Source organism: Sciurus vulgaris (assembly GCF_902686455.1).
Source record: "Sciurus vulgaris genome assembly, chromosome: 5".
Classification (NCBI taxonomy): Eukaryota; Metazoa; Chordata; class Mammalia; order Rodentia; family Sciuridae; genus Sciurus; species Sciurus vulgaris.
Genome location: NC_136465.1, coordinates 24,392,918 through 24,459,149, shown reverse-complemented (window position 1 = coordinate 24,459,149; position 66,232 = coordinate 24,392,918). Strand labels below are relative to the sequence as shown.

The 66,232-nt window shown below is 41.1% G+C and overlaps 2 protein-coding genes across 7 annotated transcripts; both read left to right on the top strand.

Moving 5' to 3' along the window:
* Nucleotides 1-22,012: 22,012 nt before the first annotated feature.
* On the top strand, nt 22,013-61,695 carry MFAP3L (microfibril associated protein 3 like). 2 transcript variants are annotated; one of them, XM_079140600.1, is made up of 3 exons: nt 22,013-22,483; nt 42,353-42,779; nt 56,124-61,695. In XM_079140600.1, the coding sequence occupies exons 2-3, from the start codon at nt 42,380-42,382 to the stop codon at nt 57,053-57,055; spliced, it is 1,332 nt and encodes a 443-aa protein (XP_078996726.1). In that variant the 5' UTR covers nt 22,013-22,483; nt 42,353-42,379; the 3' UTR covers nt 57,056-61,695. The 2 variants fall into 2 exon arrangements, with proteins under 2 accessions (XP_078996726.1, XP_078996727.1); XM_079140601.1 differs by lacking the exon at nt 22,013-22,483 and adding an exon at nt 23,262-23,482.
* On the top strand, nt 22,490-39,916 carry LOC306661577 (uncharacterized protein). Of its 5 annotated transcripts, XR_013763902.1 has the most exons (4): nt 22,490-23,049; nt 25,889-26,464; nt 29,525-29,603; nt 39,160-39,916. XR_013763902.1 is itself a non-coding variant. In XM_079140603.1 (3 exons), exons 1-2 carry the CDS (start codon nt 22,634-22,636, stop codon nt 29,556-29,558), a joined length of 450 nt encoding a protein of 149 aa, XP_078996729.1. In that variant the 5' UTR covers nt 22,490-22,633; the 3' UTR covers nt 29,559-29,603; nt 39,272-39,916. The 5 variants fall into 5 exon arrangements, 3 of the variants coding, with proteins under 3 accessions (XP_078996729.1, XP_078996728.1, XP_078996730.1); XR_013763903.1 differs by lacking the exons at nt 29,525-29,603; nt 39,160-39,916 and adding an exon at nt 36,952-38,661; XM_079140603.1 differs by lacking the exon at nt 25,889-26,464 and having other exon boundaries at nt 39,272-39,916.
* Nucleotides 61,696-66,232: the final 4,537 nt, after the last annotated feature.

Here is a 66,232-nt window from a genome sequence, read left to right as displayed (position 1 = left end):
GAATCTGTTTTCTATGTGAGTCCAGCAAGAAGTAAGAAACCCTTTTGGTTCCCATGACATGACAAATTTGTGGGCTACTCCAAAAAGCATATCTACTATCTACATAAACATTAACAGATTAGCTATACCACAAGCTTGGGTGAGAGTAAAATATCCTGAAGGCCAATCTGATTTCAACTGAGGAAGAGTTCTCTTTTCTTTTTTTTTTTTAATTATTTATTTTTAAATTTTTTACAGACTGCATTTTGATTCATTGAACACAAATGGGGTACATCATTTCGTTTCTATGGTTGTGCACGATGTAGATTCATATCATTCGTATAATCATACACGTACATAGGGTAATGATGTCTGTCTCATTCCACCATTTCTCATACCCTCCCACCCTCTCATTTCCTTTTACATAATCTAAAGTTCCCCATTCTTCTCTCACTCCCCACTCCCCCACCCCCATTATATATCATTCTCCACTTGTCAGAGAAAACATTCGGCCTTTGGTTTTTTGGGATTGGCTTATTTCACTTAGCATGATATTCTCCAATTCCATCCATTTATTTGCAAATGCCATACTCCAATGAGAATGGCTATTATCAAGAACACAAACAATAATAGATGTTGGTGTGGATGTGGGGGAAAAGGCACACTTTTACATTGCTGGTGGAGCTGCAAATTGGTGCAGCCACTCTGGAAAACAGTGACGAATCCTCAGAAAACTTGGAATGGACCCACCTTTTGACCCAGTTATTCCACTACTCGGCCTATACCCAAAGGACTTAAAATCAGCATATTCCAGTAACACAGCCACGTCAATGTTTACAGCAGCTCAGTTCACAAAAGTTAGATTGTAGAACCAATCTAGATGCCCTTCAACAGATGAATGGATAAAGAAACTGTGGTATGTATACACAATGGAATATTATTCAACCATAAGAGTTCTCTTTTCTATTGACTTATCTAGGTTGTAACAGCAAACTCTTGCTGAGTTTTTGGCATAAGTACCATCAACATTCAGCAAAAAGCATGAACTCAGGATTATCCAGGGGAATCTCACAAATCAATATGAGCAGTTACTATTTCTGATACTTCACTCACACAATTTTGCTCTACACCATCTTAGGTAGAAGTGATAGGGTTAAGTTGCAACATTTTAGATGGAGTGTAGAAGGAGAAAGGAGAAGAATCTCCACCAATTTTTATTAGTTTACTATTAAGAAATGCTGAGTTTGATTGGAACTTAATAGACTTTCCACAGCAAGTGGGACTTGCGTGTAAAGTTCATTTCCTAAAACCCATGTGGCTGCTATTGCTACTGCTTTTAAACATTTAGGCCATGCCTCAGTTATTAGGCCTCATTGCAGGCTGTGATACACGATGGACCTATGTTTTCCTCCACACTTGTAGCTAAGAACTCTGAATGTCTAATTGTTACACTCATGAATGAACAAGGGAAAGAGCTAGAATAATTTGAAATTCCTGAGACTGAGACCTGTTGTAAGGTCAGTTTCATGTAGTTTAAAACCTGCTTATAACTGTCTTCCCAAGATAAAGGCTCCAGAACTGTATTTCTAGTAAGCTCACATCATGGTGAGGCTGTGAGGGGAAATTTGGGGAAAGACAATTGGGACATGCCTTTGGATTGTAGGCCAGGGAAAACTGAATAGGTTTTGTTCTCTCAAGCCAGAGGGAAATCTCTTCAGGAGTCAGGTCACATCCTAAAAAGTGTACTTTTCCAATTGAATATTGGAGTTTTTCCATCAAAACCTTCTGGTCTTTGTCAGCAAATTCATGTTAAAGGTAGGAGGAGTTCATTTTGGGGCACTCTTCAGTGGAAGAGTGGATCATCTTCGTACTGAATGAGAGTAGAATTTCTAAGAAGCTACAGGACTGCGTGGTCATGAAGCAATCAATGCGGACAAGAAAGCAGCTTCAGTAAGCCCCAGGGTGATGAAGTTCAGGTGTTCTGTTGACTTTTCCAAGAACACACAAACAATACTGACCCTCTTTGTCAACAAGCATACCAAGGAAAGCTGAGCAAAGGTCTGTTGCTGAGTACCTTTAAGTTTTATGTTTAGGGGGTTGGTTTGGATTTTTTGTTTGTTTTGTTTTGTTTGGGGAATTTGTTTTTGTTTGTTGGGTTGGTTGGTTGGATTTTTTCGCTTTGTTATTTCTTCTTTTTATAGATTGTTTATTATTTTAGGCCAGGATATCTGGCTCAGGTTTAATTCTTCAGAAAAACAGTATGAACAAATATGAACAGTATTATCATACTTGTGATTTTTTAAGTTTTCATAACTGAATCCCAGATCATAGATGCAGTTATTCAAGTGAAGCCCATTTATGAAATAGACATTTGAAACATTTTAGTATAACCCGACAATGTGCTCAGTAGACTCAGGGTAATTTTTGTTCCCTCAGCCATTGTAATGAATGGCTTGTGATGACTTCGGCTTCCTCTTGAATATCGCTGAAGACAAAATTAAAGACAGGCAGTTAGGATAGATTGGTGGTCAAGTAAAATAGAGAAAATGGAAGCCAATTTGGATCCTAGAAGTTGGAAACTGCCCCTGGGAGATTGGAATGTCAATGTGTCCTTTGATCACCAAGATTACCTGTCCATACTACCCCTCCCAAAAGGCTGCAGACAGGGAATTGCTAATTCATGCCTCCTGGGCTGCTACCTGCCTGGGTCACTCCATTTGGCCCTTCCACCTGCCCATCTGCTTCCCACCTTTTGGCCATCCCACCAGCTTCTTCTGGGCCTAATCATGTGGGCAGGAAGGAGAAAGATAAGGGGGGAGGGAAGCAGGAGAACAAAGGAAACTTCAGTCTGTAAAAAGGGTAGGGTGCTCTCACTTCTTGGGATACCAGAACGTCAGCCATGGCCCAGTACTCCCTCCAGGAGAAGTCTGTGTTACTACCTTTAAATAAAACCTGCTCTGTATCCTTGCCTTGGTGTGCTTCTCTAATGTTCGCACTTCAACGTTTAAGGAAGTAGAACTTGTCATAACCAGTGGTATCACCACCTTGGTGGACCTGTAGCTTGCATATCTTTTAAAGCACATTTTTGGTTTTGTTGTTCCATCAACCCTCGTGGTCAACATTCAGTTGTGGAGATCGGATAAGTCTGTTGGTTTCAGTTCTTGTGTATTTGTCAATTCTTTGTGTGTTAAATCCACTGTCAGGTATGAGGCTATTTTTCAGGTCTGAGAAAATCAAAGAAATAATTTTCTGACAAAGGATGTAATTCTGCTTCTAGATACACTGTAGGAATTGTTTTGTAGAAGTATTTACCATAGATTGCTTTTTCCTTGAGGATATCCAGTCATCAAAAACTCCAGAGATGATAATATGGTTCTATAACAGGCCTTGACTCCCTTCCATGACTTTCCCTGCTGATATTGTTCTGTTCGTTGTTTTTTTGTTGTTTGTTGTTGTTGTTGTGTGTGCGTGTGTGTGCATTTGTGTACATGCATTTGTGGGGGGTGCACATAATTTAACTTCTTCATTTTATCTTGTTCTTGGGTTACGTGGTGGGTGATGGGATACCAAGAGAGAGGAAAAAGGGTGCTCAAAGGGAGGGGAGTGCAAGAGGTGGGACTTTTCCAGAGTTCTAGGCTACAGTCTTTAGTTCTGAACACCCTTGGACAGGATGAGCAGAAAATAGGCCGATTCAGGTTACTGCTGGACAGTTAGTCCTGTTTGTTATCTACTGGGAAGGAGGACTCCAGAAGACTTGATTGATATAAGCCCTGTCCTATCCGTGGCTCAACTTAAGATCAGATATCAGCCAGTAAATTTCTGTTTTCTTTGTCCTGAGATGTCTTTTCTCCTTGAATTGGTCAAGTGATTGGCCATTGCACAGGTCATGAATGCACCATGAGAAGATTATGTAATCCTCCTCATGATATGTTACTTTCGAAAAGACTGTAGACTGATTTGTGCATGCCATTTGGAATCGTGATATTTGACAATAAGGTAGTAGGTTTTGGAACTGCAGGAAACATCAGTATCACAGTTTGATCAGTTACTTGTGAATCTTGAAAACACTTCCAAACTTGTCCATTTGGTTCTTTAACTAGTAGAACTGGAGTGTCACAGGACTAGTGCATGGCATTGTGAGTCGCTGCTTGATTAAGTTCTCTACAATTGAGGAAAGTCCTCGAACTGCTGGCTCCAGCATCTTTTGGATTAACTTAGTCAAAGGGTTAGAATGATCTATCTAGTATTTTACAGACTCCACACATTTAACCATTCCTATAGAGAGAGAAAGAAGCCCATAAATAATCATATATATAGGAAAAATCCAGAGCTTTGCAGACCTGAGTTCTGAACTTACCAATTTCTACCTACAGAAAGCACAGCCATTCTGGTTCCAGGGATTTGGGAAATCCTGAGATTACTTCTCCCTCTAAAGAGAACGTTATCCGCACTTTTCGCTTGGATAGTAAGTCTCACCTCAGCAAGCTTACTGGAACAGTACCACATAGTAAAAATGGTATATTTTTCTAAAAATGTCTCCAAAGTCAATTGGATGGTTTCAGATGGTGGGAACTTCTTACCTTGATTGAAAACCCCCACAACAGAAATAACCATTTTTCACTCTGAGGGATTCTTTAAAGTGGAGCTTATGGAAGGTAAAGTGGTCCCAATATCTACCAGAATTGTGCAGGATCTCCCATTTGTCATTATTATTGCTGCTGCTGCTGTTGTTGTTGTTGTTGTTGTAGATGGACACCTTTTTTTTTTTTTTTATTTTTATGTGGTGCTGAGGATTGAACCCAGTGCCTCACACATGAGAGGCAAGCGCTCCACCACTGAGCCACCACCGCAGCAGCCCATTTGTCTTAACTTTTATTGTGTTGAAGGGTATCACAGAGAATGATTCACCAGAGAACTCCTTGGAGTCTGGTCAATGCTGATTATTAGCTTACAGGCTCCCTCTAGTGGGAACCCAACTGGGTCTAAACGCAGGAGGCCTATTGGTAAGACTGATAGAAAAGAGGACATCTCCCAGTGTCCTGGTTGCTTGTGAGAAAGGCAGACGCCTTGAAGTACAGAATTTCTTCTTCTGGGACTTCTTCATTTAAAACAGGATGAGAGGGTGACTTTGGTCTCATTCCCTGTGACTGTTGTACTTGGAGAAACATAGCTTGCTAGACTCGAATTTTCCCTTGGTCTTACTTCCTCTCACAATGCCATCAACTCAACAAAACCTGTAAATTCTCATCCCAGTTTTTCTTTTTTAATTTGGTTGCTAAGTTCAGGGAAGACCATGTAAAGTCACACTGGCTGCCTCTGCAGTACCTGTAGGAGATGCCCCTGGCTATGTCTGCAGCCTAGATTGTTTTACCAGACTCTTTCTAAATAAACTTTGTTATCTGAAACTGATTCATCAGAGTTTGTTTCTATGAAACTGCATAATTAACCAAAAAACCTTGGGGATTGAATTTAAAAGATTTTCAGCAATTCTTTGAGTCCTTTTGACCCTTCTTGTGAGGAGATTTTGGGGAATCATTCACATCCTCCTCAAGCTCCCTCCCATCCACCAGGTCCCAGTATCCTGTCAACCAATTGGTAAAGCTCAGGGATTCCTATATCATAAGCTCCTATGAGGCTTCTCAGCTCCTTGGTAAATTTCCAAGGATTTTCCCTCTATTTAGAGAAGTCCTTTAAACAGCTCTAAGCTCATTAGACCACAGAGTAAATACAGCAATCACAGGAAACTCTAACTGATCAGAACGTCTCCCTCCTTAAGGAATTTATCTGATTTCCCCTTTTTCATAATCTTCAGAGTGCAAAGGTAATGGAGCAGAATGGTTAGTGAACTCAGAGCACTTAGGTCAAGACGGACAGAGAGAATTGAGAACTGGGGTTAATTCAGTCAAGGTACAGTCTTGTTCCTTAAGTTTTTCATCTGCCTTCTATAAGAAAATTTTTAGGAAGGCAAACTTGAACTCATTCAATCTTTTAGATGTTTCTGCATAGCAATAAAAAATACACCTCCCTGCTTTTGGGGGGTTTCAACCTCTCTTTTCTAATATGCCCTGCAAGTAAATAATTTTATTTAATTAAAACTTCTCCATGGTGGCCCTTTTAATTCTAAGTTTTCTCTAGAAAAGCTAACACAATTTTTCTGAAAATACACAAATTCTGGGTCCTTTAACTCTCATGTGTAAAATTGATTGGACTCCAACAAGGTGGAATCCCAGATTTCTTGTAGTGAGACAAACCTGTTATCAAAAAGGCACCTACCTGAAGCCTTTGACTGGATTCAGTCTGGTAAATTATTGGATCCAATTTGATCCTGGACCCAGTCCAGTCTAAGAATTTCTCAAATAATCTCAGAGCTAAAAATACAAATTTTTGGAGCTCAAATCTGAGCAAACTTGTCCACAAGGATCAGTGGGCATAGTAGGCCCTGACAAGGACCTTTGCTTGATGACCTGGGGCTTCTGAGAATCACTGGAGGTCTACTTTGTATCCTGTTTCTGAGGCCAATCTATTAAAAACACTAGAATAGTTAAATTTAATAGAATTAAATTCAGCAGCAAGGGAAAAAAAAAAGATTCCGTTAACAAAGTACTACATAGTGAGTAGCTAAAACAACAGAAATTTATTGTCTCAAAGTTCTGGAATCTAGAAGTCCAAGACCAAAAGTCAGCAGGACCAAACTGCTTTTTCCCAGGTCACCAGTAACCTCCACTGAAGGTACAGAAAAGGATTTGGTTCAGGCCCCAAGCTGGCCTCCACTTGCCCTTTGGCTTGTGGCCATATAATTCCACTCTTCCCTGGGCCTTCTCCCTGAGTGCATGTCTGTGTCCATATCTCGTTCTTCCAAGGACAGCAGTCCTCTTGGCTTAGAGACCTCATTTTACATAATGACATCTGCAACATCTGATTCCCAGTCTCAGCTTGAGGCCAACAGGGACAGGCTGAGAAAAAGAAGAGTCCAAGTAGCTTGAGGAAGAAACAACAGGTAGAAAGTGCCAGAAGAATGTGGAACTCTGGGAGCCAGGGAAGCAAACAGGGGAGAATGACCAACACAGCCAGGCAGGCGCTGCTAGCAGTCAGGTTAACTGTGGATTGAGAATTGATCCACTGGATTACACAATGTGGGAGTTATTGGTGACGTAGAAAATAAGCAATTTGGGACAGTAGAGAGTGTCTGGGAAGCTGACCAGAGTGGGACAACAGAGAAGGGAAGGAAACCAATTGCACAGAGTCATATTCCACAGAGTCAAAGTCATTCCTGGTGACATACATGAGAATATTAGCCAGCATGCCTCTGGGTCATTCATATTATGAGATTTTTGTCCTCATATCTTTTTACCAATTAACTCAAAGGAAAACAGTGATTCTGTTATAAGCAAAAATAAAAGCTACAAACATCCCTCCCGAAATGCTTCAACCCTTGCCTGCCCCGTCCTGCCGCTGATTGTGTTCCCAGTGGCTCAGGTCTGAGAAGAGGAGGTGCAGATGCAAGTTCTCAGGTGTCAGCCTCAGTTCCCAGACATTGCTCCACCTTCTCCTTATTCCCAGGAGTACCACATTATGCACATCCTTTTTGCTGTCCCCACACTTAAATTACTAAGCATGTTGAAATTAAATCATACCCTGACAAATCTTTTCAATAATTAAAACAAGTGTTTATGGAATACTTTTCATGCAGCAAGCACTTGCTAAACACTGCATTTAAAAAGATGAACATGCTTCCCAAATGCCTGCTTCATACCATGAACACTGTTTATTTGGGATAGCCGGACACCCATTCGGCAGATTTACTCATTCAACTCTTCTGAAGAAAGAAGGAAGATATGAGAAATTTCAGATCCTTGAAACTTGGAAGACCAATAATGTACAACAAACAAACTTGGCTAATCCAAATGTGATGTTATGTAGCACCTAGAAAAGTTGCCTCATAATTGGGATTAAAAGGGTGACGAGATTTTGGTAGCTCTGAACTGGGATTCTTTTCCTGATCTTGTATTCTCAGAGTAACTACATGTAGTTGGCACTTAATTAACATTTATTGAACTAATTGCCTCACTTGCTCTTGTTTACTGAAATAGTCATCATCATTATCCTCTCTTTCCAGCAAATACAAAGTTATGCTTAATAAGCAAAGCTGGATATGATTTAAATGTTGGAAGGGCCCTGGGGAGCATCTCTCCAGCCTACAGATGCTGTCTGTCATGCTAATGGTGATTCAGTTAACTCCCTAGTCCAAGGAATTACAAATTCTCTCTACCAACAAAGGGAGCATTCAAAGTACAAGAGGTACAGAAACAAGGATAAAAGATGTATTTGTCAATATAGTAGGAGGAAAAGTCATATTGTCATATCTGAGCAAGGCTTCTAACTACTGAAGACAGACACGTAGAGTAGAATATTATAAGACTCACCAATAATAAAGTGAATGACTTTCATCCATTTCCCCCAATTTAATGCTTAAAGCAACCGGCAGCAGATTAACCTCACTTTACAAAGGAGGGAACAGGTTGTGAGGAATTGCCACACAGGTCTTCAGGAGTAAAGCGGCTCTCAAGCTCAGGTGAGAAGAGTCCCCACACTCAGGATGCATGACTGTGTCACTGTAGCAATGAGCTGAGCATAGCCTGAGTGATGGACAACTTCAGGGTGGGGCTTAGGGTTAGCCAAAGGGATAGGAGGCAGCCTGAGGCTGGGGCTCTGAAGGGCACAAAGCAGCATTACCAGCATTTGTGAAATAGCACTCAGAAAAGGCAAAGGCAGGAGGCCAATTATGCAGCAGGTTCACAACTCTCAGGAACCTCTTACCTACATCTTGGTTCATAACTGCCCAAGAAGGTACCTGAATCAAACTAAGCTCCTTTATCAGACTCAGAAATATGTAGCTATAGATTTTATCAATGGTTTTGTCCAAATGACTGTTAGAACTTCCAAGCTCCAATTATTTGTAAACACCTAAGAAAAAGAAATCTCATTTAAATTCTTTTATATATGCAGTGCTGGGGACTGTACACCAGGGCCTCGTGCATGCTAGGAAAGTACTCTACTACTGAGGCACATCCCCAGCACACAACCTAGGAAATCTCAAAAGTGTATGTAGGATTGCTTCAAATTATATTGCACCTATGACCTGGTGAATGAAAAACATGGTTTGAAATCTACAGTGAAGTAATAAATCTTGACCAGAAGGTGGCAGCTTTGCCTCATGATGAATTCTTCAAAAGTTGCAGAAAATATTAGTTTTGATAACTTTATCATTAAAAAAATCCAACTAAAACTCATGTTTACATGGAATTATAAGTTCAATATTATTTAATCATAATATGATCTGGATTTTTATGACTAACATTATTCATTCAAATAGCTATAAAAACACAAGATAATATCTGTAGGGATTAAGTGAATTCATCATCAAGACAAATCTCTGCACCCTAGACAAAAAGTATAATTCTAGACCATTCTAAGTCACTTTGGGGAGAATATTGATTTTCTAGTTAAGATATTTAATATAATTTGCCTTCTTACATGAGAAATGTATATTACATACACTTGAGGTCTCCTTTGTTCTTAAAAAGAACATTTTTTAAAATGTTTGTTTTTATTAATTCTACAGAAATGTTAAAAACTATTTTCAACTCTTTCCAAAGTTAGTGTACAGTGGCAGCATTTATAATATTTAAAAGCATATTTTATATACAATTCAAAGCTAAGATAGCAAACTCCACTTAACATTCATAGTAAATTTATGCTTACTCTCAAAATATTTACTGGGTCTATTATAGGAAGATAGCACATTTTTCCTGGTTGACCTTATTTACAAAAATGAGAAAATCTCTGCCATCACTAACTAAAGTAATAAATTACCTGAAGTGGTGTGCCCTGGCATTATGTTGGGCACTAAGAAGGAAAAGAAAAGGTTCTTGCCTTCAAGGAGTACACTACCTTCTTACGGAGACAGACCCAAGAGTCTTATGTCCCTGGAAACTTTCTAAAATCCCTAAGTACTTGATTGCATATACATTTCCAACAAAATGTTTACATCATCAAAGCAGAAAATGGCTCAGATTTTTGTACAATGGCTAATTTCCTGTGATGATGTTAAGAGCACATCACAGATTAGAATTGCAGATGGAGGGAGGAATCGTTCTACAAAGAAGCTTATAAATTCAAAGGTTTGGTAAATGCTCTTTTAAAATTGGTGACTGGTGTCAGATCCAATGAACAAACAGTAAAGGGGGGTCAGATGAGGCTTTTGTGGCGTTCTGCATCCTATGGAAAACTGGTGGCTCGGATGCTCCATAAATCTTCAGTTCATTCAGGATATCGTCCCGACATAAGGCACTCACACCGGATTTCCTTGAGTCACATGCCCTGTTCTTGGTTAAACATGGCATCAGTTGGCATATGAGCCACTTTGGGGGTCAGAACTGAGCTTTTAGCTTTGACTGCCAACCTGAAAGATGATCCGGAATGCTCCTGATCCTGATCCTCAAATTTCTGACTCTCCTTCAGTGTTACTATTGTGCTGATTCTGGTAGGGGATGGGGTGTCCCATTGTGTTTATTTGGTTCATTAATTGACTCTAGTATCCAAAATCACTTGAGATGATATGTGTAAAACACCTGGACAACATGTAAGTTGTGAACTCTATGGTCTGAAATGAACAGGGTGCTTACACCTTTGATCGGGTCTATTTTTAATGAGCTTTACAAGGTATACTCAGAAGCTCAGTGGAAATGCAGGCCTGGTCTGTGCTATCACAAAAACATGTGCTGTAACAGCCTAAAATAACTTCGATCTCCCATGACATTACCCTATACATAGTGCAGATAATTAAAGAAAAATAATCTGTATAATTAAACTGGTAGAGCACAAAAATTCATGGATTCTACAGAATCCACGCTACCCATCATTCCATTTTTGCTCAACAACATGGCAAGTATTGATGCTCTGCTGAACACCCCAAAACCATTCTGAAGCTGAAGCCCTCCATGGAATTTTCAGGAATAAATCTCTTGTTCAGCTAGGCCAGTGTAGGTACTAATATTTGAAGCCTAAACTCAAGTGAGCATTATTGGCATGTAGACCATCAAGTTTTCTCAGGATAATGTTGCACAAGTTTTGACCTTCCAGGTTCCATATGCAGGTTATAAACAAGGTTCTGGATGGAACTTCAATTAGAAAGGACATAATTAAAAGAATGGCTGAGAAATGTACAGTGCACTCACACCAGTGGAACAGAAATACTATACCTTTCTCCAAAAATATTGCTAATGATGAACTGCAGACATACAATCAACTTTGCACTGCCCATCTGACTTTACAGTTCTTGCTTATAATGGTGACATACCGTACTGACTTACTACACCTTATACAATCTTTCCTTTGACAGTCTTAAGATGGTTACACAGACGTCCTAAGACCCAGAACAAAGTGAAATTAACATTTCAAAACATAAACAATGCTCTGGTTTGATGGTCACCCTATAGGATATTGTGATCTGAAAGTGATAACTAACCAAACGGGACTTCATCAGGCAGTTCTTTGCCTGGTCAAAACTTCTCTGCTGGAACTGCACTCCAGGATTCCTCAAGCATGGAGCATAGTAACTCTGAAACAATATAATTCAATCAGAAAATCACTTCCAGCTTCCCTTCACCTCAGATAAAACCATCTTTATAAAAGGCAGTGAGTGAATCCTTGACTGCAGCATCTGACCCTTCCCTGCATAAGATACAGCAAGTGTGACTTTTTATCTGTCACATTTAATTCCTAGAGTGAGATACATATGAAGGTTAAATATTAAGACAGAATGGAGTGCATCCTCTGGACAAGCGGGAACATCCTTCATGTCCATTCACCTGGGAATTTGATAAGTACTTCAAGACAGGTGGGTGTGAGTACCACCCACCCATATGCAAAGGGAATTCACTTTTATCCCTCCTTTGGGAAACTTCTGTGGGCATAAGAATTTTGGCATGAGTTTTATGCTCAAAGAGATATGCTAAATTCTGTGGTCAATTTAAGGGATTTTCTAGAGTAACTTTTATTATCTATTAACTTTGGAACCTAAATCTACAGGAGAAACCACCTCCCCAAATAATTACTTCCTACTAACCAAATAATTATTCTATTTATTTTTCAGAAGAACAACTGTTCAAATTGAATTCATTGTCTTTCTTCCACATATTTCCCATCCTAATAAAGATCGGCGTATTTGAAAACTGTATCAGTTACTATCAAATTCATATTTTCATCAACAGACATTTAGCAAGTACCTCTCTGTGCAGGATAATACCTGGATGCAGAGACTGTGAGAACAAGAGACATGACCTCTACCTTCACAGGGTTTTAGCCCTCATTTGAGAAGACAGGCAATATATAATATACATTAAATGTAGTTTGTATAATAAAACATTTTTATTGTCATGCCACATAAAAATAAAATCACTTAATTTGCTGTTTAGCAAAATTCTTCAGATTGACTAAAAATGTAAAATTCATTTTATTTCTATGGTCACTGGTATTTTTTCTTGCTGTAATCCTGTCACTACAAATGCATTCATCATGTTTAATATTTTTATTAATCTTCCACCATAAATAAATCATGGGATAAGAGTCACTCTCTAATTTGTTTTATGGTTTAAAAAAAAAGATACACTGGTTCTTTCGTAAATGAGCTGTCACGATAAATTATGCCGTGTTCTTAAATTGTTAGGCAAATCTGACATATTTATTTCATAATAAATTAAAATGTGTGCATTAGACTTGATTTTCCTACTTGCTCACAATATTAGTTTTTCTGGTTCAAAATATTGCATCTAATTCTTTCTAAAACTCATGAATTATATGGCTAATTTGGTGTGATGACATGGAGAGCAAATCATTTGGAAGCTCACACACCATTGCTCAGTTTGCTCAGTTTATCATGGACGTGATCTGCAGTCATCTTAATGTTTAGTCTGACAGTTAATACAACAAATGAAAGCTATTTGCTCCCCAAACTATTCACATGCATTTATATATCTTAAAGATACTTATTTCATTAAATAGTTGCCCTCCATTGATAGGAGTATGAAGTGAAGACATACAGATATTATCCTTAAATTCTTGTTTTCTGTCATTCCATAATCCCACCCCTGAGCCACTTTTGTGGAACGTATTGCTCTAACAATAAAGTAATTCTAGACAGAGCCACAGCCTGAGAGGCTGATGGGATTTTGAGGGACACTAAGGAAATCCCCAGGGACCATCCACAGGACCTGAAATATCTTTAATAGGACCAGGGCAGGTGCAGGACTACCTCACCTAGAATCTGGAAGATCATCAGCCCATGCTTGGGGAAGTGGGGACAATGAAGAGGTCAGCAGGAGAGTCCTGTCATTCCCAACACCAGGCGTTAACCTCTGGTGCCTCCATGAGTGGATAGGAGATTGTAGGAAGGGCAGTGGCAAATGACCACTACATTATTTCATCCACCAACCCTGGTACCAGAGGAAAGGCACCAGGAAGCAGCTGGACATGAGGCAGGATGGATCACTCCTGACTAAGTGTAACCTTGAGCACCCACAAGGCCCCCATGACTCTGTGCTTCAGCTTTCAGCCTCCTAGACCCCTAGGGAACTGTCTTCAGAAAGGTACACTCAGCCACGGCCTTCTCCTAAGACCCTGCTGGAGCAGGGGCACTTTGGGGAGGCTGGGGAGGTTGAGTAAGGGAGGCCTCCAAAGGATAATACAGTGACCTCTTGGAAGCTAGCAATACTGCTGTCCTGGTATGGTTTTTTCACAGTTCAATGCATTCTATATACAGAGCTCACATACATGAAAAAAGTGTATTAAAGTGTATTCGATGTGAGCCAACAGGTCAGAGATCAGGGCTGGGGGTATCGTCAGTGGTGGGGTGCTTGCCTAGAATGTACAAGGTCCTAGGTTCAATCCCCGGGACTATAAAAAATAAAAAGTCAGAGATCTTGAATTATTTAACTTGCATGTTCCTGACTTGCCCAGCATAACACATTTTTAATACTTTAAGTTAGACAACAACTGAATTTAAAGGAAACCTATGCCTGAGGCAGGATCTTATAAGAAAAACTCAAACACTGCAGGATACGGTCTTTGAACACTGTCCTGGAGTTCAGGCTAACAGAACAGAATAGGAGGGCAACAGCCCGGCTTGCATCTGAGGAGTGTCCCAGATTCTTCCAGGAGTGATGTTGGTTCCTCATTTTCCCACTAATCTTCTCCTAAGTCTCCCCATAACATTATGAGAAGAAATTAATTAACACGCTCAAGAAAAATAAATACTATGAGAATAAACACAAGTGAAAACAAGAGACAGAGGGGAAAACAAATGGAGATGGTTAGAACCCAAAGCACCCAAGTACCAAGGAGAGTCAAAATACGAACAACTGCAAGCTGCAAAAGGGGTGTAGGGCAGAATGAAGGAGGAGGGTGTGCTTTCTTTAGATGACTATTTTGGTGCTCTTTTGTGAAACTGAGAACTTCAAAGCTGTTCTCCTGCTTTTCTGGTCCCTTTGAATGGGGTCTAGGGCCAGGTGGATTATGGATAGGTGAGTGGCCAGCAAATGACAGGCAGCTCTACTTACCCCCCTGTCTCCCATGGGTAAGTAATATAGGACTTTTAATGTAATTAAATGTAATATCCATGTAACTGTCAAAGATTCCTGAAGATGGCTGGGTATTCCCCTTTCAAGCTTAGTCCATTTTCAGTAATTAGAACCACAAGCCAAAGTATACATACAGCATTATAAATCAATGAAATCAATCACATGGAGAAAGATCTGCAGTCCTTTTATATTCTACTGTTTTCTCCTGTTGGTGCTATTCAATGTCAATATGCTTCCTAGTAATTTTTAGCAGTACCTCGCAGCAAGCTGCAATCTTTATGCACTTTAAGGAAAGGGCCCCATTTACTTCATAGATAAAATCACAACATTCTTCAAGTTTTATGGGTGGTCAATTTCAAGATGCCTTCCAAATTAAAGCAAAGGAATGTTTATTGAAATTAATAGAAATGCTAATCTATTAAAATACAGAGACCATGAATCATGGTGTTGCAAAAAATAGCCACTAACTTTGCCTTAGCTTAATCCTTTAGTGTTATTCATGCACCTGTCCATGCATTAACCCTGGACTTACTGGTAACTTTGTCTTTTTGCTGGCTGACCCAAGTCAGGGAGAAATATGTTGGTGACCAATAGGAAACATGTCAGCAAAAACAAAAGTAGAATCAACTCCATATAGACTTGAGATCCACGTCTGAATGGCATTTCAACCAAGTGAACTGAAGATCTCTGTATTTTAAGACACCACCTCCAAGATACTTCCAATGTGTAGTTCTAACATGAATTCCAGCATACAACTCAACAAAATTTATTGGCATTTATCACGGGCCAGAAATAATACTAGATTAGGTCAAAAAGATGCCTAAAGAGAGGCTGTACAGTTTATACCTGCCTGAAAATCAAGTGGTCTAAATAAAGAAACCTATTTCCTCAGCCAAATAATTGTACTTCTAGCCTCCACATGATCCTTAGGTAAAGAAAAACTATTCATCAGCATACTTATCCTTGATGGGGAACAAAATAAACCAATCATCCCTGTAATGATGGGTAGAAACTCTATTTGTTATTTCAAGAAGAGAAAGCAGGCATCATACGGAAGATTACCACACTGGGACCATGCACTTTGTGATAGGAAAGAATAAAATTTTCCATTTGTTAAGAAACTTTAATTTCCAGGGTCAAGTCAGAATTGTGGCATCATCCAAAGGAAATTTTAGTGTCAAACCCCCTTTCCTATTGTGGCAGCTTGTGGATGCCCTGGGCCTTTGAGCTCCCCACTGTGGAGCCCCTTAGGGTGGAACCTGGAGAGGTGACTCCCTCAACACCTCACCTAGCAGAGGGGACACTCCCGAGAAAAGAAGCCAGGTGCCTATCTAAAGCAAGGCCACTTAGTCCACCAGCATCCTGTAAATCCTACCAAATGAAAGCCAGCTCTCTTCCCCAGCTATCATCCTCTTCTCCCTTCTGTACCTCCATGAGCCCCTCTGTCAGGTCTTTGTGCTGCCCTGCTGGTCACCTCTCTGCCTCGCCACACCTCGGGGCTTCCCCTCAGCCTCTGCCCTCACAGGAACCCTGTGTCCACTTTTATAATCATTTACGCTTAGTAAACAGCTACGAGAGAGAGAGAGAGAGAGAGAGAGAACCATGTTTAGCAGCATCAGACTTGGCTGAGCCATGGGATAGAGGTCTGACTCCCAAGAACTGGCAGTCATGAGAGACTGTTTCAGAGGGCCCAGGGTAGGTGACCCTGTGCAGGTGGCTCACCGCCTGAGGGAAATGCTAATTCTCTAAGCAAATGGCTTCCCTAATTCCACCCCATCCCATTCCTCACAGAAGAAGACCCTCCCAGTCCCCCTTTACCTGTGCGACTATAAATAAAGGGAGTGTGGGCTCCTCCATCTTGCTTTCAGGCCAGATCTTGGCATGGCCCAAAACGTCACACCTCTCCCATTTAAAAGGATTATTGGCTCTTGTGTTTATTTAATTAGATAAGTTTCTTAGTGATTAATCAATAGACAACACCATACTCCTACAGAAATCCTTTCCCTCATCCACTCAGGATGTGGCAGGAGAACCCCCTATAAGAGAAGAAAGGGGGGGGGGGCATGAAAATCACCAGCACAGAAAATCACAATGCAACTTGTTAAGTTTACATTTGGATGTCTGTCGCCAGCAGCGAGTAAGGGAGGAATCAAGTTTGGCTCCAACAAGTGGGTTTTATTCATGCAATGCACACTCAACTTAACATTCCTAATAACAGCAAGTCACAAATACATTGAAGACTCACTCCCTTGTTCACCTGGAGTCCAATCCCCGTGGACTTACTCAATGCACCGTCTCTTAGCCAAGAAGTCAGTCAGCAAGACCAAGGGGATTCTTCTTAGCCATAGCCTCTCTCAGCTCCTCCAATGACTTTGGATGTCCTTGGGTGTCCCATAAGCTAGAGGCTGGGTGGCAGTCACTGCTGCAGGAGAGATGGTCTGTCGTCTGGCTAATCAGCAATCAGTGAAGGAATGGACAGCAGCCAGGGCAGGCAAGAGACAAAGCAACGTGAAGTCCTCTGGTCACATGGAGTTCTCTGCTGCTGACAGTTCGCTCCAAAAGTCCAGGGTTTAAGTAGTGATTTTCAGCCCAGTCATGCTCTGGTCTTCATTGACAAAGACCAGAACAGGACTATAGTAGGAGCCACCACTGAAATCATAGATCAAGGTTCATATCGGCATTGTTCAGGAGTGTCATCCTACCACACAGCAAGTTTGTCACCAGGCGCCTTTATTTTAGTTTTACAAGTTCAGGCAAATACCAAACACAGCTTATTACTACTGCATAACACACAATTGTAGCGATTCCTATTATTTCCTTGTCTCATTACAATGTCTCACTGTGCATACTTACTATGTCACACTCTTTCCTGCTGAGGTCACGATGAGGCTGCCAGAACCTCTGGGTTTTAGAGTCCCTCCATTCTGAGCAGCACTCTGAAGTAGGTGGCATGACTCCCTGTCAAGTCTGAGGACAAAGACTCACCCACTGAGCCATGATCCTGGAGAACATGTTGTCTCATTTGGATGTTTCATCTGTTTGCTTGTTTGCTAGATGACTTGGGTCGCCCAGCTAAGACCACCTCCATCTTATCGGGGAAAGCTTGGCCTTCCCTAAAACGCTAAGCCAAGTATAGGACATGACTTCTCCAGAATCCATGGGCAAAGTACCTGGAAAATCAAATTGTTTACAAATGGGTCTCCTCTAGAGCTCAGTCATATTCCTAGTCAGGATCTCCAGCTCTGTTCTACACTTCTCTCACTAAAAGGGGCCTTATTCTAACCAGTCCATGCAAATATCCACACAGTCCTCCGGAAAACCCACCCTACAAAGGAGGTGAAGTATCAAATGCAACTCTTCTCCCACCAATAATTCACCGCCTAAATCAATAAAGTCTGGGGCAGGGGTGCTCAACTGTGATAGCTGTTAGTGTTCAGGGAAGGGCTTTGTGTGGTCTTAGAGGGAGGTCAGGAAGGGTGTGACCCCTCAAGCTGGGTCTCCTGCCCACCATGAGTGGCAGGCATGTCATTTGATCTCTAGATTTTTTGCAGCTGGAGAACTGGTTAGACCACACACACACCCCTCCAAAGGACCAACTTTGATGCACACTCTAAACCAGTAATGGAGAAGGGAATATTTTCCTAATACTGTCTAAGCCTTTTTAAGAGGCTTTGCTCACCTGAGCCAGCAAATCACAAGATAATAGAGAAAAGTGTTTACTTCCTTCAATTCCTTCTCCAACAAACCCTTTCCTAAATGAACTCTTTTAAACCCCCAGGGAAGAATCATACCCAGTCAGTACCTTCTTCCAGGGAGATTCCAAACTTCCTTCCTGCCCTATTCACTCTCCATGGAAGGAGACAGACAAAGTTTAGGAAAGATGTGCTGGAGAGTAATATCTACCTCTATCAGTCACCAAGTAAAATCCCTGTGTGGTTCAAAAGTACAAAAATAGTAGCTACTTCTTTAGGTTATACTTCTATCCTCCAGACTCTCTAATATAAGCTAAAACTGTTGAATAATTACAAACAGGGATAGTACTTTTTTAAATGGACTGATACCCCTACTATGTGTATATATCTCTCTACCAGAGTCAACCAAAATAGGAACTACTTGAAGTTTTGGACTAATAATTATTATTATTTCTTTTATCCATATGACTTAGAACTGCTTCTCAAATAGAGTCTACAAAATCACCTGGAGGGCTTATTAAAGTCACTGCATCCTGAACCACTCTATTCAGGAGGTCTAGATGGGTTCATCAACCCCAGGGGGATTCTGAAGCAGGTGATTGTACCCTCACAGTTAATTTTAGGTGTTGATTGACAGCGTGAGCTGAGAGAATTGTAATAATTATATGCATTTCTAAATAGTTAATCTATCCTCTGCAGTGTCATGCCTTCAACAGAGAAAGAAAATATTACTCTAAGTAGTAACCACATAATTAAAAGGTTATAGCTACTTCGGAGAAGGAAGCACAGTGATAGAGAACAATGGAATTTGTGGATTAATTAGCAATACAATACTGAACTTCATGCAGTTACAGGTCAATAAGACAAGTATTTCAAATTGGTTCACAAAACACTCCCTGATTTCTGAAGGTGAAGAAAATTCATTGGGTTTAAGGGACCAAACCTGACCTTTCACTTCTATCACTCAAAGATGCCACGACCACTTAGCAGTTTGCATCTGATGTGATACGTTCTTGCATTTTTTTCTTTGCAATCTACTTACAATCTTCAAGAAGAATTTTTAAAATTAATAAACTTTAAATTTTCTACGGGTACATATGTCTGTGATTCATTTTTTTTAAGAAAAGTTCTATTGAGACTGAGAACAGAGATACAATGAGGGTTGTGACATAGCCTACAAGTTGCCTACACCATGGTGGAGGAGATGAAGGAAACAAAATCAAGGTCTGGGGTCATTATGGGGACACAATACAGGGTATACGTGAGGTATTCAAGAAGGAGTCACTTCAGGAAAGTCAGAGGACATGTGATCTGAACTCAATCCTGAAGGCTTAACATTAGCTAGGTGAACAGGAGAAAGAGAGACAAAAGAACTCACAGGCACACAGAGGCATGGATTCACATGCCAAGCCAAATTAAGGAACACCCTCTAGAAGTTAATCTAGAGAGGAAAGCAGGAGCCAGTTCATGCTTAAAACTCAGACTTTATACTGGAAATACTGTGGATTCCCTTAAGGATCTTTTGCAGACATACACTAATTGGTTATAAAGAAAAGTATGAGGAAGCCTGAGGTTGGATGGGAGAAGACGCAGAGAGGATCTACCTTAGGAGACTGTTGCTCTGTGACTGACAGGGAAGATGGTGGAGATTGAAGAGGGCAGTATAGGTGGTGACATGGGGGAATGGAGGCATTTAGAGGTGCCTAAGGGCAAAGTTGGTAATGCCAGAAGACAAAGGAAAGGCAGATAAATGAATCTAGAAATATCCAGACTGGTGATCACCCTGGTGGAATAGATGAAGGTACCAGAAACCAAGCTAGGAAATACAGGCAGAAAAGCAATTGCAGCTGATGAGTTCCTCTTGGGGCATGTTGGATTCAAGTTTCCTGAGAGTCATACCAGTTACCTGGTAGCTTACATATAAAGGAAACGTGGAGAGGAAAATATGGTTGGGGTAAAGATGACATACAAAATATTAAGAAGTATAGACAAACAATAGACACCGACCAATCAGAAAGGATTCCAGCAATAAACAACTAGCACAGCCATAAAGATACACAGCAACTAATGCCAGCTTGGCACTGACAATCATAAGAGGAATGAGACACCACAGGGAAGCAGAAGGGAAGAAATCAAACAACACCTATGATGGTTTGTGCAAAGGAAGAGATTGTGGAGGAGGATGAGAGAGATCATTAGAGTTTGGAGAATCAAGAAAGGTTCTGGGGAGCAGAAGGCTTCAGACAGGTAGAAACATGGTGATAGGCTGTTAAGAGACACCATCCCCACCCTTTCCCAGGCCTAACTGCAGCTGGTCAAAGCTGAGAGTCTGAAATGAAGGGCAGCTCACCCTGAGGATATTTCCTAATCTCACACCAGTCCTCACTGGGCAGCTGATCTGTCTGCTTGGACAAACTTAATCCCATTCACCTTCCTGGTTCAATAAAAGATTCTCTCTGGGTTCTTGAGTTTACTAATTTCACATCTGTAAAACCTTTTCCCTGTAACCTTTCTCCAATTCAGTCTTCTCTTCTATACATAAAGATTAAACGCAAATTCTCTGCCAGGCAAGATGGCGCAAGCCTGTAATTCAAGCATCTGGGGAGGCTGAAGCAGGAGGATTGCAAATTCAAGGTCAGCCTCAGCAACTTAGCGAGACCCTGTCTCTAAATAAAACATAAAAAGGGCTAGGGATGTGGCTCAGTGTTTAAGCGCCCCTGGTTCAATCCCTGGTACAAAACACACACACACACACACACACACACAAGTTCTTCACACTGCAAATGTTTCTAAGATACTGAGAGCATTCTTCAGGTTATCTGAGATTCAAAGGTACGGAGAAGGAACAAAAATAATGTCTGAGTAAATGCAGAAATGTCTGGGAGGAAAAAAGAATATAATACTGCGCAATTATTTGAGAGCAGGGACATTAATTTAATTTAGGGTTCTAGTGCAATTGTAAAGAATGCCTATTGAGTAACTTCGAAAGAAAGATTAGGTGTCTTGAAAGAAAGGCTACAAAGTTTGAGCTAAAACGTATTGTTATTCGAGATGCTATAAAAATAATGCTAAAATAATTTCTAATCACCATCTTCAGGTTTTTGATTCACTTGAATGCCAGATCTCACACAGCCCTCCAACAACAGGGACTTGGGCATGGGTGACCTGTCCACGTGTCGATGCTATTGCAAATCTTTAAAGCCGTGCTTCCCATCTCCTGAGCTTCGATGTCCTGAGGAACGGGCGCAGTTACATCAACCTTGGGCAAGCAGAGGCAGCCGCGTGCGGCAGTTTGGCACCGCCTGGAGCATGCTCAGTTGAATCCCGACCCACTTCTGCAGGTCCGAGCTCTGGGCGAGCGTGGGTCGGAGGCACTACTTTGTTTAGTTTGCCAAGGACAGAGCGAAAGAGAGGTACAGAGTTGTTTAAAGCCTCCTCTTTCTTGACAGCAATCTCTGACCCGGCGGCAGAACTGCCCAGTCTGACTGCAGGAGACACCATATACATTAGTTTGTAAAATCCACCTCTCCGCGTTTTCACAGCAACCTACCGCGAAGAGGGAGGTGCTGGAGTAAAAGGGCCGGTTTGAGGCGTGACCGAGAGGCGGGCAAAGAAGAGCCGGGAAGGAGGAGCCTGGTCCTTGCCCCCAAATTCACTTGCTCTCTCAAGTATTAAAATAATAATAATAATAATAATAATAATAAAGTCACTAACGTTGCAGGATCGTTCTGGTGAAAAACTTCTGTAGGTGTGTACAAAAAATTTTAGAATAATTATTTTGCCTATTAAAAAACAATTGTTCTTTTGAGAAGCCGTAGAAACTACGAATAGGAAAAACAAGAAGAAAATGAAAAAGAAAATCCTCGGAACCCCTCCACTCTGCAGTCACCAGTGGACACCCTGCCGTGTTTCCTTACAGCCTCCCCCATGTGTGGGCTCTGCTTTAAACCACGTTTATGATTGACAGCGCACAGCCGGGAGTGCCTGGGAAGCTTTGGATGGCAAGGTGGCTCGGCAGACTGGGAGGCTGGCTAGGTTTGGGAGTGTGTTCGGAGTGTGTTCGTTGGCACAGCCTCTTCCTTCGGCGTCCACCGTGGCACTCAAAGAAGCCTTTTCCGGGGTGTCCTTGACCACCACCGAAATGCGACGCTCAGAAAAGTTGCCGTGGAAGCCCAGGTAGCGCCCTGCCCCCAGAAAATTACCAGTCACGCTGCCCAAGCACAACAGCGTCTAAAATAAGTGCCCTCCGCTGGGGTAAATAACCTCGGCGTGCCGGTGCGGGGCCCTGGGGGCCGCCGAGCCCCGCCCAGCGGCTGCGCTCCGTGAATGAGGGACTCCTGGGCGCACAGACTCCGCGCGGTCCTCTGCGGGTGGCTGCAGCGGTTCCCACTGGCTCGCCCCGCGCCCCGCCCCCGCCCGGGGCTGCCGCGAAAACCCGGCGGCGACACCCCGCGCGGCCCCGCGCCTCCGCGCCGCACGGCGAGCCACACTGGGCATGCTCGGCCCTGGCCGGCTCCGGCTCCGGCTCCGACTCCGACTCCGGCTCCGGCTTCTGTAGGTGGTAAGCTCCGCACTCCGGCCGCCGGCGGCGCAGCCCGCATCGCTGCGAGGCGCTGGCGGAGGCGGCTTGACCGCACCAGACACTGCCGGGCGTCGGGCGCAGAGCGCGGCGCAGCGGCAGCTTTCAGGCTGGCCATGGCGAGGGGTGCACGACTACCACCTGAGTGGCGCAGCGGTGTCAGGTTAGCCAGAGCTCCGGGAGAGCTGGGGCGGCGGGGCACCGGTGGGAGGGAGCCCTGCACCGGGTTAGCGGCCGCGCGGCCGCCGGAGCTGCGGAACTTTCGGGGGCTTGGTTTGGCAGAGCCGGCTGCAGAGGCTGCGCCCTGAAGGCGCTGCGAGGTCCCAGCAGCCGGCTCCTGAGGGTCGCAGGATGCTCGAGATCTGTGCGGGGCGGGGGCTAGCGGGCTAGGAACAGCCTCTTCCCAGGCTCCTGCCGTAACCTTCCGAGGGCGGGGAACGCGTTGTCCACTGTGCGCTGCCCAGGAACCTCCCGGGTCTCCTGGGGCCAGCGGACGACGAGCAGAAACGGGGCCATCGCCGGGCTCTGGACCACTCGGGCCACCCTGCCTCAGTTTACCCCGCATAGGGAGGAGAGTGGCCGTGGCAGGGAAGGCGGTGAGTGCGGATTGTGCGTTGGGGGCCGGGAGGGTGCAGTGTCTTGGTGCTGCAGGAGTGCGGGAAACCGTGCAGCGTGCCGCCGCCTCGCGACTGGGAGCTCTCAGAGTTTGTCGCATTTGACACCATAGCAAGTTGACACCGAACTGCTTCATGGCCTAGAATGGGAAAACGTGCTTCGTTGGCTTAAAAAACTTAAGTATTTGCAGATCTGATTTATTGTGAACGTGAGCATTAACCTGCCTCCTCCAAAAAAAGATTGTGCTTGAAGTTGCAAGGTTTATAAAGCAAATTAGCATGAGAAAAAAAACAAAAGAATGTTTGCAAATCCATTATCTGCTCACGTTGTAGAAAATAAGTGTCACTGTTTTTTAAGACACTTGTTAAAAGTTTGGTTACTGTAGCAGTCTTTATTTTGCCTTATCTTGGCATTATATGAAAACTTGGAAACCCAGCACTGCAGAAGTGTAATGTTTTTTGAAGTTTTCTCACGTTTGTTTCTAGATGAAACACATTTTTTTCCTCGGTTACTAGGCTGAACATAGTAAAAATTGTTCAAGATGAAATACAAGATGGGAAAAAAATTCTTTTCAGAAGAGAGTAACTTAGAACAATGTAGTTTTGACATTTTACTAATACAGAAAATGCAATTTGTAGGTCCCACTGAAGCTTATACAGTTGTTTCTTTCTAAAACTCCCACTCTTAGGACTGTTGACTCTAACAGGAGCAAGGTAAACAGTCTTTGTCCTAGTGAGAACTAGTACTACCTCTGACTAAACCTAAATGCTCAAGCGTGTTTCCCCGAGTACTACTTTGTGGGTTCAGTTGTTTTATTTATTAAGCCTATTACAAACTTCTTGTTCACAGTCTTAATAGACCTTTAAAATACATTGACATTTCATTGGGCTGCAAATAGCCTTTAAGGTGGGTTCTTGTTTATAATCTTGAGATGACTCGGACTCTGATTCCAGGTACTCTGGTAATGTCCCCAAGTTGGCTGTATGTTGTATATACATAACTGAGATTTAATAGCAAGAAAGACCTGTAATGCACAGACCACAGTAGCAAATGGCAACAAAATGATCACCATTTGCACAGATTAGACCTTCATTTCTCCACTTTAGCCAAATGATGTTGATTATTCCTAAATGTATTTCCTGATGCTTTTGTAGAAAAATTTAGAAGTTTGTAAAATCCAGCACAAATATTGAATAATTGTGTTTCCCTTTTCTATGAAAATGCACCAAGGTTAAAATTTGCTATGAAGTACTGCACATGTGTACAACTTACCCTGTACATCAGGTTTTATATTCTCAGTCTGAATTCCCAAGTAGAAATAGGTAGAGTTTCCCCTTAGCCTTGGGCTCCTCCTGACCTGTAGGAATCAGCTGAACCTTAGTTTACCTTTTATGAATGTGAGGTTTAATACAGGTTCATAGGCCAACTGCTGTATCTAAAAATCCTGCTTTCTCAGTGCTAGGGAGAAAAAATGAAGTCTAACTTAAAGCTTATTTACACACTCCCCTTGGCTTCAAAAACTCCATGTATCCTAACATAAAATGAATAAAACCAACAGGAGTTACGTTAAAGAGAGGTTTAATTATTGCTAATGAAGACAAAATAACAAAGTAGTCTTTGTGTCCGAGTTAAAAGAGGCGATAATCTCTTCTCTTTTGTATTTATTGGGTTTTGTACCTCAATTGCCAGGCACCTCATTTTTAGGTGATTTCCATGTGTTAGGATTTCTGTGCTGTTTGGTGTTGTTAATAACAATAGACTTTCATAGCAAACCATTGACTTTTAAAACAGATCTGTGTCCTTTATTTATTCAACTGCTTCTTTGACTTGCAGTTTATATATTTGAGGCTATTTAAATTTTGCTTAATTTGGATTTTTAATCATTTTTGTGCAAGAACTTCCAGATACTGAAATGTTAAATAAATATTGTAGCCAAATTGTTTTTAGCCTCCAACCTGCCCAGTGAGATTTGTCAGGTAGTGTTTTGTTTTTGATTCTCAATTCAGAAACCATGTACGCAATATCACTTCCCTGACTTGTCATTTGACTTGGCATTTGGGGTGAAAATTACCTTTTCCAGCCAAACCCAGGAGGACACTTAAAAACTTCCACAATATTTTGTAAGCCATGACAAATCACATTAAAGTTAGAAACAGACTTATAATGCAAATGGTTTATTTTTAGTTTACTATAATACCTTTCTGGAATGGTTTGAAGATTTAGGGTTTTGGTTGATTATGTGATAATAAGCAATTTAGAGCTGTCAGAAGTAGTTTAAAAGTTATAGTCCCTAACAGAAGTTCAGCAGAGTTTTTATTGTTCTCGCCTCTACCTCCATCAAAGTTCTTTACATATTAAAATAGCACATTAATTTTTCTTCTCCACAGACTTTCATAGTTAGGCCTCTGAGGCTGCAGAAATGAGTAAGACATGGTGACTCATCTGGTTCAGTGATATGCTTGAGGACAAATAAATTACAGTACCAGTGCTTCAGCCTGTGCATGTATGTGGGCCTGACACAGAAGGATGAGTCCCTTGGGGTGAAGGAGAGGGCCTCATAGAAGTGGTGACGTTTCTACGGGATCTTAAGGAATGCCTGAGGACTGGGTCAGTCTTCAAGCACAGAAGTGGATCCTCTGGGCAGAAGGAACACAATTATGACCCCCCTCCCCCGCCCCCCAGGACATCCACTTAGACTGCTGACATGGTTAAGGACCTCTGATGGGAAGATCATTCTGGATCATCCAGCTGGGCCTACTGTAATTACAAGTGTCCTTAGTGAAAGAGAGAAGCTGAAGGTAGTGTCACAGTGCTGCCATGTGAGAAAGAGTCACCACCACTGACTTTGAAGATGAAAGGGGCTGCAAAAGAATGAGGGCAGTCTCTAGGAGCTGACAAAGGCCATAATGCGGACCCTTACCTTACCAGTTCCTTGACTTTTGCCCATTAAGACTTGACAATAGGTAATGAAGGGTAGGGAAACGAATCTGACATAACTTTCCCATGTACGTATGTGAACATACCACAGTGAACCTCCTCACAATTGTGTCCATCCACAAGAAATTAATTAAAAAATAATAATTATGGGTAAAAGGCAGAAAGGTCAGTAGAGGGAAGGGAGCAGGGATGGGGGAGGGAAAAGGGAGGAGAGGTACTGGGGACTGAATTAGAATAAGATGTATTTTATGCTTTTATAATTATGTCAAAATGGATTCTACAGTCATGAATAACTAAAAAGAACCAATTTTAAAAAGGACACATGTTCAACTTCCAAGCCTCATAACTGCAAGGTAATACATTAGTGTTGTTTTAAGTCACTAAATTTGTGGTAGTTACCATAGAGAGCAAATGCAACCATATACAAAGAAAGATTTGGAATGATGAAATAATAGGCAGGGTCAGTATGAGAGGAATAAAGTAGTCCTTTTACTGTGATGAACTCAGCCTCATGCATGTGTTTGTATTTTATTCCACTATACATAAATAATGACAGGCCAGTGAAGGATTTTTAAATAGCTATGCAAAATGGACAGACTGCTGCCAGATTTGTTTTTCTAAAAAAGAATGTATAGCTAAACCCCAGGTTTTGTAGGATGTTTGATAAGGGGAGCCTAACCAGAGATAATCAGTGGCAAATAGAGATCTGGAATCAGCCTATTATAATTTAGGTGTCTGAGATGATCTCAAATGTGTGTGTGAAATTTAAAAGCTTTAAGAAGACTTTTATTGACAATTCATAATAGAAGGGCATAAAAATTAAAACAGAAGGACCAAATCAATAGAAGAAGGGCATAAAAATTAAAACAGAAGGACCAAATCACATTTCAACCACAGCTGGCCCCCAATTTAGGATGGTTAGATTTGGGATTTTTCAACTTAAAGTGAGTTTTTGGAACCTGTCAGTCGGAAGATCCTCAATACTTTGTGCTCCTTGTCATCCTGGCCATGGTCATCTGTCCTGCTGTCTACATATAGCGCCACGTGAGCAGGAAGCTGTGAAAGCTCAAACTTCACATAATTAACTTGAAAATGATAAGATTTCACATGGCCCACTCTGACCAGTTGGTAATAGCTACTAGGTACATCACAGGCTTCCCAAGGCTCAGCTGGGAGAGCTCCACAATCAATTAGCCCTGTTTGCCTTGGGCTCTGTGTTTGGTGGGGGATGGGTGGAAGCTTTAAATACTAGATCATCTAATTTCCAAGTTTAAATACTGGAAATTCGGTCACTCTTTCAAAACATACATATTCCGTCTCTTTTACAGGCAAAGCCTCAGTATCTGCCCTGTAAAAATTCAAAAATCTGCTTGAGTTGTTATTTCTGTGTGTTGGGAAAATCTTAACTCAATTTCTACTTTAATGTTGCAAAAGTGACTCTGAATTGATACTGTAAGAAAAAAATTAGGACAAGAACACAGTTTTCAGACAATGTGGTAAAGGAAGTGCTGGGCTAGCAATATCTCATACTGAAAAAAATGGTAAGACTTGATTAAAATGCCTCTTAATAAAAATAAAACTGACTTATTTATATTGCACAGCTTTCATTTGCATAATTTTATAAGCTTTTTACCTAAATGTTCTTATAAAATTATGCGATGATTTTTGTTTTCCTCTCTGGTGCACTCACTCAGTATCAACCTGTCAATCTGAAAAAAAAAAAAGAAAAGATTAAAGATTCTACGAAGAATTATGATATTTATCTGAGAAGAGCAGAACCTCATAATGAGAACATACATGCTATAATCAACCCTGGGCATATTCAGAGCAGTTGAAGCAAAGGAAGGTTTGTAAAGGCAGAAATGAGGAGGATTACATCAGGTATTTTGCAAGCAGTAATCCTTCATCACGGTGATGGCTAACAAGAGTGCGTCAGGCTAAGGTTGAACAGATAGCTGCTGGGCAGGTGTTCTGGTAGAGGTACTACGTGTACGTTGTGCTGGCCTTTGTGCACACTGGTGGCTCAGGCAGAGTCTTCTGTGATCGTTACTATCAAGCAGTCATGTGTAAGAGCCTTCCTTCATAAGCCCCCAACTTTTTACATTTTTGTTGTTGTCGTTAGGGTTGACACAGGTTGCTCCATTTTGACTCTTTCACATTTCCTCAACACACCATACCCTCGTTTTTTCATCTTCTCTGCTTTGATCTTTGAGATACTGAGTCCTTCACTATTCCTGCGGCCTTTTTCCTTAGCTCTTTCTCAGAGGGTTCGTCCCTTGCTTTCCCAGGTTTCTAACCTTGGTCTTCTCATTTTGTAGCCTTCTACGTTCTTTTGGGCGATTAGTTTTCCACACGATTGCATCAGTCACCTGTGCACTAATGTCTCCAAGTCTGTGTTTCAAACCAGCCTCTCTCAAGTCCATATTCCACCCATTCACTAATTCACGGGTTCATTCAACAAATGTTGATAACCTGAGATCTTACAGTCTAATGAAGAGACAGAGGTGCAAAAAGACAGTTGCAGTGAAAATATGAATTTATCCAGAAAGTCAGTGAGAAGAGAGTGTCTGGGCTGCTGGGAAGTCCTGGAAGCATCTGACCAAGACTTCAGAGCTAAGTAGGGGCTAGCTCGATGTGTAAGGTAAGGACAGCAGCAGGAGAGGCATGGAGATGCATGGGAACCACTAGGACTCAGTAAGGGTACCTGGTAGGTGTGGGGAGGAGGAGGAAGAGGAATCTTCAGAGACAACATTAAAGGGTTGGTCAGACCATGGAGGATCCAGTGTGATTCATGGAATGAATGTGTGGAATATATTTCAAATCAGATCTTTTAGGGTCAGCCTACATTGGCAACCACATGGCATGTGGGTTGGATGCAGGCAAGACTAGAGGCTGGTTAAGGAAGGAGTCTATGGCGGGAGGGGGGTCAGTTAGAGATGATGAGCACCAGGAAAAACTAGGGGTATCTTGGCCAGATATTTAGAAGTGAGAATCACTAGAACCCAGTGACTGATATATACATCAGTCAAGGAAGGAAAGGAGGCATTTTAAACAACTCATGTAATTAATTGGATTATCTGTATCAGGTGCTATAGAAATGCGGAAGCACTCTCATCTTGATGGATTGTGGGCTTGGGGCAGCTCTCAGGAGCTCTCCTACCCAAGGTAAGACTTTGCAGCTCCAGAGAGACCAATTTCCACTACATACACTCACCCCAAAGGAATTAAGACAGGGAGGGAGCAGTAAAGCCCATCCTCAGAGTCATGTGCAGGGAGGTTGGAACCTTTCTTTGCCGGGCACAGACTTTGAAAGAGAAGCATAAAAGGAAGGAATTAATTCCCTTATAGTTTCCCAACCTCTAGATGGAAGCATTTGAAGCTTGCTGATGAGACTGAGAGAAAATTGATGTGGGGTGGACTTCTCTAATTGTGGATTGGAGAACAACTTACTTAAAGGATGGGCTGTACCTGACTCTGTAATCAGTGGGATAGAGGAAAGTTTCTTGAATAGCAATATAAATATAATCCTAGCCCACTTCTTCCTTTGAAGACTTGAGTTTGCTGATGGTGGGAGGAAGAGGATAAAGGAAGGGTTTGCTCCCTGAGAAAATAAGTAGGTTGGAGTAAATGCTCCAGAATTTTCCATTGATGGGGACCACCCAGTTCAGACAGGGCTGGAGGGTGCAGGCTGGGGCTACTTCAGACTGTTCTCTTTGTCTCATTAACACAGCACCTCTCCTGAACATGATGGGGCCACATCTTTTCCAGCAGCTGCCCCTTTCTGTACATTCTTGAAATTACCAAGGGCTCTAAATTTGTGGCACTAAGGATCATGCCAATAAGACCAGCTAACGTCTTTCTTCCCCAAAGGCAAGATTCACCTGGATAAGGATAAGGTGGATATATAATGACCAGTGAAAAAGAGTGCAAATGTATTTCCCCTGATCCTTAGAGAGGAAGGCACGTGAGTGAAGACTGCGTTGGTGTTTGGCCGCTGGTTTAACTCAGGACTTCCCTACAGGTCTATATAACCTAGGATGACTATGGGTAGCTTAAACTTCTAGTGACCATTGAGCTTTCTTGCTTGGAGGCTGCTGTTTGAATGTCATTTTGCAATCTGTCTTTTCTACTAAACTCAGGCACTGGGTGCCTTGTCCTGCTACTGGCCAGGCTGCCTTCCACTCTTGCCTAACTTTCCACCATTTTTCCTGGCAGTCCCAAATTGGAAGGTAGGGTTTGTTATTTGTTCTTGTTTCTTCTTCATGGTTTGGACAACCCTGGTTTACTTAGTCTCTGACTCTAGCTCTCATTAGATTTCCTAAAGGTAACCTTATTTTCTCCATTTCAAAATACTTTTGAAGAGTTTAAAGTTAATTTCCAGAAAACATGTATGATCAGTCCTTTGCCTTGCTGGGAGCTCAGCATTTCTCTCTGCCACGTGTGTACCCAGGAGCTCCTGTGGACTTTCAACTCCCTCTTGTCTTTGTAGGGCAGCTCATATGTACCTCTGGGTTATGGCTATCTCCCCATCTTTCACCAGTGTATTCCTAATATCCCAAAGTTCTCTAGATATGCACACACAGCAGATGCAGTACATGAACCTCAAAAAAACATCCTGTAGCATAGTTTTGATTAAGTGCCCTGTGGTGTTTATTTCTACCCTAACTTGTCTCAACTAAGCCATTACCTCTGCTGGGAAAACTGTCTTGTCGCCTTTATTCTGCCTTCAGGACGTGGCCACAGGGAACACTGTGACCTTTCCAGATTCTTTCCAAACTCTCCTATGAGTTTGTATGGTATTTTACCTAGTGCAGATTTATTGCTTTGAATGCAACTGTCACTAAGATGCTAAACACCTTTAGGGTAAAGAACTTTTTCTAATCCCCACAGCAATTGGTACTAAACTGATAATAGTGACTTCATAAATACTTTGAGTTCCATTTAATTGATATGTCTGGCTCCTAATTGTTTTGTCACTCAAAGCTGACCACCCAGCTAAGAAATCATTGAGAATATCTGCAAAGTACCCTCAGCCTAGCAAGGCCTTTTCCCATCAACACTGGGAGAAAAGCAAAGTTTCTTCCTTCATAAATTCCATTTGGAAACCAGTGAATCCCCATTTTAAGCTGTGATCTGGTTTAAAACACATCTGTGATCTTGTTTGATTATGATAAATGTGCCATCTTATCACGCCAAAAAACATGCAGCTTAAGAAATCTCCATTTATATCTTAAATTTATTTCTGTGGTGAAGATTAGACATATACCTAAAACATCTAAGAAATTGATAGAATTTGTGGGAAATGCAAGGTTTAGATGACCAGTAAGTCAATACTAATTCTGATTTAAAGTAATAAATCTAATCTCAGCTGGGAGACCTGTGGCATATTCTTAATACTGACTGTCTTGCTACACAGGATATGTTTCTATTAGAAGCTGCAATGTCTTGATTGGATCCTATTAATACTGTTCTTCTCATAATGTGTTCCAAAGCTTTATTATGGGCTGTCACATTGCAAAATAATCAACACCCTTTATAAGATCCTATGGGAAACTGCCCTTCAAGTTCCAGGCCACTGAGTTATCATTTGCCTAGTTGGGAAGCTATGTGTGAACACAAAGGCTCTTTCACTATCAAGGCCTTAAGAATTAACAAAGTATCCAGACTCAGCCAAAAAAAAAAAAGAAAACTTACAATTGCTTCATGCCCTGCAAAAGTGTGTTGAGAATGTTGCTGTCTGATTTATAGACAGTGCTCTCTGCAGGCTGCATAGGGAACATGGGTTCACCTCCATCCAGGCATAGTGCTGAGCAACCTGGACTCATGCACAGGGAGCTAGGAGTTAGTACTTCAGTGAAACACCGTCCTGATCTATGGCATCCTCTGAGCATTTTTCCAGGCCCTGAGAAGTGTTCTGATTCACCAATGAATACAGACTTCTAGATCACCCATAATCCCCCTCCTGATTTCACTCTTAATATAGGAGCTTACATACTAAATATATCAAAAACTTCTTGGGAAATGGGCTTGAGATCTAATTTAAAACATTAAATGAAAATTGGCAGAAGTAGTACTACAAAGTAGCAGGGGACATAAGACATTATTGAGACTAGAATGAAATTTTAAATCTCCCTGTATACAAACTCCAGATGAGTGTTCAAGGGACACCGTTTTTTAAACAGGAACATGCAGAAAATAATATTCTCATGGTAGAGAAAGGCAGAGAAAATCAGAAAACAGGGATGTTTCTGAACCACCTTAAATTCAGTATGGAATATGGCAAGAATGATGTTAGAGATTAAAGAAAAATGCTGAGACAAAATCCAAGCTTTTAAAAAATCTACATCATAACCTGCTTGGGGGATTGAATTGGTTTGAAGGCACTATTGGCCAGTGTATCCGTCCTGTTGTATTCAGTACCTAGGTTTGGTTGATTCCCTATCATCAGATATCTGAGGAAGTATGTCTCTGGTCAATTAAGGATTTTTATTCATTGGGTCCCAAACTATTTTATCCCATTAGTTTAGAAGGAGAATTTGTGGAAGTTAAAGATGTGCTAAAACATCAGTAAGCTATTCTAAAATATACCTATAGGATTACAATACATCACACTGGAACAACTTAAAAATTGCCTTTCTAGAACTAAGGGGTTTTAACATACTCCCAGGCCCATCTGAACATGAGCAGTCAGACTTTTTATTCTGGTTCTAAGCCACTTAATTAATTGCATGACCCGGGGCAATCACTTACCTTCTCTGGGCATCTATTTCTCATATAAAGAAAAGACATCCAAGTTTTTGAAAAGTCATTCAAGTTTTTCCAGGTCTAAATATTATAGAGGAAAACTTTTAATAGAATATTTTTCTCTTCCTTCTAATAAAGTCTTGTGAATTTCTTCTTCTCTATAAAAGACTGTAGGGCTGGGGAGATAGCTCAGCTGGTAGAGAGCTTGCCTCACAAGCACAAGGCCCTGAGTTCAATCCCCAGTACCGCAAAAAAAAAAAAAAAAAAAAAAAAAAAAAAGACTGTAGTAACAGATCCCTTGGGCATGTCCCTTTCTGAGGATCAACTGCCATTTGCATTTAGTCAGATACCAACAGTATCTCATTTCCTTACTAAAGTGACTTTTTAAACGATTTTATGACCCTGGGCAACTTAAGCCTTATGTTTCTAAGATATTTATTTTGTGTCTTTCTTACTTTTAATCAGAACAACATATTATGCTTGGAAAAAAATGTGAAAAAGATCCAAGAATGGTTTCCTAACATGCATCATTAAAGTATCACAAAGGTGAAATCTCTGGGTCTGTAGTTCATTTGTTAGTTTGTAACTTACAGATCATTTTTTGAAAAGTATAAACCTTTTGTGTATAAAAAAACGAACAAAGTATCAAATTCTGTACAAGATGGTTAACATTAATGTAGTGGGTAGAGTAATGAGACCTTATGTTATTTGGTGAGTTTAAAATGATCTTCTGGTAAACCTTCAGAGCTGCCCAGCAAGTCAGGGTATGTATTTTATTCAACCTAATAAGTGGCTGGAAATTATCCTAACTCTGCACAGTGAATAGGGAAATGGTGTACTAACAGTGCCACGAGGTGTGCCTTAGTCTTTTTCTTCCTGTGTGCTGACTACTCAATAATACAGACCCTGAAGTTTCTCATGATGTTCTCCCATATAGCCCTCATTTTGTAACAGTTATCCATTTGAGTGTCACTCCTGCTGCTTGTCATTGCAACATTCTCCACCAGGCAGGTTTTCAGAGAGAGGACACCAGTGAAGCCAGGGTCCATGTAAGGAGAGCAGGCTGGAGCTACCCTGCTACCCTGACCCCTGCAAGGCCACTGCTAGCAGTCAGGCCTTCTCCAAGTGCTGAGCCGGTGGATGGTGCTGCCCAAGGGGGTTGTTGGTTGACATGTGTCATTCACCTGTTCATGTGCATTCCATGAATAGCGCCAGGCTTTGGTTTTTGGCAAGTGAGACATTCCTAGAGAATTGTTGATGTAATCCCAGACACTGCTGCTTGGGAGATCTGATGTAAATCCTGTAAATTCTAACTCCTGGGTCTTTCCTTCCTTCCTTTTCCCTTCTACTTTTAGATCAGGGTCCTGCTTGCTCTTTCCTTGTCTTTTCTGTACTGAGGATTGAACCCAGGGGTGTTTTACTACTTCTTTGTTTGCTGAGGCTGACCTCAAACTTGCAGTTCTCCTGCTTCAGCCTCCCTTGTCACCACCACCTCATTCTTTTCTTTCCTTCCTGAGTATTGTAGCAATTTCCTAGTATTGTCAGCCACACTGACCTTCGCAGGGTATTTGTTTCTGAGCAGAAATAGACATCTCTCAGGCCCCTTACAAAGGCTGCAAGTGCACCACATGCTGTATGTTACATGCCACATCCATAATTATCTGGACCAGCCTATTCCCTCTCTATTCTCTCACACACCTTTGAGTGATGCCTGACCAATCATTTTTTTTCCAGTTGCACCAAGTTCCCCCAAATCACTATTTCTTTGAATATATTGTTCCTTTGTTGGGTCAACTCCTCTCTCCTAGCCCATTTGGTGACTCCTTTTTAATTCAAGTGTCACTTATATAGTGTTCTCATGGCCCTTCCAGACTACTTGGGTCTCTCCCCTATGTCCCAGTGGATCCTAGACAGCCCAACCATGAGGCAAATGCCTAACCATCCTATAATTGTTACCTAGATTTTCAGATGACCGGGGCTGAGGACTGGTTTACCTTGTGAGTTTGATCCCTGGGGTGTGCCTGGCACAAAGTCCTTTCTCATTTGATGTGTATTGATTTGGATTGAATTGATCCCCTCTCTGTGCTTCTAAAAGGAACCTAAAAGTACTTCTGTCCTTGCCATCTTAAGACCAGTGATGATACCGGTGTTGAAAATAAACCAGGATTGGGTCTTTGTTCCCCCAGTATTGAAGATTGAACGCTTGAGAAATGCCAAGGCAAGCACAGAAAGTTTTTATCTGAAGGATAGAACAGAGAGAGAGAGAGAGAGAGAGAGAGAGAGAGAGAGAGAGAGAGAGAGAGAGAGAGAGAGAAAGAGAGGGGGAGAGAGAGAGACACGCCTCTACAGAGGAGGGGGTACAAAACTGATGTTCTGCCCCTTTTATCTTTTCTTGTCTCCTCTTCCTATTCTCTTGCCAATGTGGCCAAAAGGTGGGAAAGAAGCCTTCCAGGGGTACATCTCCAAATCTGCCCAGAAAGAGAGGAAGGGAGCTGCCCAGGAGGTACTTCATTAACAACTCCTTGATGGGAGGAACAAATTCCCTGGAGGCAGGTAACCTTGGCAACAGGTCTGAGGAGGGAAAAGTCTGTGGAGGTATTAGCATTTTATTTCCTTCTGAATCAGCCCCCATCTTCCTGACCCAGTCATTCATTATCTGTGTGGACTATCTGTCCTTTTGCCCCCCCTCCTTAATCTGACTTGAATATTTGTGAGATCAGAGGCATCAGGAATCTCTATACCCAAATAGATTAGCACATGTCAAAGAAAGCAGTCAGAGAACCTGTCTTCCTATAATACTGAGTTGTATCTTCCTATAATACAACTGGGCATTTGAGAGAAAACTTTGTTTTTTACATCATTAGATTGGTGCTGTCCAAGGGGTTGTTCATTGAAATTCCACAGATTTCTTGGCCTTTGACTTTGGATTTCCATAGTCCACGTTCATAGATCACCTTAACAACCTAAAAATTTAGTATATGTTGGTCTTGAAAGATGTTAAGTGAGACAGAATGAGCCAGTAAGAATTTTGGTGTTACAATTTTTCTTTAAAATAATTAAAATCATTATTAATTTTAAAAGATCTATGTGGGGGCCAGGGATATGGCTCAGTGGTATAGAGTGCTTGCCTAGTATGGTGAGGCCCTGGCTTCGATCCTTAGCATCACCAAAAGTATAAATAAATTTTTTAAAAAATCTGTGTGGATATTTGTAGGGAATTATAATACATGAGAGAGAAAATTATAGAAATAGATCCATAACTATAGTGACCTTAGTTTTGAAGTTAGCATTTAGTCATGACTTCACAAGTATTTTAGTGCCTCTTAATTCCTGTGAAGTGGGGTTCCCTCCTTTCATCCTGAGTGGAAACCTATCAGGAAGTGTCTTTAAGCCAAAGGCAGTTTTTGTGCTTGAACATCATTCAGGCACAGAAAATCTTGGTGACTCTCAGTTTGCTGTGACAAAATCCAGTTGTGTAACTATACAAGTTATTTGTCATAGTGGATGGGGAGATGCCAGCATAAACATTGCCAAGAAAAAACAATAATGTATATTCACATAGTTCAGAACACTTGTAAACAAGAGACCCTTTCTCTGCCAACTCCAGAAATACATGGGCAGTGAACTTGTTGATTATAGGTAGAGAAGCAAGAAATAAGAAATCTTTTCATTAACCATCTTTAGATAAAATACAGCTGTTGGGAGATAAGGAAGAGATCAAATTTAAAAAGCAATATTGTGATGTTTGCTAAATATTATCTCTTTGTAGAAAATATTCTCTGGGAAGTCTTCCCAAAGCCCATGAGTGAACACATGAAGCTTAACAATCTGTCCATTGTAGCTCTTGTTAAATCCTCGCTTTGGAATCTGTGTTCTTTGTTCTTGGAATGTTGAAGGAGTGCGTTTTAAGCTGACTGGATCAAAGTACTCAAGGTTTACTCTTAGTGGCTGAACATCTTCTGCAACATTGGAGTGCTGTTAACTAAACTGTACACGATGCTGTCTGTTCTAAGATTCCCATACTGACTGGCTCAAAAAAGATCATCTGTAGAATATTCCCCAACATCCAGAGTCACAGAACGTCATATGTTCCTCAGGCAATGCTTTGTGATTCACTCTGAACAACTGCCATCGGTGTCCACGTAAGTGTGGCTTTGTGCAGCATGTACAGGGATGTCATTATGAGTGCCTCGTATTGAGGAAACCCTGCAGAACTGTACATGGGTTTCCACCAGCGAGGTGCTCTCCTTGCATTTGAGAAGATGTTTCCTCAGCACAAAACACAAGTGCAAGATCACATGCAGGGAGGAGTGTCGGAACTTTGGGACACTCTACAGATGCCATGGTGTGGGGAGGGGGTGGTCAGAAGGATGAGACCCTCTGTGTGCCCTGGACCTGTAGCAAGGGGATGGTGATGGATGCTGGGTAGACCTTCAACAACCATCATCTCTAGTTGTCTCCCAAGCGTCCAGAGTCCCTTCCACCTACCCACCCCCAAGCCCAGGGCTCCTGGAGATTAATTAGGCTGAAGTGATCTGTCTCTATCCCTCCAGCTGGACTGTGAGTGGATGTGGCCTATGATTTATTGAGTTCTGTAGCATTCCCCAGCCCTAAGCCCCTGGCAGGGTGCCCAGCACATAACTAATGCTTTTCTTTTTTTTATCAGAACTGAAAGGGCATGATATATGATATAGTAGATTCTTACTAAAACTATTAATTCATTTGTGGTAGTCAATTAAATACTTTATTTTCAAAAATAAATTTTCACAGTTTTAGAGTAAAAACTCTTCAATACACACAGTCTGTAAATTATGCAATGTTTTCTGTCCCATAGTAACTTTAAAATGGGACAGGGTGGAAGTAAGAATGGAAAGGAGGGAGGAAACCAGTTTCCCACATTAAAATGCACATCTCTGTCTCTGTACCTCTTGAGGATTCTAAGAAACTAGTTGACGTTTCTGAATAGTCAATATTCCAGCCCAAAGTGCCTCCTGACTTTATTAAAGTATCATAGCACAGCAGTACCCCCTTCTTTTTATTCTTGCTAGCACACTGTATTTGAAAGTAAAACACCAAGACTTGAAAATAGCTCTTGACTTATACATTTTAAAATTCAGTTTGATCTTGCATTTGTTACATTCTCCCTAATGATGAGAAAAGTGTGCATTCATTTGCTAGGACCTATCTCCCATTTGGCTCTGATTCTACCTCAACTCGAGGTATTTAGGCATCTGCTCTGGCCTACACATCAGGAGTCAAAGATGAATGACCCTGGCTCAGGGTGCTCACTGTAACGTGAGCTCAGAGGAGCAGCTGACACATTCTGTGACTCAAGTCCTTCCCTGCAAAGTCCCTCCCTGTGTTGGATGTCATCTCTAATGACTTCTGGAGGTGAGATGATAGTCACAGAGGTATCAAACAAAACCCATACAAGGTATGTCTTTTAAATGACATAACTTAAAAATGGACTCAAATAGAATTAAACAGACAGCATTACCCTATGTATATTCATGATTACACAAATAGTGTGAATCTACATTGTGTACAACCATAAAAATGAAAAGTTGTACCCCATTGTGTACAATGAATCAAAATGCAGTCTATAAAATAAATTTAATAAAAAGAAGCTAGAAATTAGATTTTCATATGAAATTCTCAATTTTTAGCATAACTTATTTTTTTTTAATTGCATAAGCCAAAAAATAAAAAAAAAAAAAATTTAAAAAATAGACTAAAGAAGCCCAGTTCTAGTAAAGGTTGTTTTGTACATGCTGATAATAATTCTTGTCTGTCAAGCCAAACAGTAAGTAGTTGATGTATATTTGACCATGAATCCTTATCATTATCTTTTGCTTGGGTAAGCACTTAACCAAAAACACACAGCCAATCAAAGTGGTTAGGACCCGAATCCTGACCCCACGTCTGTCTAAAACCTGAAGCTGTGCTCCTAACCACTCTTCTATATTGAATATGTCAGCTTACAACTGCCTGACAAAAGGAAACCACAAGTTTAGCCAAGTAAAAAAAAGACATTTCCAGAGTCAGAGCAGTATCTGTCATGTGACCACAGCTTGCACTATCTCCCTCAGCCAGGGTTCTGCTGGCCGGGAGATGTGCTGGTCACTAAGGCACTCGGACAGTCCAGTCAGGAGGGAAGTGTGGAAATCTACACACCAAGAAAACTCTCTTCTACTGAAAAAAATATGCCATCCGAGGCTAATTTATCACCACCAGGGATTGCATACAGAATGGAACCATCATTTCTGCCCTTGGGTAGATCTGCGTTCATTTGACAAGTTCAAGGAACATCCTATGCGTCGGCGGGAGCAGCAGGAGACACTGCAGATAAATGAGGCAGATGGCATGGCCATCCAGTGTTGGCATGAGGATGGACATATAGATCAGCAGAATAAAATAAAGGGTTCAGAGACAGATGTACGTACGTGGTGGTTTCTGACAGAATGGCAACATGATGCACTGAAGAAAGGAGCATCTTTTCCACAGATGGTACTGAAACAACTGGAGAGCCATGTGGGGAGGAAATGTAACTTAACCCTTTTGAGGGAATACACAGAAACAACAGCACTGGATCCATATGCACACTAAAACTGGCATGGGGCGCAACAGGACTTTCGGTGGTGATAGGAACGTTCTGCATCTTGTCTCTGGTGGTAGTTACATGGGTGTATAAATTTGTCAAAACTCATTAAAATGCATACCTAAAATGGGCATACTTTATTGTGTCTAAATTATTATTACAAATAGATTTTTAAAAATAAATCATACCCTCTAATAACGCCCTGGCTTAAAATTCCCCAGTGATCACTGAATAAGAACCAAACTTTCTGGTGAGGAGATGGGGAGGCCTGAACTGAGGCTCACTACCACACAGTTTCTGATAAGAGGAGATGGCAATGATGGAACAAATCCAAGCAATATTTAAAAGGTGAAAGCAACAACATGTAATTCAGGGACTGGGAATATAGCTCAGTTGGTAAAGTGCTTGCCTGTCAAGCACAAGGCCCTGGGTTCAATCCCAGCACTGCAAAATAAATAAATAAATAAATATTTTTTTTTTTTTTTTAATGTGTGATTCAGTGTTCTGGGCGCATGCAATGGATGAATTGAGGATAGACCCATGCACAGCATGAATGATGGTCCCTTGAACTTAAACTTGGCTTCCTGGAAACGTAGCATGTTTGCAGATAATGAGCTCAGTTTTACTGTGTTAACTTTAAGTTGTCTGCAGAATGTCCAGGTAAAGACATCCAGTGGGAAGTTGGTAATACCAATCTAAACTCAGAAAGAGGACCGAGAACATGGACCTGGGAGGTGTTAGGTTGTGGGTGGGACTAAAGGCATGGATGGAAACTTAGGAAGAACTGTGGGTAAATGCAGATGAGGGCCAGTGAGACTCTAGGGTGATGAGAGCGGGCAGGAAGCCGAGGGCGGAAGCTTGGGAGAGTTTTGAGAAAGAATGATTAATAGTGTCCACTGCCACAAATGTTTGGTAAGGAGAGGACAAAAATTGATAACTAGGAGTGATAGGTGGCCCTGAACAAGAACTGTTTAAGGAAAAAAGCAGGTAAAATTCTGAAAATGGTAGTTTGAGGAGTGACTGGCCGGTGAGGAGTTTAACATAAGATAGGGGATGCTTTCCAAAAGGTAGGAAGGTGCAGAGAGGGAATTCATGCCTGCACATTTTAGTAGGAGAAAAGTGGTGTTTCTTGATTTATTTTGAAAAAACAGGAATACCACTATGCTAAGGTGGTTGATTCACAAGCTAAAGATGTCCATACCAGAATGGAAGCAGGATACCGAACAGACTGAGCACTGGCCAACAGGCTGCCAGATGTCACTGAGGGCCCAGTGAGGTCTGGAGAGCATTTCTGCATTCTGGAAATAATTACTCGGTTGTACGATTCTCTCCAGTGTGCTCCAGCCTCTGGGGAGTAGGAGCTGGGATGACAGGTGTTCTGTTTGATCAACCTCATGGACGGGCAGAATAAATGTGGCATGAGGACAAGGACTGAGGATTTGGGGGATTATAGTCCATGTGATTGGGTCTGGACTGAGACAAAAACAAAGCATACAGATCAGGAGTCAGGAAAGAGACAGACACTGAGAAAAACAGAAGGGCTAGAAAGCAGGCCGGCACACCCGATTTCTGCTACAGGAGGCTGAGGCAGGAGGATCATAAGTTCGAGACCAACATGGGCAACTTAGGGAGACCTGTCTCAAAATAAAAAATAAAAAGAACCGGGAAATAGCTCAGAGGTAGAGCACCCCTGGCTTCAATGCCTAGTACCAATAGAAACAAACAAATAAAATAAAACAAAACCTGGAAAGCCTAGTGAGGGGAGTAGGATCTGGAAGGATGGCCGATGGTAGTTAAAGATGATCTATTTAGAACATGATAATTACTTGAAACTTCAGAGCTTAGAATTTGGAGACCAGGTGTGACCGTAGGATTCACAGTGGGAATGTAGGATTGAGGAGTAGGTGAAGGTTAGATCTTTGGACATAGAATGCAGCCACCTCTAGTGCCACCCCACACATCCTGATGTTGCCCACTGCCTCTGGGAGGCAGATGAGGATTGAAACCAGGGAATTCAGGGAGAGAGAGAGGGGGCGGGGGCAGAGAGCTCACAGGTGCAGGGGAAATCGCATGAGGTACCGGGAAGGAATGTCCTGGAAGTCATAATGGCAAGTTCTGAGAATGGCAGACTCATTCCAGAGAGTCCTTCCAAATGCTGGCTGAGCTGGAGCGGGGAGATAGACTGAAGTGATGTTTCCTGGAAGAGGCTAAGGACACCTCCGGTCACACTAAGGTCACAATGAAGACAGGTGACCGGGTAGAAAGAAACCTTGTCATGCTGAATGAAAGACGCCTCAATTTTTGAACTCCGTGAAGTAAGGGGACATCAGTTTAAAAGGAATATCGTTGTTCCTACTAAAGAGCTATATGTTTTAGTAGCAAAAGATAGCAGAGTCACACTGTTGAGATTTCTGTGAAACATGTAATTTAACATTGGAACACATTCTTGATTTGTGTTTTATTTAAAAATGATGTGGGTTAGTATTTGAGCGTGATTGCTAACTTTTTACGAATAGTATTTTAAAGTATAAATTGTGATATTTCTGTGTGTGTGATTGTTCTCTCTTAACAGGTTTTTAAGCAAGCACCAACTTCATGGATGCAGGACGGGTTTGCCCCATGGCCTGTTCTGAACAGCGTGTTGTCTGAGACAAGATTCCACTGGCAAACCATCTATTGCCTTACCGAGCAAGCAAAGAAGATGGATCTGTTGAAGAGCCATCTGACTGTGTGCTTTCTACCTTCTGTGCCCTTTTTAATCCTAGTGTCCACTCTAGCAACTGCTAAGAGTGTGACTAACAGCACTTTAAATGGCACTGACGTGGTCTTGGGCTCTGTGCCTGTAATCATCGCCAGAACTGACCATATCATCGTCAAGGAAGGGAACAGTGCCTTGATTAATTGTAGTGTTTATGGCATCCCTGAACCACAATTTAAGTGGTATAATTCCATTGGCAAGCTGCTGAAAGAAGAAGAGGATGAGAAGGAGAAAGGAGGAGGTACGTACGCTTCAGAGTTGTCTTGAATATCATAAAATATAAACACAGACAGGCCAGCACCCTTAATGTTAGTTGTTCTCATGGAAATCACTTAAAAATACTATTTTGTCTTGTTTTTTCAGAGGCAGGAGAGAGAATATATATCCTTAAAGATTGAAAGCAGTAATTCATTTTTTTTTCACTCATTGATTAGAAGGCAAGGGGCAAACATTGAAGTCTTTTAAAGGCCTCCTAGAATTCTGTGATATAATGCACTCAAAACCATTATAGAGACCCTAAGTATATGTTCCATTTGCAAGGGAGTTTTGTTTTCTTTCATGGAAATGGCTCAAATAAACAATATAGCAGTTGTTTAGCATTAAATGTCAGTTTAATTCATCCACTGTGGATTTGAAAACCACACTTCTTAAAAGAAGTCTCTGTGCAGATTCTCAGCCACTGGCAAGGATCATCCTGTGCTCCTTGGGAACCTGGCTGAAGTTTTCAGACTGAGCCCAAGAGGGAGGGAAAAAATGGCATGGGACAGTAGGGGAATGCTCGATTTTTAATGAATGAGTTTCTGACCCAAAAATGTGAATCGCCTTCCTAAGCACAGCCAGAGAGGATGGAGTCCTAGGGAATCAGTACACTTCTTGTTTTAGATGTGAGAAGTAATTGTCTGAAAACCCAGGCTTGATCTGATTGACCTGAAGGAGTTAATCTACTTTCCTCAGCATTTCACTGTGTGATAAAGTAGGGCAGTGGGGTGGGGGAGTAAAAAGATCATTGTTCTGGAGTGGCAGATTATTCCTTTCTTTCATTCCTGTTGGGCCCTCCCCTTTAACCAGTGAACAATCCCCAGAAGAGCTTCTGCTCCAGGAAAACTTACATTTTTAATCTCTTTCCTTCATTTTATCTTAATTGCTCTGAAAAAAAAAAAAAGAATAGAGGCTAATGCCTCCTACCTCCTCAGGAGTTAAGTGAATGGAATTTTCTTGCAATTACATACTTCTGTCATGGCCTGCCATGTTCCCAGTGGTTAAGGTGGCCAGAAGTCTAGCTGCCTGGGATGCGGGCTTTTGTAATGCTATCACTGACATTGTTTTTGGTTAGCTATCCAAGGTTGTACAGTATAATAAAACTTCTTCCCTTAAGTCAAAATATTATATTTTATGAATCATGAATGTTTATGCTAGGAGGGTAGAAATCTTTCCCCATCACATAAAATTGTAGGACCATAGGAATTTTCAGCTAAAAGAGCCTTGACAGACACTATTGTTCAAATCCCCTTTTACTGACATTTTCCCAAGGTCCTGCTGTTAAATTAAGTGGGTATGACTAGAGCCATCTCTACTGAGAGCCAAATGCTGAGGGAACACCCCACCCCCCACTGGTTTCCATTCCAGCACCCTTCCTCCACAACTGTACGTCAGGAGGATGTGACATCACACTTATGAAGGCAGGGCAGTAGCCATGGTAATGGGCACACTTAGGCCCCTGTCCCTTACCAGACCTTTCTGCTATGTAGGGCCACTGCTAAGATATCAGGGTGACTGAATTGAGGGGAACAAGAACTCCAAGCTGAATCTACCTTTCACATGGACCCTGAAGCAAAGGTTATCCATGGGTGTTGAGGAGTTGGGTCTGGGGCACTAAGTGGCTAAGTCCTAAGAAGGAAGAAAATCACAGGCACAGCATCATGCTGTGCTGGGGCCTAAATTTCACTCACAAAGCTTTGAGCATTATCCCTGAGTTGTACCTGAAATATGTAAAGCCTTCATTGAGAAGGTCCTTGTAACTATGAACTCGGTACTGGCAAGCAGATGCCATTCCTTGCCTTCATCATCTGTATGTGGAGGGGTTGAACTAGATGGTGGTCACATTTGGTTCAGTTTTCTTTATTTGTGGAAGCTCAGACTGTCTATGGTGGTGACCCCGTCAGTGAACGTCAAGCTCCAGGTTGCTCTCTGACAGCTTTTGGCATAGAGAACTGCTCTATCAGAACTTAACACTCCTGCTATAGCCTGCAGCCTTGCTGATAAATCTGTTAACTGTTTCAAATCTCATAAGATGCACTTTTGATTTTTAAAAAGAACTCACAATACTAGTACTTGATGTTCCAGCTCAGCTTTTGCAATTATAATGCATAATACTAGTAATTTCAGAGCAGAAGTAACATCGGGTAATACACAAAGCATTACACCTACCCACCAAGCAACACATAGAAAATAGCAGAAAGGAGATTTTTAAATATTAGAATTCAGAGCTAGAATGGCCTGTTAGAGAACCCACAGTCTTTAACTTTTCATTACTAATGGAGGAAATATCAATTTCATAACACAGACATAGATTTCAGTTTTCAAACCAATAGGCTAGAAGTTTAAATGGAGCCATATTTAATTTATAATTCAACAAAGTTGAATACGGAGTGAAAAAATGATGCTAATATCCCAGCCCCTAACCTAGATACAAGGAGGGCTACCATTTAAATCAAACTAAAAAAATTAAGATAATCATCATTAACAACTACTGTCATTTACTAAGCCCCTGTACTAAGTAACATATTGTTTCTAATCTTTATGACGAGCATGGCAGTGGGTTTTATTAATCCTCCCATACAGAGATGAGAAGGGGAGTCAGTGGGGCAGATGTCACACAACCAGAGCATGGCCAGCTGGTGTTGATTCTCCCTCTGTGCCACCAGCATCTGCTGCCCTTAAGGTTGCAGAAATATTGAAGGGCCGCTAACCCAGCCTGAGGGAATGTGGGAGGAATCCCTGGGTGGAAGAGTCATCATGACCACCAGCAAAGCTAAACAGAGTGAGAATCCGTGGACAGCCTGTGTGTGCACATGGGACACACACACAACTACATTTAGAATCACCTGGTGAGCTGCTCATGGAGCATACTACCACTGACTTACTCTGGGATGAGCCCAGAAGGAGACACTTGGATTTCTCATTCGGACTGAGAAGAGAGCTGTTATTCATGCTGGCTTCACCAGTCCCCGACAGAACGGGCTATGTCCTGTCATTGGCAGGAGCAGCAGCTGGTTACTTGGCTTCTCTGGTGCTTATCACTTCAGTTTCACAGGGTCAGGAGGGGCTAATGTGTAATTTGTATCTGGAAGGAGATTTTTTTTTTTTTTTTTTCTTTTTTGGTAGCTACCAAAGAAGTTGTGGGATGGTCCATCATCCATATTGCAGAAGTAACTCAGAATTCAAACAACAGGAGTAACCCCAAATGGCCACAATAGCTACTGTTTCCTGTTTTCTTTTTGCTACAGGTAGAGTAGAAATGTATAGTTGCCAGGAAGTATGACGAAAAAATTCCAATTATTTCAGGTACTAATAAGCCAACATTTTTGTCATGGCTTCTTACTGTGATTTTAAATCATTTAAATTCACATTAGCACCTTTAAGGTATGATAAGTGTTTCAAGAAAGCCAGCTGAAGCTGGAGCAGGGGCACAAACCTGTTAATATCAGCAAGTCCGGAGACTAGGGCAGGAAGATCCCAAGTTCAAGGCCAGCCTCAGCAACATAGTGAAACTCAGTCTCAAAATCAAAAAATGGGGGCTGGGATGATAGCTCAGTCGGTAGAGTGCTTGCCATGCAAGCACAAGGCCCTGGGTTTGATCCCCAGAACCGCAAAAAAAAAAAAAAAAAAAAATCAAAAAATGAAAAGGGCTGGATGTAGTTCAGTGGTAGACACTCCTGAGGGAAGGAGTAAGGGAGGGAGGGAGGTAAGGAAGGAAAGAAAGAAGGAAACCAGCTGGTGTGGAACCTTGTAAACACATCTGACTTGATAGAGATTAAATTTGAAATTATTTCTTTAAGTTAGGCTTTCTGTGAATGTTTCATGCTCTTGTAACATCCTGTCACCAAAAATATTTTTTTTTAATTTTTTTTTGTAGTTGAAGATGGGCAGCATGCCTTTATTTTATTCACTTATTTCTATGTGGTGCTGAGAATCGAACCCAGTGCCTCACACATGCAAGGCAAGCACTCTACCACTGAGCTATATCCCCAGCCCCACCAAAAATATTTAAGAATTTTCTTTAATGAAAACATACATGAGTCAGCTGAGCTGATTTGCATAAAGTTCACAGTGGTCAGGGCTGCTGCTCTGGTATTGTGGAATTCATTGCTATTCGTTTACATTGTTCTGTTGTTGTTGTTTTGTGAACTCTTTAATAAGCTGTGAAATGTATTTTAACTGGTTCTGGGAGAGACAACAAGCCAGCCAGGTTTTAAGACTGCGGTATATGACCTCCCTACTTGACATGCATATACATATCACATACATAATGTGTCAGTGTGTCAGTACCCATGACATCAAATGCAGAATAGCTTCTAGCTCTAAGATCAGTATAAAGTAGTATATTGACCTATATAAATATTATACCAAATTCCTCATTTATTATACTGCATACTTGTGAAAAAACTCATCAAAATAATTAAAATTTATGTAATTATACACACACACACACACACACACACATATATAATTGGAATTTCTGAAGACTCACACTAGTCTTTGAGCAAGTTCCTTGACTTCTCCAAGTCAGTTTTCTCATTCATGAAATATAGATAAGACTTTTGTACTACCAAGCAGAGTTTTGAGTCTTGAAAAAAAACTATTGTTTAGTAAATACATAGCATACTACTTGGAAGATAACAAGCTCTCAGGAAGTGGCAGCCATTGTTATTATTCTAATTGTATAATGTTGTACAATATCCTCTTCACATGCCAGAATTCCAGTTTCTTAGTGTAGTGTATTTTGTAAAGAAAATAAATCATTTTCTGGGTGATTTCTTATTCTCAATCTCAGTTTCTCAATCTTTTAAAGACTCTTTTAGTAAACACCAGAAAATTTAATATTCCATACACATTATTTGAAATTTCAAAATAATGTTGCAACCCCTATGGTAGCAAGTTTGTTAATTTCTCCTCCTTCAGAGGACTCCCTTCCCTGTGTATCACTTTTGTGAAAAAGTGCCCTTTGATTTCCAATACGCTTTTACCTCTGAAAAGCAGAGTGTGTGGAAATTTCCAAGGATACACAACTTACACAGGGTAAGCTTTACCTTTGCCCAATCCAGTGATTTTCAGCTAGAACCTGTTTTCTACCGAGAGCCCATGTGGCCAAATCTGAAGACACTTCTGGTTATGATAACAGAGGTTGCTGTGGGGAGTGATTCTACTGTGTAGAAGCCAGGGATGCTGCTAAACAGCCTACACTGTACAGGACAGACCCGCTACAGCAAACATTATCCAGCCCAGAATGCTTCAGTGCCAAGAATGAGAAACCCTTCCCAACCCAAAGGAAGGCCTTTGGCTCACTAAAAGGAAAACTTCCAAAGTAGGTTTTGGAGTCAGGTGTTTGAACCCATAATGTATTTAGTGTATTTTTCCATAAGAGGGTTTAACTTATGGCATATTTGTTTTATATTAAGCGCTGACCTGGTAACTGCCATTTATGTGTTTCCTTAGAGAGTCGTCCTTCATTTTGGATGTGAGCCCCTATAGCTTCAGTCTGAGCAGAGAAAAGACCCCTTCAGCTCCATCTCCAATACGGAAGACAGCTGGGACTCCCAAAATGGAAGTTATCCATCTGAAGCAAATGTAGGGTGCTCTTGTTTGGGGAGACCACCCGTAGCTACCCTCAGAAAAGACTATTGCTAACCCACACGGAATTACGTACTTGGCACTTTTTTAAACAAATTAAAATCACTAGATCAAATTAGCTAGAGTATCAGACGTTTCCTTTTACAGAATGTAAAAAGGCTGTAGGTTCTTATCAGATATTAATACCTTTAAGCATATCAGAACTGCAGGTTCTAAACAGCAAAATTCTTCCACGCCCACCCTCCTGAGCCTGGCCTGTGTTGTCCCAGGCTACCTCTGCTCCACATGACATGGGCAGTAGCTTGCTAGAGTTGTCCTGTTATTCTCTGAAGAGGTCTCTTAGGAGGATTGGTGGGTGCAGGGGGGAGCACAAGAGCCCTGCAGCTTGTGATGTTTATAGCCTGACCCTTTGCAGTGGCTTCAAGGAGCTATCATCTACTGCAGAAGCCTTGAAACAGGTACAGCCATGCAGTACTAAATTTGTTTTCAATTCTGTTTTGTAAAAAGGCATGGGTTCTTTCTCTGCAGTAGTCTGTATTTCACATAGTGGAAAACGTGCACCATGTTTATTGGCACAAACACCATATTTTGTGCTGATTTGAAGGTCAATTCAGTGGGAGACCTCATTCAAGTGAATATTCTGTTTATGTTTGCATAAACTTGGGTTGGGACTCTCACCACCTGCATATTTTTAAAGTTGAGTTCAAGAAAATAACACACTCGTTTTGGTAGATTGAACTCTCCTCCTTGGAAAGCAGGGGTACGTGAAACTTTAGAGTCCAAGTATCTAAAGGAGATTGTGAACAAAGTTTTAATCTGTTTACCCCACTCCTTGGGGATCTAGATAAACTGCATCAGTTTGTTTATACATTCATATTCACCAAGTGTATGGTATCTCTGGGGACAAAAATCCTTTCTTTCAAATAAGTAATTTGTGGAAAGTTCTGAGCTTGGTATTTGGGTATACTGTTAATTTTCAGTACTTAGTGATCCTCCAGAAAAGCTGAGAAGATTTAGGATTTCAGTTAAGATGGATTTTGGAGAAAAACTCTAATGACAGAGTCTTTGTAGACTATGCTCTCTCTTTCCCTGTGGTTCTTCATTTTCTGCTTGTGTTAATGAAGTGCATTTCTATGCAGCAGTAATCTGGTCAGAAGTTGTTTGCATGAGCAATAGATAGTTCTTCTGGTGCCATATATTGGTTGCATGTTGAGTCACAATGACTCCTATTGCACAGAATTTCTTGCTATTTTTAAGTTTTTAACTGCAGCCATGTGATGCTATTAATCTTGTTACTAAAAGGCCTACCTGGCATTGATATCAAATGTGCCATAATGTGTGCAGGCCACCATGCTGAGCACATTTATGCCAAGTCAGTCACCTTCCTGGTATAGGACAGAGCTATGGCTTCTCCCAGAGACACCTGGCAGAGAAAGAAAGCTCTAGCGCTATATCCATGGGGAGAAACATTATTTTGAAAAGGAGATTATTTTTCATTACCTTGATTTTCTTGCATTCATTATTGTTTCCCCAATCTAGGCTTGCCTGATTGGATGAATTTCAAGGAGTCTAAAACTGAGTCGTAGGCTACAATCATTTTAAATTTGGTTGGATTCCTCCAAATCAATCTTCCAAAGGTTTGATCAGCCTAACTTCCTGCAATGCCTGGATGTGTCTTTTTCCCTATATGAAAGGTCAACATTACTTTGATGCCTTTTAATTTTAATTTATTTAATCAGTAGTAATTTTGTACACTTTGACATTTTTGCAGTCATTTTTTTGTGTGAATTACCTGCTTATATCCCTTTTCTTCTTTTGGGTTTTTGTCTTGACTTGCTTAATTCATAGGAGTCCTTGAAATTTTATAGTCATTAAGCATTTGCCTGTCAAATATTCTAGAATTTTCTCCCAGCCATTTGCCTTTAACTTTTCTGTAATATGACATATTTTATAGTTCAAAAATCACGATTTAGAGGAAATCTGCATTTTCCTTTACAGCTTCTGAGGCTTTTTGGGTTTTGTTTTTAAGACACTAGGGATCGAACCCAGAGACATTTTATCACTGAGCTACATCCCCAGCACCCCCTTTTTTATTTTTTGAGGTAAGGTCTTGCTAAGTTGCTTAGGCCTCTCTAAGTTGCTAAGGTTAGTATCAAAGTTGAAGATTCTTCAGTCTCAGCCTCCTGAGTTGCTGGGATTACAGGTGCCATTATGCTGACACATGTACTTCTGAGATTCCTAAGATGCTTGAAAAAAGGTTTTTCTATCCCAAACTTATAAAAATATTTTTTATCCTCTAGTAATCTTTTACTTTTAGTTCCACATTTATATCTTTAGAGTACTTGGAATTTTTTATGGATTTCATAAAATAGGGGTTTACCTTTACTTTTTGTCAAGTGACCAACTGTTACCCTAATAGCTATCCCCACTGATTTGAAATGCTGTCTTCTTCTTTTAAAAATCCCCATACTCAGCTCTATCTGCTCCCAGACTTTCAGATTTTCCTCACTGATTTAATCAGGAATCAGAAATGGCTTGAGATGTGATGGTGGAGTTTGAACTGGGCTAAGAATGGGTCAGGCCGGGACTTGGCAGGGAGGTAGGAGAGCCTTCCAAGCAGAGAGGAAGTGGGTAGGAAGGTCCCGGGACCCCTCTAGGACAGGTCTGCCTGGGAAGGCTCATGTCAAATGAGGTACAAAAGTAGAAGGGCCAGCTGCTCTCCTCCTGGATATACAGAGCTCTTGCCCACAGTGGGCCCTTCTGTGATCGCCCTGCATTCCTCTCCAGCCTTGTTTCCATCCGAGCCCTGCTCCATTTCACACTTGGCTTGTCAGCTGCAGCAGCTCCCCTGTGTTCTGGCTTTTGCTCACATGCTCCCTCCCTCTGCCACCCCCCTCTGGACTTCAGAGTCCTTTTACTCCCATTCCTCTTCTACCCGCCCCCGGCTAACACCCCCTTCTAAGAAGCCCTTCCCCTCCCCCACCCAACCCACGTGCTCACCCTCAGCACAGGCACTAACTGGACCTTTTGCAGGAGTCTGTTTCCCTGTTGGGCTGGGTGATTGTTGTAGTCAGGAATCGCGTCCTAACTCATCTTTGTATTCTCCTCCTCTAGTGTGGAGCCTGGTACACGGACAATTTGTTCAATGATATTGGTTGATTGAATGAATGAGCAAGATAAAAAAGATCGCTGCCCTTCTAAAAATCTCAGCTTTGTTGTGCAGCGTAGCGCAGGCATTGCAGTTACAGCTCAGACACAACATCTGCAAAGGAGGGATTTGTCGCCACCACACTTGGATTCACATGGGGGAGATTTTCACATGTGACTCACATGCCTGGGGTTTCTAGGGGGAAGACTGACAGATTCCTGGGTGATCTCCAGTTGTACAACAGTGCCTTACCTTACAAGATGGCAGTGGGAAGAGAAGGGGTGAGGAAGTTCATTCCAAGGGGTTTATGATTTGAGCAGGGCATAGGAAATGAATGAGGGAAAAATGCTTTACATACACATCTTTCTTGTTATATTCAGAAAGTAATGGTTAAGTGGCTGCCTCTTCTATTGCCTCCAAAATCAGCGCCTCCAGAACTGACTTGGCATGAGCTGCTGGCAGTTCAGGTATTTATTTGTACTGAAGCAGTGAAGCTTCATGAAAATTTAATGCATAGCTTTGACATTCCTACTCGGTTACAGTTTAAACTAGTTGGGAACATCAAGTTGTGTGTACTTGCCTCATGTGGGTAGCACTGAAGATCCAGTGACAGTCATCATGGGTGGGTTTTTGTTTGTTTGTTTGTTTGTTTTTCTAATCTTTTAATGTCTGGCAGCCAACACCAGAACCCTTCCAGAACGAGTCTCGTGGTAAGGTGCTTTTAGACAGAGATGCATGTGCTCACGGTGTTCCTGCCTGGGCAGGTACAGCATGCAGATTCTTCTTAACCTGGCCCAACCTGATGGGGGAAGACCCCAGAACAGAATGGGGTCTCTTTCTAGTTTTCAGAGCTCTATGAAGTAGAACATGCAGAAATCTGTTCTTCACTAATCAAAGGGGAAGCTGAGGCTGAGAGAAAATATTTGGAGCCTTAATTTCTGGAAAGGAATGAATGGTTCAGCATAGAGAGACAGATGTGTATGACCTTTGAGGTCAGAAGGTCAGAACTTTAGTTCTTCTGACATAGTCCTTGGATATGAGAGAGAGAGGGAGAGAGGGAGGGAGAGAGAGAGAGAGAGAGAGAGTGAGTGTGTGTGTGTGTGTGTGCGTGTGTGCATACGCACGTTTTGCCTTCTGAAAATTTTAGACTTGTTTTGTGGTCTGGTGATAGAATATTTAATCCAGGTCATATAGTCATGTTACCATATCACACATGAATAGAATCCTAAGTAGCATTCATAATAACTTAATCCATAAAATAAATATGGGTGTGTGTGTGTGCACGTTCTAGAAGAATCTAGTAAAGACTAAAAACTGAAGAGTTGTTTCATGCCTTTGTCCTACATTAGAACAAGAAACTACTGGTAGAGAACTGTTATTTCCGCCATTTGATCCAGTTGTTTTGGGATCACAGTATGTGTATTCATATTTGTTGTGACTTATAGTAAAGTCAAAGATGCATGACTGCTCTTCAGACTTTAAGAACAAAAGAGATTGAATGTTGGATAAACTATCTAAGAGGTTTTATTCTAAGGATCCACAGTCCTGGGCTAAGAATCAGAATATACTCCCAAGTTATTCTTCATCTGCCAAACACCTCACACTTTCCCCTAGAATGAACCATTGGTATTGGCTAGTCAGGTTGAGTTGGATTCTAAACTATGTCCTTTTTAACAATGTAACAACACACTTTTTTTTTTTTTTTTTTGAAGGTCAGATCTTATTTATTTGTTATTCTTAAAAATTCTTATTTTTTACTGTACTCAGAAGTAGAAGCTTTCAGAGAGGACAGCCTGCGTCTCTTGGCAATCTGCTCCTGGAGTTTTTACACACTTTTAAAGTATCTACAAGTTGTCTGAGTTTAACTGCTTGATTCCAAGTTAGATAAATACAGTTCAACAGACAATTAAAGTATGTTGGTCCAGGCACGGTGGTGTACACCTGTAATCCCAGTGGCTCAGGAGGCTTAGGCAGGAGGATCTTGAGTTCAAAGCCACCCTTAGCAACTTACTGAGGCGCTAAGCAACTCATTGAGACCCTGTCTCTAAATAAAATACCACATAAGGCTGGGGATGTGACTCAGTAGCCCCTGAGTTCAATCTCCGGTACCAAAAACAAACAAACAAACAATAACAACAAAAGTTGGAAAAGAGTTATAGAGAACAAATTCAGAAACATTTTAAAATATTCAGTAGAGGAAAGCATCCATACCTTGTAACCAGTATGTATTTTTGTGTTTTCTTTTTCTCTTAACAGTTAGATAAAATTACCATTAAATTTGTTATTCCGATGTAGGGAAAAAACTTTATATTTCTGTCAGATGCCTCTCTCCTTGGTGTTCTCTTCTGCTTTTCTTCTTTTTGCCCAAGTATACACTATTTTATCCTTGTGTTTACAGGATTTCTCCATAAAACAGGTTGGGATGGGAAAGAGCTAGCAAATTGATCCTAATCATTCCCCACACAAATAACAGCACCTTCTCAACCTCCTGCACCCTATTTCTTCCTATATTTCTCAACCAAAGGAGGAAGATAAATATGAGAAATTCCTGCAAGTCTAGTCTATAAGTCTCTGGAATCCAGTTTCTTCAAATAGAATAAACTTTCCATCAACCAGTGTGTGTGTGTGTGTGTGTGTGTGTGTGTGTGTGTGTGTGTGTGTGTGTGTATTTTCCTATACCTGCCAGGGTCCACTTTATAAAACATGCAGATGACAAGACAATAAATTGATAATGTAATTTCCCTGGCCTGAAATCATTGTCATATAGTGTCTAAATATGCAGCTGAAGAATCAGAATTCATACTCAGGGAAGAAGAGCTACGGAAAGCTCACCCATGCCCCATCTGAACGGGAGAGAATGTCACAGATGAGATGCTAGGTTCGTGTGCTCATACATGTCCACCAGAAACTGGAATGTCAGTAGCCTTCCAAGACCAGGTTTGTCTACTCCTGGGGGCAGGACACTGGCTGAATTGTTGGAAAAGGTTCACTGAGGGACACCAGGAGCCACTCTTCACAGATGTCCTTTCAGAAAGGCAGAGGAATGTGTCCATCTACCAAGAGGCCTCCTGCCAGGTTCACCAGAGCCAACAAGTCAGGCATGGTAGCCCAGCAAGGTACCTCACTGCTCTGTGGAGCCTCTTTAAGAATGTTCCTTGGCATAGAGGACATTGAAATAGAACAGGCCCTCTGTTGCTTCATTCCACAGTCCATTGAGACACTGGTCACTTATATGCTTCAGAGTTTTTTGGTTTTTGTTTGTTTTTAAGCATGCTGATTTGGGGAAGCATCAAGCTTTTGATTAAAAATAAAAGTTACTGCCATAAAGGGAAGAAATAAGTAACATAAACTGAAATAATAGATACTTTAAAAAAATATGTGTTAAATTGATCCAACTCTCTGTAGAGTGGATTCTCTGGTGGATTCAGGGAATTAGAGTGCTCTTATCAAGAAATATCTGCCTACTCCTTAGAACTCTCAAGACACCTGGCATGGAGCCTCTTTGCTCTATAGGACAGCCTAGGGAGGTAGTTGGATTTCATTTCTCACTCAGCCCCGAGACCCTGAAAGCAAACCTAGTTTCTTATTTCCCAGGGGTCTTCTGAGCTGCAGGGATCCAGTCTAGGAACAAATATAGATAGTCGCTGGATTCAGAACCTCACTCCCAAGACAGCACAAGATCCTTTCCAGGGAGGGGATAGAAGAATTGCATTTTCCAAAGTGCATTCTTTTATGTCAACCTTATTTTCATTGTCATGGGCCTAATTTGTTTGCAAGGCTAAAAGCAAACTGATAGGAATGCATACCCAGCCTCTGAATCTTCACATTATCAGCCTGTAACTTGAAGTAGTCTAGAGTATTCATTGCAGATTGGCAAAATTAATGACATAAATTATGTTCAAGTTAACTGAGATCGTAGAAGGATAACATCAATCTCCAATGTGAGAAACTCAAGTAAACAATTATAATTGATTTACTCTAGATTTTCTATCGAATCTTAAATACTTCATATTCTGCGAGGCATTGAACTTCCCAGTGAATATGTATTCAATAGTCATGTCCACAGGCAGTCTTAAAAAATCAGATGCTACAGTCAAGGAGTTCTTTTATAATAGGAGTGTTTTCCAGATCATTCCTCTCATTTTCCACTAGGATGTAGAGTTGTACCATATTGTGTGGTGGTGAAGAATGCAGCCTTGTGTCTAGGTCCCTTGCCTGGCATGAGAGGGGCCTTGAGTTCAATCCCAAGCACCTCAAAAAAAAAAAAAAAAGAAAGAAAGAAAAAGAAAAAGGAATACAGCCTCTTCATTAAGTACAGTCCATCTTCTAGTTTTTACCACTTCCAAACATTTGGCCTTGGGAAGACAAACCAGGCCTCGTTTTCTTTATCCTATAAAATGGGGCCAGTTTTAGCATCACCACACAGAGCTGGTACAGAGATTAAATGAATGAATGCATGTCACTGGCACATAGTAAGTCAGAGTTCCTTGTCACTGTTAGTAGAAGAAGGTGTGTTTTGAAACACAGTGTATGTCTGTAGTAACGGGGACTGTATGTCCTTGGTTGGATTCTCTTCTCTCCCAACAGGAAAATGGCAGATGCTCAGTGGCGGCCTCCTGAATATCACCAAGGTGTCCTTCTCAGACCGTGGAAAATACACATGTGTGGCTTCTAACATCTATGGCACTGTGAACAACACGGTGACCCTGAGAGTCATCTTTACCTCTGGAGACATGGGCGTCTACTACATGGTTGTCTGCCTCGTGGCCTTCACCATCGTCATGGTCCTCAACATCACCCGCCTGTGCATGATGAGCAGCCACCTGAAGAAGACCGAGAAAGCCATCAATGAGTTCTTTAGGACAGAAGGTGCAGAGAAGCTGCAAAAGGCATTTGAGATCGCCAAGCGGATCCCCATCATCACCTCAGCCAAAACTCTAGAGCTTGCCAAAGTCACCCAGTTCAAAACCATGGAGTTTGCCCGTTATATCGAAGAGCTTGCCAGGAGTGTGCCTCTGCCTCCTCTCATCATGAACTGCAGGACTATCATGGAGGAAATCATGGAAGTGGTTGGGCTAGAGGAGCAGGGGCAGAATTTTGTCAGGCATACACCAGAAGGCCAGGAGGCCACAGACAGGGATGAGGTGTACACGATCCCAAACTCTCTGAAGCGAAGTGACTCTCCCACCGCTGACTCGGATGCCTCCTCGCTGCACGAACAGCCTCAGCAAATCGCCATCAAGGTGTCTGTTCACCCCCAGTCCAAGAAAGATCAAGCGGATGACCAAGAGGGCGTACAGTTTGAGGTCCAAGATGAAGAGGAGACAGAACCGTCAGCCGAACGTTCCCCGGAAACAGCAGAGCCTTCTACAGATATAACATCCACAGAGCTAACATCTGAAGAGCCGACACCTGTAGACGTGTCAGATCGAGGACTGCCACCAGCTCACCTGGAAACAACAGAGCCAGCAGTGACACATGACAAAAACACCTGCATTATTTATGAAAGCCATGTCTAATAGCAACTCTGAAAAGCTATGCATATCCAGAAAATCAGGGGCTGCTCCTTGTAACACAGATGTAGTACGCACTTGCCGCTAAGCCTTACCAGGAGACTCATCCCTTAGGTAGGAGTGATGCCATTGGAAAAGGGGAAACACCTGCACACAGTTTATGTGACTGGAACCTCCTCAGTAGAAAGGATGCGAGAAAGATCAGGGCGCAGAATTGATAGTGTCACACAGAAGGTATCTGTCCTTGTGGTATGAATTTTAGAGGCCATTCTCTGCCAAACCCCTTAATTGGCGCTGCCCTTCTGGCAAAGAGTACACTACTGTAACATATTCTGAGTTCAAGAGCTCTGTCCAATGCATCTGCATTGCTTTTCCTTTTAAAAATTATAGGTCTGCTACAATAGCAAACGCACGTACATGGGTTTGTTGCACTTTCTTCTCAGTTTTGATTATTTTCACTGTTCCTTTATAATAGAGTAGTTGATATTATATTAATACTGATTGCTCTTTCTGATTAAGTCCCCTCCTCCACCTTCATTTTTATTTTTCTCTAGAAGGTTTACCTCAGAGGCTTTGGTATCAGGCACCAGTCCCAGGACTGATATCCACAAGTCGTCTGTAATGTTCCAAAGTAGTTGCTAGGTTCATTTTTTTTTTTTTTTCATTCCCCAGATCTGTTTTCATACATTGCTTTTCGTTTGTTTCCAGTGAAGCTGCTCTTATGAAACTGAGAAATACTTTGCCCCAGAATAGCACTTTAATAGTCAAATAAAAATGTGTTTACCTGTCCAATTCTGAGAGCCTTTTGGTGAGCTCACCTGAGGTGTGGAGAGAGATTGTAAAAGGTTAAATATACCCACACTGCTCATGAAAACTGTTTACATTGAAGTAACGTCATCCTCCAAACCAAGACTGGTTCTTTACCTGGAAATTTTATTGATTCCAAAGACAGAGGCACTTGATGAATTCCTGTGGGTCATAGAATCTTGGCTTCCCAAAAGGGCTTACAGGACCACGCACTGTCAATCAACTGAAACATTTGTTTTAGGGCAACAAATACAAGGATCTATGAAGTCCATAACTAGGTCCCCTTGTGTAAACTACCTAGCTGACTTGCTGGTTCCTGAAAAGGGAGAGTGAAAGACTCAGGGGATGGTACAGAGAATCATGCCATCGAGTTTTATAACAAAATTATTGAAACCAGTCCCACAAGGCAGTGTGATGTTATGGAATGAAGACAAAACTAGTCATCCAGAGGCTTAATATTTACCTGACTATGCCAATAACTGGCTGCCTGACGTTGGGCAAGTCTGGGCCACACTCTCCCTGGCTGTAAGAGGGGTCAGAGCTCCGAGCACCATCCTCTCAGAGACCAATATTAGCATCTTCGGTTTTTTCACAATTACTCTAAAATTTTTGCTTTCATCTTTAGGTTCCCCAAATATTTTTTATGCTGCATTACTTAAATAAAGAGAATTAGTTTTGAAAAATCATAGCATTTTAAACAGATTGTGGAATCTCTCCTCCCCACACCCAAAAAAAAAAAAAATCATGAAGACCACTTCTATAGATGCAATCTTAGGTTGAGTGATATTATACCATTTTCACGTAAAGCAAGGGAGTCACGGCCATACCAAGTGTGATCAGCGTGCTGGAGCTGTGATGTCAGAGGTTAATTGGGCCACAGTGGTTGTGAGAGAGCAGACCCAGGTATTTAGTCTTCACTCTGGCCATCTGGGGAAGAGATCTTGGAAAGGTCCCTCCTTCCTGGGGTCTAATCTTGTTTTATCTGTAAACTATGCAGGTAGTACTCAGTGGTCCATTACATCCTCAAGTTCAAACATAGTTTTATGGAAAGTTTTCAATGCTCAGTAACCACCATTGCACAAGACAGGAACAAATGGGAGCAAAAATGGGTGCATGAGACTGGATGCTCCTGTGATCCATATGTCACCTTTAACGTGTCTGGCTCTGTAACCCAGGGCAGTGGGCGTGGTTTTGGGAGGGGTCCTGATGGGCTTATTTATAGATAACTATATGGAAGTGATCTGACAAGGCATGGAGTTTGACCAGACATCCCTTTACAGGCCACCTAGTTGGAAGCATCTTAGAGGGGTCACCTAAAGAAATTAGTAGTGATCCATCAAGAGACTATCATTCCTGTTTGGGCTGTCTGGGTTAGGGTTGGTTTTTGTTCTTGTTTTTTGGTTTTGTCCATTTTTTTATTTTTCTTTTTAGATATACATGACAGTAGAGTGTATTTCGACATATTATACATACATGATATATAATTGATTCTAATTAGAATCCCATTCTTGTGGTTGCACATGAGGTGGAGTTTCACTAGTGTTGTATCCATATATGAACATAGGAAACTTAACGTCCAATTCAGTCCACTCTCTTTCCTATTCCCATCCCAGGGTTACGGTTTTATGTTTTTAATTTGCAGCAAAGTTTTATCTCCACCTCTTAGAATATAAAAATTTTCAATTGTTGTGGAGATTAACAAACTCTTAACCTTCAAATTATATGCCCAAAACATCAAGAGAGATGAGGAAACTCATCTGTGATATCAGGTGAACTTTGTCTCTCCAGTCCTCATTCAACCAAATCCCATGCTGATTTCCACAAGGAAACCACAGAAGGCATTCATACCACGTAGATATTGATTAGGGATGATAAACTGGGCAGCTTTCTTATGAAACAAGAGCTGAAATGTGTGACCAAAGAATGTTTATGGAATGGTCTCTCTTCTTTTGACTGTGGTGGGGCAGAGATTATATAGATTTTCAAAACTTTCTCCTTTTTTAAGGCATCAAAATACTTTTGATATAATAGCCAACCTACAGGGAGCTTGGCTTATAATGAAAATTTCTCCTAGAAATTCTACACTATTCCACTCCATCCTGCAGCACCTATGAGAGAGGCCCTCATGCTAGAATGTGAAATGTAGACCTCATGACTTTAAGCCAATTTTTCAAAAATAAAGTGAACTGTCCAGCCTCTTAGGAATTCTTAGAAGTGTGGCTGAATGTACAGACACATGCACCACATACGTTGGACTCATTTGAGCAGTTTTAAAACTTCAACGCTAAATCCCAAGCCGTCCTCTGGGTCTTATGTAGTCATTCTTAAAACTAAACAACTTCTGGTTTCTGAGTCCTCCTGGTCAAATCTCTAGCAACTTTTTTTCTTGAACTTCTAAAAAATGATTCATATATGTGTGCATACTTAATTCACTTAGATGATCTATAAACTTGGATGGTATTTATTCTAAATGGGAACAAAACAATTTTATATGGAAAAATCTATGTAATTTATAATGGTTTTCTTTTATATATTATATTTTCATATCTTTAGGGCACATCTGCTATTCTCATCTTTTTGTACATCATACTTGACAAAAAGAAATACTAATACTTGACTAAAATCTCTAGGAACCAAATGTGATGTATGTAATATATAGCATAAAGAAATTGCTCAAAAAATGCCTGAGTGTCCTCACCCATCCCAAGCATTGTTGTGCCATGTCATTTACATCCATCTTGTTGTGGATGCTTGTAAGCATTCCTTTTATTGCAAGAGGCTGAAAGGCCCAACATCCCACAAAATGGATTCTGGAATTCCCTTCCCTTCCTTATCTTTTTTAAACATTTGATTCATTTTTAATTGCACAAGTCTGAGTGTTTCAATGTCCTTTGGAAGGACCCATGTGAGATAACCAAAAAGCAACTGGATAGATCGACTGAGTGCATTCGATCATGGCTCTGTACATTGTTTTAATAGACCGATAGCATGTTTTAAATCTAATGCTTGGGTTGTTATTCACCAGTGATCTAGGATCCGCCCAGCTCTGTAGCACGTGAAGAAAATGTCAGGCACAAAAACATCTGCGTGTCTTGAACAGGCACACAGACGATCAGTGAGCTGCAGCTAACACAAATCACCTTAACTGAAAACGCCAGCCCCAGCTGCTGGAAGAAATACTTTAGGAAGGCAAATCAGTCACCTTTTAACATTTAAAATACGATGTATCAGTGCTAAAATGTAAATGGCAGTCCCACTGGTTCTGTTAACAGGAGATTTCCTTTCAGTGTTTTCCATTGGTAAGAAATGGAGCATTAAGTTATATTTCAGATACTCTTTTTTTCCCTCAGCACCATTTAACTACTATCCTTTACCTGTCTCCACATATCCTTTTGGCAGTCCCCAAAGTAATTCCTATTTCTGGTCTGCTTTTTAAGCCAACTTACTGATACTCTTTAAATATCTACCAAAACCTCATTGTATATTCACCCATATATTTTGAGCACCTGTTATCTGCAAGATATTGGTCAATTTTATATTCACCTATTCATGTACACCCTCAAGTAGATAGGAAAGTTAATCTTCCTAATGATTTCTTTTTTTATAATTTAATCAGTGATGAACAGGTTTGGATTATTTTGGGGGAAAATAATCAAATAGAACGGAAATTGCTTGTTATATTTCCCAAAGAGCTCAGCGGTTTATCTGTTATACAAGAAAAAATGTGAAGATGATGACACTCTTTAAGTGAGTTTTTAAGAGATGGAATTTATAAAGGGGCTAATGCTAAGAATACTACAATCAAAATGAAAGCTATCAAAGGCAATGTAAAAATAGAAGGAAGTAGTTCTAAGAATATTCTGGCATAAATTATTTTTATTTGACCAGTAATAAAAACCCCCAGATGTATCTTCCCAGCACCGTGGAACAGCTAACAATGTTATGATCAAAGAAGATGCTTTCACCTATGTTTGGGTTGCTGTATTTCAGTAGCTCTGAATGTCCTTTGTTAAACTGGAAAATAAGATGGAAAATATGTCTGGGCGGAGATGTCAATCTGGTGATTTTGTGAGCTATAAAATGTCCACTGTTTAAAAATATTTTAAGGATGTAAACAAATGACTAATAATATAAGTTGACATTACTGTAGCAAAAAAAAAAAAAGATCATCTATCTTGTATCTTGATTGTTGCTTTAATAAAGGGTTTGCGCAGGTGTGTGGAATGTGTGTCGTCCCACCTGAAGGGCGTATCATGGTGGCCTGATTTACTCTTCCCAGTGATATGAAATCTGTAGTGAATTCTTATCCCTTCTTTTGGCATCTGCAGTATTTCTTGGGAAAAGAGAAAAAAATGAACTATGTAAAACGGCAAAATTCTATCCTAATTCAGAAGACTTAACTCTTTCCTGACAAATTTTAAAGAGATTTTTATCTGCATCACAAAATCATTTTTAGCATGCAAAACTTGCTGTTAAGATTCCCAGAAAGACTGAAAAACTCTCTTACTCAGAACAGTGCACAAGGAGAAGGTATCAGTAACAGAACCACTAGGAAATACCTGAATACCAAATCCAAGGTTAAGGCCAAGGAGGCTCTTTGACAATGGGTGAGCTGCAGAAGCTTAATTCCTTTTAGCAGAGGTGAGTGGCCTGTTGTGTGAGAAAAGAGACTTAGAAAGTAGAAAAGAAACAAAAAGGACAGAGTCAGTACTTCACTAGGGCACACCAAACAAGCAAGCAAAGTAATTGATTTTCCCAAAAAACTATGCATACAGCATTCATATATATTTTTACTTGAACATCTCAGAAGTAAAATCCTAAATGGGAAGCTCTTCACCTCATGCAGTGGAATATTCTGTTGTTAATAGATATGTCAAGTGCTGAGGTCAAAAGTTTTAAAACACTGGTCCCTCTGGTCTTTGTTGATCTGAAAGCCTGACGCATTCCTGTCACAAGAAAATTGCTTTACTGTCAACAGAAAACTAAAATTATATCCTTATAAAAGAGGGTATTACAGCCGGGAATGGTGCTGAATGCCTATAATCCCAGCAGCTCGGGAGGCTGAGGCAGGAGGATCTCTAGTTCGAAGACAGCCTCAGCAAAAGTGAGGTGTTAAACAGCTCAGTGAGACCCTGCCTCTAAAAAAAATACAAAATAGGGCTGGGGATGTAGCTCAGTGGTAGAATGCCCTGAGCTGAATCCCTAGGAGGCCTCCCCCCACAAAAAAAAAAAAAAAAAAAAAAAAAAAAAAAAAAATATATATATATATATATATAAATTTAGAATTTTTGTCACTTCATATAAGTGCTATACAGTACCTATTTCTAGAAAATTTTTATGACTCATCTGAAGCTGATCTATATTGGAGAATCCTAAAGTAATTGGTGCTTCTGGCTCTAAGACTGGTTGATTCTGTGCCTTGTTGGTGCTGCAGATTTCTTCCTCATGACATTTGGTGAGGTGACTGAACAAAGTCCCCAAGCTTCCAAAGGGTTCATAATTCTGACCACCAAGGTTCTTACATGAAAGGGAAAATGAAAAGTTTGAGAAGGTAAAATTATACTGTAACAGCTGTACAGATGGCCCTCGCTGTCAGTTGGTGTTTTCTTCTCCCTGCCAGCATTACCTCAGCTGTCCAGCCAATTGACCAAGTTATCATGCGTGACGTCAAATGCCTGGATATAGAATAGACTCCTTCAGACAACTCCTCTGCCCTGCAGTAGACACTTTATCCATTTCACATAAGAGAGATAAAATTTAATGTTGGTTATAGCTGAAATTATTTAAGAGTGAAAGATAATAAAAACTAGGACCTGGTATTCTATTTGTATAAATGTTTTCATCTAATGAAGAGATCTGAAAAAGTGTTAAGACCTCAGGAAATTCAATTGCATGTTCTACATTAGGTTTGTTAAGAAAAAAGAAGACACCTAACGCAGGAACTCTGTTAGACTTTGTAAGATGCAGAGAAAAACTTTCCCTGTCACCAACTCATCCTAAATTATTTGTCTACACAATAATTGAAATATGTTAACTGAAACCTGTCAGATTCTGAAAAGAAAATGCAATTAAAAATACTTATGTTCTTGTATTTTGTTGACTATTTTAGTAACCTTCTCTCACTCCCTCATGAATTTGAGGTGATTGGATTAGGTATATTACACTGTCTTTGAGTCCTTTGAAAATGGTAATTGCTGTTTTTCCTACAAGGACACAGATCCTCAGGAACCAGACTATGTTAATCGAACATTTCACACCCAATCATTTTGAATCAGTGAGAGATTTACAGTATGACTATAAAAGCAGAGCAGCTGAATGATCTGCAAATGTTCATCTGTAGCTAAAAAGGGAAAGATTTCTGCTCTAACACAAGAATAAGACCATTACTAAAGAAGATGAATCGTGGGAAACTGAGTTCAAGAACACGGGAAACATTCAGCATGTTTTCTTCAAGTCCATACATATGCATTTGCATTTGCCTTTTAAAATCTTTTTGAGACTTTTAAAGCACTTCTATATAAAAATACCAATTAGAATTATACACCTTCCAATGATTTTCCTTTTTCATTAAACATCTAATTCACCAACATAGAAAAATTTTGACATGATTTTCCTATTTGTGTGAGCTCTAAAGAGGGTGGCTGTGTTTTATAACACCTAAATTAGATTTAGTGCAATACCCAATCATAAAATTGCCTTGATACAATCAATAACAAAAAGGTTTATATACTCACTGCAATGGTCTGAGCCTGTGTGTGTATGTGTGCATGTGTGTGTGTGTGTGTGTGTGTGTGTGTGTTTTCATACATGGATGTAGCATAATTTGTACCATGGTACTTCCCCTTACCCTCCTCTTCCCAATCCTTCTTGATCCCATTCCTGCATTGGTCTCCTTTCTATTTTCATGAGATCTTTTTTAGTCAGCTTTTTCACTGCTGTGACTAAAGCACCTGACCAGAACTGTAGAGGAGGAAGAGTTTATTTGAGGGCTCATGGTTTCAGAGGTCTCAGTCCACAAGCAGCAGGCTCCATTCCTCAGGACTCAAGAACATCATGGCAGAAGGAAACAGCTCACATCGTGATGAGGAAGCAGAGATTCCCCTCTCCAGATACAAAATATATACCCCATAACCACTCCCCCAATTAACCACTTCCTCCAGCCACACCCCACCTTCCCCCAGTTACCACTTGCTTATTCCCTATCAGGGGATTAAGTCACTGATTTGGTTAAGACTCTGACAACCCAATCATTTCTCCTCTGAACCTTCTTGCATTGTCTCACACGTGAGCTTTTGGGGGACGCTTCATATCCAAACCATAACACCTCTTTTTAAAAAATTTCTTCTATCCACACGAGAGAAAACATTCAAGCCTTGACTTTCTGAACCTGGTTTATTTCACTTAGCATGATGTTCTCCAGTTCCATTTACCAACAAGTACCATAATTTCATTTATGGCTTTTATGACTGAATAAAACATCATGTGTCTATATCACATTTCTTTATCTATTCATCTGTTGACAGACACCTGGGCTGTTTCCATAACTTGGCTGTAGACATTGGCATGCACAGAATATGCTTTTTAAATCAGTAATCTGCTTAATTAGACAAGTGAAGCTTATCTGGAACCAATTGTAATAAGTATGATTTTCTATAAAAGTATGTGCCAATTTATCCATTTTTTGGAGTCTGATTTCCCAGCACTTTAGAATGGTTCATCCAATGAAGACAGAGGTAGTTGGTAGAAGAGAAGGAACATTCACACACTTGCAATCCTAGAGAACCGTTCAGAGGCCTTGAATCTGAGGTAGCATTAGGTCACAGTGTAGGAACTCTGGAACAGCCAGTTCATACCCTAAATTGCCCTTGCAACCAAGAAGGCAGAACATAGAAGAAAGACGTCATTTCCGCATTTCTAACCAAGTCTCAGTGAAAGAAAAGTACTCCCTCCAGTATCCAAAATATCTAGTACTCACCACTGCTCCAAAGTTCCACAACTGAGGCCACAGAATAGAAGACAAAAAATCATGGGTAGCTGGTAGCCATGGCGAATGGCTGTATCATCCCAGAGACTGGGGAGGCTAGAAAGGACTGGAGTATAGCTCAGTGGTAAAACATCCCTGGGTTAAATACCCACTATAAAAAAATCATGAGCAAAAACACAAACAACCTCTGTGACTCTGTTGGTCCTGTGTTATCCTCACATTCTTGTCCTTGAAAAAGACAGGACCTAACATTAACTGCACAGCACCATGGTGATGAGTTATCTATCGATTCTGATATTAAAAAGCATTATGGGTCTCAGTAAGAACCTAATGCCAATTACCATCTCAAGTACTAAAATTAAGACAACTGGTCACAGTGTTGAGAAAAAAGA

What these genes read in the sequence shown, in the direction of transcription:
- LOC306661577 (XM_079140603.1), top strand. Translation starts at nt 22,634, where the DNA reads ATGAGGGACTCCTGGGCGCACAGACTCCGCGCGGTCCTCTGCGGGTGG. An exon ending in GAGTGGCGCAGCGGTGTCAG is followed by an intron (nt 23,050 to 29,524) that starts GTTAGCCAGAGC and finishes TATCTGTATCAG; the next exon opens with GTGCTATAGAAATGCGGAAG.
- MFAP3L (XM_079140600.1), top strand. Translation starts at nt 42,380, where the DNA reads ATGCAGGACGGGTTTGCCCCATGGCCTGTTCTGAACAGCGTGTTGTCT. An exon ending in TGAGAAGGAGAAAGGAGGAG is followed by an intron (nt 42,780 to 56,123) that starts GTACGTACGCTT and finishes CTCTCCCAACAG; the next exon opens with GAAAATGGCAGATGCTCAGT.